This window comes from Cibotium barometz, chromosome 32 (genome assembly GCF_041138505.1).
Source record: "Cibotium barometz isolate CiBa-2024 chromosome 32, ASM4113850v1, whole genome shotgun sequence".
Taxonomy (NCBI): domain Eukaryota; kingdom Viridiplantae; phylum Streptophyta; class Polypodiopsida; order Cyatheales; family Cibotiaceae; genus Cibotium; species Cibotium barometz.
The window spans coordinates 4,976,688-5,048,776 of NC_141077.1; the positions used below are offsets into that span (position 1 = coordinate 4,976,688).

Consider the following 72,089-nt stretch of genomic DNA (forward strand, 5'->3'; position numbering starts at 1 on the left):
TCCAAGGTAGCAAGGATATGCATCCAATTCTCATAGTCTTCTGGCTCTAGAAGTGGTGCACACCCCACTCTCCCTTTCATCTTCAAGTGTCTTATGGCATGTCTGGCACAAAAGGAATGCAGTGGATGGCGTCGTTGTGTGACAAAGTCCTTTGTGAATGGTCTACCTCTCATGGGGTGGACCTTCCACATTTGTAGATTGGTCTTAAATGTTAGATCTTTTTGCCAAATGTATATGTGGCCGGTATTCCAATCATGAATCATTTTTTATTCTCTCATGAATGGTGCCAAGATGCAATCATGAGAGACTGGTTGATGTCCAAAATTCATCACCATGAAGGTGTGGTAGTAAGTAGTTCCCAGGATCTTAATCTTAAGATCCCTCATCAGTAGATCAATGGGCCTAGCTATGGATCAGCAAGTTTAACCAACAGTGGTGTCATCCAAGGGCGCTCCCCATTTTTCCCAACATTGTTTTGTAACAATGCTCACTCCTGCTCCTCCATCCAAAATTGCTATAACTTGGAGGCTTGTCAAGGCTGCATTGAGTTCATCACCTTCAAAGTACTGTCTGAGCTTGTTCACTCAAACCGTGGGGGTCATAATTACCTTATGGGGTACACGAAATTCTTCTTCCTTAGATTCATTAGAGCTGTCGCTCCATGGTTTAGTGCATGCCTGCCTTGAGGCATCCTTCCATCCAATCCCTCAGATCATTCCATAGACTTGGGCTACTTTGGAGCAAAGTGCCAATATGGATTTGGACCTGAGAAGAGAAGAAGGAAGAGAGACCTGCAATGTCTCTTGGGGACAGGGGTTGTTTCACGAGGAAGGTTGGTTTGGCTTAGTCTTAAGCTCTTTTAAGGAAGAGAGACCTGCAATGTCTCTTGGGGACAGGGGTTGTTTCATGAGGAAGGTTGGTTTGGCTTAGTCTTAAGCTCTTTTAAGTGTAAGGGATAGGAACAGGGATTTCTATGCTCGTTTCCCTAAAATGGTCATCCCCCAAGTTTCTAAGATATTCGGCCACCTTGTTTCCCTAGTGGGGGGTATTTGCTGCTGCTGCAGAGTGGAAGCTGTTGCTTCTGTTAAACTTTGTGGTGGTGGTTGGAAGCTGTCCAGGATATTCCTGAGCTTCATTAGCGGGTTAGAGGTTTGAGACTGACGGGCACGGCTCAAGGTAGGCGGTAGGAGGCTCATCTTCCAATTGCGCTTAGCATTCTCTGACCAACTCTTGGGCTACCAAAAGTCTTTCCTTTTCCTTAATGGGGTAGGATACTCGATGAGATTTTTCGGTAATTGACCTTCCTCTTCAGATGAAGAAGTTGATGCGTGAGTTGTAGTGTCGTCTTTCGAACCGCTTTTGATAGCAACCCGGCTCTCACCCTTGGCCGATATTTGTGGCTTTCTTTCTTGAGTGCCTAGTCTCTCCTTCTTGTTTAGGGGCTCTTGCTTGGCCGTGGTTTTGCAAGGTTGATGCCTCTACAACAGCATGTGATGTGGCTCTCTACCGGTTTTATAGTCTTATCATAGCGTTGATGAGAGGGACTACTCGATGAAACCATCTCTAACACTCAGCAGGTTAAGGCTAGTGCTGCAATTAGCTTCGTGAGCCTTTCCCATCATTCCTGGTCTTAGCGAGAAATCCTTATACATGTGATCAATACCACACCCTACGCACAATGGGGTCATGTGGAGCACCTACAGAGTTGTCATTCCCTTCCTGTTAGGACAATCAGCCACTCGATGAGGTCCTGCAGAGTAGCAGCTGGCAAAAGCCACTAAGAAGGCCGCGGAGGAGGAGGAAGAGCGGCAAAAACATGAGTTTTTCTACATGAACCTCTTTGAAACACCCCCTCCAGAATGCTTCACCGATATGCTATCCTATGCAGAGGCAGGCCCTTCTTCCCCCAGTGCTATAGAAAACACAGTCAACACTCTCCGTTGGGCACACTCGGGGCAGCTTCCATTCTAGTCAAGCTTATGCAAAAAGTGTACATGTGGCCCACAGAGGTGCCAAAATTTGCTCTTGGATTATCTCACATGGCAAGAGAGCTCATCACACAAATGACTAACTATATTTACCCTATCAGCAAGAGGTAGCGCATATGTCCCAGAGAGAAATCCTACTAGCCAAGGCCCAGGAGTGAGTTCTGTCTGAGAATATATACTAAACAAACCTCCAATACATGTAGCTACAAAAGAAGTTTGATGAGCAGACGGAGCAGTTGGGGAATGCCATTACCCGCATCACTGATTTCCAGCAACAAGTTACTCAAGCCCATGTAGTGGCCGAAAGGGCCCATCACAAGCTCACTATCATCAAGGGCCTGCATCAAGATGCACAAAATCAGGCCTAGACTGTAGAGGACACCCTTGCTTGCACTCAGACAGATTTTGTCAAACATCAGGAGCTTGTAGAGGCCACAATCCATACTCTAGAAGAGCAGCTCGAAGACGCTGAAGCCCGAGTAGCCCAACGTCCTCCCACACCCTCTGTTGCTTCCTCCAGCACCTTAGACAGAAAGGTGGATGCCCTGATGGCCTCCCTGTCTTGGCCCTTCCCCCACAAACTCCCTAACCAACTCGTCGATCTCCAATTCTGGAGCATTCGTTTAAACCTTTTACAGCATAACCTCTACATCAATGAGCTGCTCTCCCACCCCAACACTTCACATATGCCCTCACCAAACTCCCCATTACCAGTGTAACCTTGATCCCCCATTTCTACTTCCAGGGGTTTCTCTCTTTCCAGCACCCTCACGACTTTTTTGAGCTCCCCCAGCACCCTCTCCAAGCTATCATGAGTGACGAGCTGGAGCCATTTTTTTTATTTGGCTTTCCCTCTGACTCTGACCACCCAGCTGACTTAATCGACTTATCAGTCCCCAGAACGCTTATTCCACCATCCCTACTCCTTGCAGATCTCCACTGGGGCACTCCATTATCTATAGACAGTCGGGTGGCACATAGTCAACAGTGCCTATCTTTCTCTTCAGAGGCCACAATCCATACTCTAGAAGAGTAGCTCGAAGACGCTGAAGCCCGAGTAGCCCAACGTCCTCCCACACCCTCTGTTGCTTCCTCCAGCACCTTAGACAGAAAGGTGGATGCCCTGATGGCCACGGCTAACGGAGCTCCCTGTCTTGGCCCTTCCCCCACAAACTCCCTAACCAACTTGTCAATCTCCAATTCTGGAGCATTCGTTTAAACCTTTTACAGCATAACCTCTACATCAATGAGCTGCTCTCCCGCCCCAACACTTCACATATGCCCTCACCAAACTCCCCATTACCAGTGTAATCTTGATCCCCCATTTCTACTTCCAGGGGTTTCTCTCTTTCTAGCACCCTCATGACTTTTTTGAGCTCCCCCTGCACCCTCTCCAAGCTATTATATGAGTGATGAGCTGGAGCCATTTTTTTTATTTGGCTTTCCCTCTGACACTGACCATCCAGCCAACCTAATCGACTTATCAGTCCCAGAAGGCTTATTCCCCCATCCCTACTCCTCGCAGATCTCCACAGGGGCACTCCATTATCTATAGACAGTCGGGTGGCACATAGTCAACAGTGCCTATCTTTCTCTTCAAGAAGCAGACCCCTCCCACCATACTGCAGATGGCTTGCTGGTTCTCTACCACATGTGCTTTGAAAAGATCGAGGAGGTGATGGCAACAGATCGAGGCGATGATGGGCAAGGCAGCTTGCCACCTCCACCCCAGGACCCTCTTCTCCCCCACCACCTCCTCCCCCACTCAGCTCATCCTCTACACCTCCCAATAACCCACCCCAGGACCCTCTTCTCCCCCACCACCTCCTCCCCCACTCAGCTCATCCTCTGCACCTCCCAATAACCAACCCCCACCATCACCACCCCCCTCGAGCACCTCTACCCTTCCTCTTTTTTATGAACCATCTTCTTCTCTCCTCCTTCATTTTCCCACTCCACCCCCATCACCCACACCCCCCTCCTCACCTTCCTTATCCCTTCACTTAGGAATGCACACTGCATTCAGGGATATATCCTCTACATTTGCTAAACCCCCACCACTTCTAGATGCCAGCCTTGCCACAAGACCCCTCAACATCAACAACCCCTCCACCCCCATCATCGCCGGCTGCAAACACCCACCCAAACCCTCGAAGAAGGGGAGATCCCACCGCTACTGCCATCTGAGCATGAGGAGGTCGACCCTCTGCTCAACCCTCTAAACTAAGGTGCGATTCCCTTGACCACACGAAGTTCAAGTAGGCCATAGCCATCCTGCTCAGTCGACAACTCCAAGTTGAGCCCCTTACCCACCTCACCAACCGCCTCAACCTCAACGTCCTTCGCCCGTACCTTGACGTGAAGCATCATCAATGGCGGCATGACCACCCACCCCGAACCCGTGGGGCGGCTACCCCTGGCCACCTACCATGCTACTGTTCACCCCATAACGTTTGATCTCATGGGTGAGCAGTCGATCTGGCGGCAACCATTCCTCGCCAAACCATTTATTTGGGAGACCTACTACAATGTGCCACACTCACTGAGGATCAGCCCCGAGTACCTCCCAATTCATCGTCGACAGTGGGCCTAGAGTATCTTTCATGAAGAGTAGATGAAGAACCCCAAGTTAAAGTTCAACTTTCCGTGGTTCGCCCCCCATCCACGCAACATCCATGCACTGAAGAAAGCATGGTCCGACGCTTCCACGAGTTCATTCGCGCTGCTACGACCAGGTCCCCAACCCAACCGTGATCACCACCATTCGGTTCTTTAATCTTATCATCACGCTGCTGGAATCATTTTCTAGACTAGGACCATTACTTTGAAGGTGCCCAAGGTCTTGCTTTTGACATCAACAAAGGGCCCACCCTCAATCAATTCTTCAGCTATTACGAGCAAGTTATGTGGATGCCCGCTTGGCGCCTTCAAATTTTTGAAAATATGATGGAGACCACTTTTTAGACCAGCTACCGAGTCTTACATCGAGCCCCTTCTACTCCTACCTTGCACCGGGATTTCATCCACACCTACTCTATCTATTATCGATAGATCCGACCACTTCCAATGATGGACCTACTTTAGGGAGGGGATATGTTAACCACTCCGGTTAACATTACCTTTCACGCAACTACTATGACCCTTTTGTAACCTATATTTTTGTAACCACACAATGCGCTAATTGTATATGAGACACGAGATGACCGAGCTTACAGCTTGTGTAATGTCGGTCATGAGAAATAGATGTACATACAGCTAGGGAAACTAGGAAGACTAGTTTTGGGCCCCCACTTGTTATAAATGGACAGTCGGACATTGTAAATATGAGCTCATGTATATAAGACATTTTATGAAATATAAAAAGGGACAATCCCATTTGTCTCACCTAAGTTTGCCTTCTCTCTCTCATTTGAGCTTATGGTTGCATGCTTGCTTGTGTTCTTGCTTACTTGTATGCTTAGATTGTTGGTGTATGTGAGTAGGAATGGTAATGCTCTCCCTTCTCTTCTCCTCTACCCTCTCCTTTCTATCTACCATGTCCCATTTGCATACTAGTGGCATGAGGTAGAGGTTGAGCTCTTGATATCTCCTTTCCTCTTGCTCTCTACCTAGTATTGGATCTCTTCTTGGGTGACACAAGGAGAGTGTGGAGTGAGCCCCTAGCGGCTTCACGTCGAGGAGTTAACCCTCATAGGGTCAGCTAAATGCTGTTCTCTGGATTCGACTCTTGCATGCGTCCTTCTCTTCTTCTTTCTCTCTTGTGTACAAGGTAGTGTGTTAATCCTTAAAAGGGTAGGTAAAGGACCTAAAGGAATTGATCTTGAGGCTTAATTGAGACCTAAAGGAATTGGTCTCAAACAAGTATGCAACGTTTTTAAAGGAACAATTTATTTTAGGAATGGAGTACCTATCTTTATGCCTGCATGGAACCTCAGTGTGTTGAACTAGGGGGCATGGTAACTCGATTCCATAAGCGAGTGGTTCAATGGCAGGCTATGGGGCTAGACTCGATTAAAGGATCTGAAAAGTAAGAAAATGTCTATGAAGGGGATCGTACTCTAAGACAAGTTTCTATTCAACCAAAAAATTTGTAAAAAATAGAGTAATTTATGAATGTTTAAAAATGATAGAGAAAATTTCCTCATAAAATTGAGGAACATGACATTGTGTCGAGCCTCTATTGATGGATTGTTGTGAGAATTATTCAAGGAATAATCAGGTGGAATGATACGTATTTCCCTCGTAATATAAGGATTTTCTCAAACAAACCTTTTTGGGGATGTTGGGTTATCCAAGCATTGAGATAATGTTATATAAGGCCCCAGGTGAGACTCTCTACCCTCGGTTTAAATTTTACAGCCATGTTATTATTTAGATATAGACGGTAAGGCATTCCCCCTTACATTCTCTACCAAATCATTCACACCACAGATAGAGTGGGCTATTTCAGGGCCAAAGAATTAGAATGGTGAATGTATACATGTTGAAGTTTCATGTTGAGGATGGCCATAGGGACAAGGCTTATATGAAATGATGTCATTTCCCAATTCCCAAAGGTTGATCCTTGAAGATAGAAATGCTAGTAGGCTCCTACAGAAAGTAGGATTGTTAAATTTATTTTGATTGTTGCTACCGTGGGGAATGGATTTCCTCCGATGCTTTCAGGCCATGGCAACTATAACTAGACCACCAAGGCATTCAACGTGGACCTAATCCAAGGTCTTGGTGAGTAGAGAGTAATATTGAGGCTTTGCAAAATGCACTCAGATTGCCTAGGGTTGGCCATGCACGAACATAATGGCACCGAAGCAGAAAGCGTTGCACTATTTTGGCCCAGTCAAGCTACATTGGACAAATGTGAAGCCCCCATACTTGGTAACCCCCACCAAATCCATTCGCACCTATTTTCCCTTTTACAAACCAAACTACTTCACAAAAGTAGACATTGGCACCCTACTCAAACTCTACAATAGGGCTTATAAAGAATAGGATATGTAAAAGAGGTAGTCCATAATTTTGCAGAGCTAGTATACAATGAGTTAGAGAAATTGTTGACTTTAGGAGGGAAGTATCTAGGGGCATGCCTACTTTTAACAAGGAGTGTCTATTAAGGGCTAGAGGCATTGTAAACACAACTACTCTCTCAAATGGAAAAACCCTCTAAAGGACATGCCTGCACACAAAGGAAACATAAGAAAGAAAAGAATAGAGATCAAGCTCCCCACACACTAGAGCAGAGAAGGCCCGAGTAGAAGGACAAGACCAAAGCTTCACTAAAAAGACTCTAGGGTCTAGGGGTAGGAATAAAAATCTCAAGCTACACCATATCAACATAATTATGACCTCTAAATCAATCAAAGGCAAATAGAGAGAACTTCGTTCCCCGCAAGACAGACGATCACAACCACTAGATTATAACCTATGAATCACCTTTGAATCAAATGCTCTGAGAGCCTGGGGTGGTCACTACATTATAACCTATGAATCACTTTTGAATCAAATGCTCTGAGAGCCTAGGGTGGTCACTCTTCAAAAATTTATGATATCATGACGATATATTTATAGGTTTCCTTTATAGTATTTATACACAGGGGGGTGTACAAAATATGGAAGGATACATGTACACATACATTATACACTTTTATAAAAAGGATTTTGTATACAATAATGTTCCTTAAAAAATAAAAAAGTGTAAAAGGGGGTTTATATATAGGGGCTTGAACCCATGTGATATGGATATCTTTTGAAGAGTGACCCCCTTCGGTATAGAGAGAACCCCATTCCTGATGACTACAACCACTAGATAAGGGCAAGAGAAATGAGATAAAAGGCCCCCATTGTTGGTAGTTTCACACATGTAGAAAATCCTATACAAGAGCATCCATTGCCCGCAAACAATCAACACCGAGGGCATCATTTTAAGCTCCGAGGGGACAGAGAACCCGAAATTGCACAAATTGAGAGATGTGCATAAGAAATCCACATGTTTTGTTGAAGTAGCAACTTTGATTGGGCCTAATTTTGGAAAATCCTCAAATTTTTGTGTACTAGAGCTCTAATTTGGTGTTTTTCTCCATTTTTAAGAAAAAAATCCCAAATTATAAATGATGTAGTGGCTTCAATGTTGATGCATGAGCTCAATTTTTGCAAAACCCCTAATTTTTTACACATACATGAACTCATGAATCATCTCTCTATCTTGTCTCTCTTATTATAATCAAACACGTTTCCATAACCTATCCCGATGAGCTTGCATTCTCAATAAAATTCAGCCCTTATCAAGGGCATTCGATGCCCTAGAATCCTAACTAACATAAGATCTATGTCATAGACGTGGAATTTGCTTTTAGATATTGCCAATGATGCCATAGATGTTGTGTTTGTTGTCGATGCCTAAAATGTTGTGTTTGTTGCCTATGGAACTACTATTCGTGATGGTGCCGTTCCGTTATTGGGAATCTAGAGAATGCAAAAAAAAGAAAAAGAAAAAAAAGAATAAGAATCATAAAGCCAAATTAAGGAGGGTTTAAATAGGTTCACTATTTAAAACTAAGAGATAAGTGTTTTTCCTTGAAAAAGTAGCCTCATTGCCCAAAAGAGAGCCATTTCTAACTTAAAATTGGGAAAATATAATGCTAATCAATGTCCTTGGGAAAAGAGCCCTCGTGCTTTTTGGAAAAGATACGAGTACAACACAAAAATAGGGAGCATCACAAAGAGTGCAAAGAGTGCAGGAAATGCCACATCCCATGGGACTGGACGACTATCACCAAATCTTAAATTCCTTACAAATTTTGTTATCAAAGATGTAAATGTGAGTAGTGTGGCAACTGCTCTATAAGAGCGAGGCCTTAATTACCATTGGACAATCTGACATCCAAGCTAGATGAATTGAGTTGATCCAGCATTTTATGGCCCAACTTCACTAATCATATGGACAAAACGTGGTAGACGCGTAGAAAAGCGAGTCTTGATTTTGTAAGAGCAAGTTAAATCACTAGAAGTAGAGATAGTAGAAGTAGTTACTCTAAAGATGCTCTCCTAACCACAATTAATGATATCAAAAGAATGCACTCAGATGAGAAAGGTTGTAGTCTCTATTGTCGAGCCGAATAGATGCTCTCCTAACCACAATCAATGATATCAAAAGAATGCACTCAGATGAAAGGTTGTAGTCTCTATTGTCGAGATGAATAGAGCAATGACACAACTTATGGCTAACCAGGTCACATTGATACAAAAAGATAAGGCACTTAGGGAGCTCCAAGTAGAAAGGGACAAGGCCTTAGATATTCCCTCGACTAACCGTTAAATCTAATGATGTTCATAGAACTTCTCAAGAAAGTGCCAGTAGACCACATGCAATTTATAAATATGATGATATTCAAGGGAGATATCTACCTAGAAAACCCTGCCAACATATATAACCAAATGCATCCATCCCATGGCATCAAACTATCATGCATGGTGTGCAATCTTGAGAAACCCATGTGCAGAGGAGGAACTAGAGAAACCCAATTCAAATGCAAATCAATGGTCTGTGCAAATCAATTTGCATAGACCACTGCAAATGAATGATGCTCTGTTGTATCATGCAAAGACACAGATCCATGAAGAGGGCCTAGCCAACATGAGGGCTACCTATAAATCCTTGAGAACCAACCCGTTGGCAGCTAGCTATGACCCAATCGACATGGTGATTCTCTATTATCATATTATGATCCACATAGAAGAGCACCGTAATGTTTTTCATAACTCTACAAGTGGCCTATCCCAACTTTAACCGAATGGAGGGTGATGAGGCATGTGAATACATTGAAGAACGAGAAAAATGGATGGACAAGCATGACCTATCAAACGGCTCATCAGTAGGTCGTATAGAACCAAGTGAAGGTGCAAACAAGGAGGTTGGAAACACCAACATGGATCCAGAGGGAAATGACATGAAACCACCCTCGAGGACCACCATTAATGAGCATCCCAAAGAGATTGAAGCTTTCCAGGGAACATTCTCAGACAAAGAGGGCCAGCCTAAGGAGACATAGTTTCCAAACCTCCATGACCATTATTTTGAGGACACACCACATCCCAACATTGGGCAACAGCAACAAGCTACATGAAGAAGGAGAGGTCCCACTCAACATGATCAAAGAACCACTCCACCATGGGCGTATGACCCTGTACCTTGTGAGTTCAACCTGACTAGTTTATTCTTTAAGGTAAAGAAAAAAATAGCTAAATAAATACCAATATAATTTTCCCATATGCCCCAGATTTCAGTACTACGATGATGTAATCTACATAATGGCCAAGAAGCTTCCCAAATCCATGGAGTTCACAAATTAGAGAAGCTTAGAAAACCAATCCATAGAATTCACATATTGGGGGTATCGTTTATATGACTATACCTTGAGCATCCTTTCAAACAATGAATATAGATTACACTAGTCCAAGAGCATAGGATTGGGGGTCCTGCTGATACGGCTATACCTCGAGCATCCATTCAAACAATGGATATAGAATACATGAGTCCAAGAGCATAGGGATATATAAGAAGACTAGAGTTTATGAGCTTTCAATAGCATGGAGATGGCCAAAGTTGCAACTCATATTTCTTCTTAATCATGATTGTTGGGCCACATAGTGTGCCGCATGCCAGTTAACCAAAGAATCAACTTGGTGTACATGCCAGTTTGCAGGTGCATGCATTAGAAGGAGTATGGAGCAAGAAAGAAGACAAATCCTCGACTCCTCAACTTTCCAAAATTTAAGTCACTACCTTTCGGAATGCTTCCAACCAAATTTATCCTCTCAGCTTTGTGTTCATCCATAACAGTGGTAAACCTCTCCAATGACTAAAAGTGGTGCAACACTTCCACTAAATGTGGTCATCACGAAGATGAAGTGATCCTTGCATCAATGTGCTCATCTCTCTTAACCTCCGAGGATAAAAGTTAAGAAAGATGAAGCAAAGATCCTCACATCAACATGCCCATTTTTCTTAGCTTTCAAGGACAAAAGTTAAGAAAGATGAAGTGAAGATCCTCACATCAACGTGCCCATCTTTCTTAACTTCTGAGAGGATGAAAGTAGATCTAGGCAAGGGGGTTGTTAACTCTCTTTTGTACACCTAAAATCCTCGTCTCTAGTTGTAGCTATATTCACATTATATTTAGGCCATGGGCCACTGTAGTATTAGCCATAAACCTTGTATATATGAGTAGCGATAGGAATTGGGCACCCACTTAAGTTGGGTGGCCGAGCAAAGGCCTCTTGTATATATACAACTTTTGATAATGTGAATGGGGAATTCTATCATTTCTCAAGTGTACATCTTTCTTCTTCTCTTGAGTGAGAGAGTGATTGAGCATGATTATAGAAGAGGGTGGTTCAAGAATTTATTGTTTTTCTTTTTTTGGAATACTTCATAATTATTGACACATCTACTTTTTTTATTTTTTATTTTTTTTACGGTCCACGTTCTTCTAGCTTAACGATTGCATTTAGGATGGATTGCTTAGTTGATTAGAGAGTAGAGAGAAGGGCTTAAACAAGAGGTATTGACACACCTCTTGGCTTCTTTAGCTTTTCCACAAAGAGAATTCCATGATCCAAGACAAGTCGTCTAACCAAGAGGGTGGTTCAAGCTTTCTAGCTTAACCATTACCTTTAGGAAGGATTACTTAGTTGATTAGAGAGTAGAGAGAAGGACTTAAACAAGAGGGATTAACAAAGCCATGGCAAGGGATGTGGAAGGGGAGTATTAACCTCAATAACACCTTCCAGGACCAACCCTACACAAAACAACCCCAATTGATCTAATGAGAATGGCTATGGAATTAAGAAGTGGGGTAGCTAAAGAATAGGGAACATCCCATGCACCAAGACAACCATAGATGAAGCCACATCACACACCGCTATATTGATGCAAAGCTTTATGGGTGATGGAGACCTAATCCAACACATATAAATAATTGAGGTAACATGTGAAATATGTGGGCTAATAGATGTGACTTGACAATAATTGAGGTAACATGTGAAATATGTGGGCTAATAGATGTGACTTGACAATAATTCATTCTTTTTCCCTAACATTAGATGGGACGGCTCACCATTTGTACATAATATTAAATCCTGAGAAGATAAGCTTAAAAAAGTGTTCGCTCCAAGATTTGCACCAAAAGTGGTGATAAATGGAGCCCAATAGCACATCTCCATAACATTAAGCAACATGAGCATGAGTCAATGATGAGAGATTGTCTCACAATTAAAACATCTAAACTCTGGTGTAAATTTTTGGAGAGGTCAGTGATCATCAATTATTTACCGTGTTTTTTAAAGGGGAGTACAAGACCCAAAGATGCATGATTATTTAGTTGAGACCAGATTTGTTGGATACTTATTGTAAAATGGTCATAGATAACATGTTAAAATTTCCCCAGCCAAATGATATAAAGTCTCCATCATTAGCTGCACCATCTTAAATCTCGAGTCTTCATGACTTTGGAGGTTGGGAAAAGCAAGTAAACAACATAAGCATCGACGAGCTAAGCACACCTAGATTAGAATCATTAAAGCTGAAAGAGGTAAGAGAACCACATCTCTACCCACCAAGAGAGCTAATTTGGTGTTGGGATATGTAGACAAGTCACATGAGCATTGAATGAGTGCCCACATCTACGACCTAGACAAATGCTTTATTGTGGTTATTATTGTACACGTTTACGAAATCATTGTACTACCATCATCTATAGGTTCCCTCTCCCTCAACCCATTAGCTATTGTGGTTATTATTATACATGTTTACAGAATCACAGTACTACCATCATATGTAGGTTCCCTCACCCTCAACTCGCTAGCTCTACCATGTGTAGGTTCCCTCGACCCTAACCATTACTTCCTTGCTTACACCAAGGCCACCTTTAACTTTACCAGCACCACCAATCAGAGTCAAGGGGGTACCTACCTTTAGCTTTACCAACACCACCAATTTGAGTCAAGGTACTTATACCACCAATAATTGGAGTTGAGGGCACCTACCAAGTTCCCTTGACCCCAACCACTAGCTCAATTTCTTGCACCAAGACCACCTTTAGCTTTTTACTAGCACCACCAATTCATACCAATGTCATGACATGTCCATCAAAATGTGCAAAACTATTCAAGGGGTATGTATAGGCTACTTGACATACCCATACCACCATCGATCTTGCCACCACCACCAGTTATTAGAGTCAAGGGTTACCTTTAGCTTTACCAGCACCACCAATTTGAGTCAAGGGTACCTACCACCAATAATTGGAGTTAAGGGCACCTACCAAGTTCCCTTGACCCTAACCACTAGCTCAATTGCTTGCACCAAGACCACCTTTAGCTTTTTACTAGCACCACCAATTCATACCAATGTCACCACATGTCCATCAAAATGTGCAAAACTATTCAAGGGGTATGTATAGGCTACTTGACATACCTATACTGTTACAGGACCATGATACATGGAGATTAGATAATTCCACAAATTAAATAATAAAAGAAATAAACCATAACATCGTAGCATAAATCAAGAGCATGAAAATCAAAGAACACAAGATTGGGTGCAATCTCCTCCCCCCCTCCCCCCCTACGTGTGTGGCTCCACTCCCACGTGGTATTTAAATCATATTAATAAATTTAGCCCTTGGTGGAGCCATAAATAGCATAGCTTTTCCAAAATTGGGTTTTTACAAATTGAACCTTAGTCCAATGCTTTCAAAGCATCTCATCAAAAATAAACCTTGCCCAACATATGTACAATGGGCCAAACCATACAAAACACATGTGCCGTTAGATAATCTCGTCCAATGTCCACCTTGGTTGCCTCGAACTCATGATCTATACTTAACATAGTCCACAATGTTAGATCACAATTACTTTGAAAACATTCACGAAAATAATTATAACAAATGGAAATCATTCACTACCATGCTTCTCACATGAACCATGCATCACACATAATTAATTGGATTCACTCCCATGATAAAATATTTTGAAAAATCTCACTCCTGTGATAGTCCTCCCGTTTGAGAAGACAACCGTCCTCGGTTGTAACTATTAGCACACACGGATGATCAAACATATTAATTGTTCCCATATTGGATTCATTTCCAATGTCCTCACATGCATCACACGTGTCTTAAAGTTGATCGGATTCACTCATGATCAAATTTACATAACCTTTACACGTGTCACACGTGTATTATAGTTGATTAGACTCACTCACAATCAAACTCCTACATTGGACTCACTCACAATGTTTTCATATGCATCACACGTATTCACAGAGTATACCACACGTTTCACACATGTCACAGCTTGTTTTATTCACTCACAACCAACTAGGGTCACCCTCATTAATTCAAAAAAAAAAGTTGATTGAATTCACTCACAACCAAATTATCCAACTTGGGTCACCCAAGTTGATTGAATTCACTCAAAAAAAGTTGATTGAATTCACTCACAATCAAACTCACACATTTCTTACATTAGTCGCACGTCACAGTTGGTTAAATTCACTCACAACCAAATTAATCACACTTGGGTCACCCAAGATATTCTTTTCACTTATTGGATCACCCAATAATAAATTAATTACCATAACATTCCCTCTTGTTTGGGTTGCAACTGATCTCAGTTGCATATTTAATTAGCAAGTGAAAAGAGTCAGAATATAATATCTGTCTCATAGATAGAATTCCTCTCAACACTATATTGTGATAACTTATCCATCACAAATAAATATCACTTAGATTATCTGTCACGTGGACATCAGAAGAGTATCTTTTACATACACAAATACGAGTATCTTTCACAGACACTAACACAAGTATCTTTCACAAACATCTAGTGAACCTTATTTGAAATTAAAAAAAGAGAATAATTTGAAGAAAGTGTATTAAATGATGTGTTAAAGTTTAAAGGTTGAATGTGAAATAACAATAAGTTACATACATTCTTCGGTGATGAGTCGAAGAACATATGTGCATCATTGTTAGTTCACTCAAATCCTGATAGTGAATGGTCTAATATGTATTTTCTTCCGCATATAGAAAATACATATCAATCATCGCACTATCTTTACCATTATATTTGAATTTAACTATAGTTTTTTAAATAGTAATAATAATAAAATTAAACAATGCATAAGTATGAGTTTTAAGCTTACCTCTCTAGTGGTAGAAATCATGGTTGGGAGTACCCTCTTGTTTAGGTTGGTCGCCTTTGTGTTCATCTTCAATCACGTTCACGACGACCGCAACTCGATTCTTTTTCTTTTTTGGACACTCATATGCATAATGCCCTTCTTTGTCGCACCTGTAACATGTAATCATAAGAGATTTTTGATCTCCATTGTTGGTCTTCTTTGTAGCTTTAGTTTTCTTCCCATTCGCTTGTGGAATACTGTGTTTCTCTGGTTTATCTTTGTGCTGAAGCTTCTCAAAATATTTAGATCGAGAAGACTGAGGAATATGAGAATTTGTCACTATAGTATCCCTCGGAAATCCATTTTTCTTCTCACAGTATGTTGTTAGAGAGATGGCATTACTAAGAGAATGAGGATGAAACATGTTCACTTATGCTCTAATAACTGGCTTAAGACCTACTATGAACTTTCTCCTTTGCTCTTTTTCACAAACTTTGTCTATAGCTTGAAGTTGCAATAAGGTTTGCCAAAATCTGTCAACATAGGTTGATATGTTCTCCTTTTTGAGCTATCTAAAAATATCCCATTGCTGTCTGGCTTTACTCTTATATGACAGAGGTAAGAAATCCTTTTTGATCAGCTTCTGGAAATCTTTTCATGACTTTGGTTTGCATTTGCCCTCTCTAATAACATTCCACCAAAGAGTTGTACTACCTACCAAATGATTAGTAGCACATTTAGCTTTATCCTTCTCATAAAAATTTTATCCTGAAAAATAATCATCAAGCTGGCTCAACTATGCATGTATGACGTGTGCATCCTTTTTGCCATCATAATCCTGAAAAGTAAAAGCCTTTCTGCTGATCTTGTGTCCCTTTCGAGACTCTTGAGCTTTGAGAGTACCTCGCACAGTCCTTTGAATAGGGTCGTCAATCAAAATCCAAAGAGTTAGATTCGGAATACGCACGCCTTCGCTTCTTGTGAATAAATTTTCGCTCAAAATCTTCCCTTTGCCTCTTCTCACTCAACAACTGAGCTTGAAGGATCTTAAATAGTAGGTGGTTGTGGATAGATTGCCATTGTAAAAGAAACAAGTAAAATATTATGGAAATGCAGAAATAAAATAGAAAAGATAGCAAACTTATATGACTCCCGTGTATTTTGAAAGAAGTGTAGTTGAGGTGCTTGAATTTGACAAAGGATAAGAAATATAATTCTGTAATGCTTTGATGTTGACGATTCGGAAAGGAGCTTGTTCAAAACTGCTTCGAAAAATTTTCAAAAATTTTGTTGAGAAATGACCCCCACAATATTTGTTGCAGATTCCAAAAGAATATGAAGAACCTTCTGAAAATTTTCTGCAATCTTAAAAATTCTGAATTTTTTCCCAATAGTTGATCCCCTTTTTCTTTGATATGTTTAAAAGCTTTTGAACTTTAATACATACATACATACATACATATATATATATATACATATACATATACATATACATATACATATACATATACATATACATATACATATAAGGCTTATGTAAACTTGTAATGGTTATAAGCTTATAGTATTAAGCTTTTATGAGCTTCTTTGAAAGCCTTCTCACATGGAACCCGCATGGCACTGCTATATTAAGAAGGAAATTCAGCCCATTAAGCTTTAAGCTTTTATATATATATATATATAAAAGCTTATATTATATTAAGCTTGTCTAAAGCTTAGTCAAGCTTTGTAAAAAAAAAAAAGCTTAGGCAATTGAACGATGCAGCTCGCACTGTTTACTCGTCTAGAGCTAGCTCAAGGGAAGATTTTCGCCCAGCAGCGCGCATCACAAATTGGGGAAAAGGAAGAAGAGTATAAGTCCTTCCAAGCCGGTCCGCCTTCGCTAGATTGGAGGGAGAAGAGAAAATGGATAATAAAGAATATATATATATATATATATATATAATCTTTTTGGCTTACAGCGTTTCAGCACTTTTTTAAGTTGAAAAGAAAACAAGAAAATTATAGCACCCCTACACACTCCATTATGGAATTGTTGATCCGAGAAGCTCTCTGAGTTCTGAGATTAGAAGCTGATTGTCAAGATCCTTCTCATTCCATCCATACAGATGGATCATCAAGAGGCCAAGAAAACCCAAAAACCACTTTTTGATGAAGAGGTAGTTTATGGAATTCCACTTGTGGTTTTCCACCTTCTTCCCTTGCCCTTGAACTTTAATCACATCCAAGGGTGTGCACAAAATTCACATAAACATGCCTTCTTTTGCCCAAAGGTCTTCCACACCTTCTCTTCTTTATCTCTTAGATTTTTGAATGAATTTTGTCTTTGTCCAAAGTCCTTGTACCCTTCTTGGAGACTCTCCTCTTCCCGTACAAGTATTTTGAATTTGTTGAAATTCCTTCAAATTTGCTCCAAACTAATAACCTTTGAGTAAAAATCAATTTCTTGATTTTTCTTCAACTCTCCATGATCCAAATTCAAATCTTGAATTTGCCATGCTCTGGTACCATTGTTACAGGACCATGGTACATGGAGATTAGATTATTCCACAAATTAAATAATTAAAAAAACCATAACATCATAGCATAAATTAAGAGCATGAAAATCAAAGAACACGAGATTGGGTGCAATCTCCCTCCCAACATCATAGCATAAATTAAGAGCATGAAAATCAAAGAGCATGAGATTGGGTGCAATCTCCCCCCCAACGTGTGTGGCTCCACTCCCACACATGATATTTAAATCATATTAATAAATTTAGCCCTTGGAGCCATAAATAGCATAGCCTTTTCAAAATTGGGCTTTTACAAAATTGAACCTTAGTCCAATGCCTTTAAAGCATATCATAAAAAATAAACCTTGCCCAACATATATACAATGGACTAATCCATACAAAATTAAATATTAGCACACATGTGCTTGGCTAGATAATCTCGTCCAATGTCCACCTTGGTTGTCCCGAACTCATGATCTATACTCAACATAGTCCACAATGTTAGATCACAATTACTTTGAAAACATTCACAAAAATAATTCTAACAAATGGAAATCATTCACTACTATGCTTCTCACACGAACCATGCATCACACATAATTAATTGGATTCACTCCCATGATAAAATATTCTAAAAAATCTCACTCCCGTGATATATACCACCACCGATCTTGCCACCACCACCCAAGCTAACACTAATCAATCAGGTTTTGATTGACTGAGGAACTGTTAGAAGAAAGTGAGTTTTCTTGTGAGTGAAAGTTGAACAGAGTCGAACAATTACTATTATGAGAAGCCATATGATATTGTATCTTTTACATTTTGCAAAAGGAGCAACCTCGGTACCAATGTTTCAAACCAATATCAAGTGGAACAAATGATATATTACCTCAAGGAGCAACCTCGGTGGCAATGTTTCAAACCAATATCAAGTGAAACAAATGATATATTAGCGCAAAAGTTAGGAGGACCATTACAACCAAGGACCCCACCAAATAGCATCATGTTTGCTTAAAGTAATTATGCTAGTCAATTACAAGCTTCTATGAAATGACAAGTCTAGCTTGAACATGTTCTAAGTAGTGTGAAGTGGATCATCTGATCAAAGATACGGAGAGACTTCAACTTCAACTAATCATAATGCAAGCCTTCACATGATTAGTGTATATCGTGGATGGATAATGGCCCCATTAAATGTTTTACTCGTGCTCGAGCTTGAAAAAGTAACCAAAACAAGGTAGATATTCACCTACTAATTTTAGTCTCTAAACCAGGCCGAAGGAGGCGGGTTGAGAAAGTGGGTGGATGGATAATGGCCCCATTAAATTTTTTGCTCCTGGTCAAGCCTAAAAAAAATAATTAAAACAAGGTAGATGTTCACTTACTAATTTTAGCCACTAAACTAGGCCAAAGGAGGTGGGTGTTAGACCCCTACCCCCCTACTAAAAGAGAAACCATAGCGAAAGACTAGTCTAAGGGTCAAGCAAACTCACTTGGGGCCACCATACATTAATATCCTATCACTCATCGGTAATCCAATAGCTTTCTCAACATAGTTGGCTTGAATAAACCTTATGGTAAGAATTGAGTACAATTCTTCCAAGTAAAAATATGCACTTCATAATTCTCACAAATAAGAGGCACTGACGGCTCCCGTGGGCTCAACACGACGTCTTATTCCTGAATTATGAACGGAACGATTATAAAGGGAACGGTTCTCCCTTAACTTTGCTAAAGATCCTACCATCTAAATCTAATTCCCAAAAATTTTCATTGTTTTCTAAGTTTACAACAATCAAGTTTGGTTTTTAGGTTTAGAAAGCACCTGTAATTCAGTTCCACCCCGCCACCTGCTTTCCAATGTTTAAATCCTTTATCAACTTTGACCAATTCTATAGACTCTACCTAACCCCATATGATCCTATGGGTTAGCTTGTTTTGTTCACGTGTTTGTGTGTTGATTGGATGTGCATGATGCAGTGGCTTGGGCATGCTTCTCGATGAGCATACATTAGTGAGTAAGTGGTCTTGGGTGGACACACATGTAAGTGGATTCTTACTGGGGGTGTTTTAATTCCTATCAAATAAGAGCCACCCATTTTGCCAAGCCCCCAAGAGAGTCGTACACATGCTCCCTTGGCACCACCAAAAAGGTCACTAACAGTTCAACAACACCCTTTGTCTACCATGCCACAAAACCAACTTGATAGTAAGAGTCGGAAAGACAATGCTCAATTAAGTGCATCAACAAAGTCAATAGTAGTGACGTTAAAACTTTCACCATGGATGAGCAAGCATTTTCTACCTTCACGCATTGAGCTCACAAAGTAAGTTGAAAGCCTTAAACCTCATGTAAACGTAATACCCCCAATATACATATACTTGGGAATGATTAGAAAACCTAAAATTTTAAAACAAAAACCAAATAAAAAACAAAAAAACAAAAAAACAAAAAAACAATCACACATACACACAATTGCACACACATAACTCATTTAAAACAATCAAGCCCCCTCTATACTTGCACACTCGCACATGCACACACACACACACACACACACTCTCTCTCTCTCTCTCTCTCTCTCTCACACACACACACACACACACACACACAGACACACACACCCGCACATGCTCTCTCTCTCTCTCTCTCACACACACACACACACACACACACACACACACATACACACTCGGACACACACACATGCACTCTCTCTCTCTCTCTCTCTCACACACACACACACACACACACACACTTGGACACACACACATGCACTCTCTCTCTCTCTCTCACACACACATACACACATGTGCGAGCGCATGCACACACATACGTACACATACATATAGCTTTAAAATCCCCTCCTCTCACTTTTCATTTTATTTCTTCTAACCTCCCCACCCATTAACACAAAAAAACTTTGATTTAAATTTCTAAAAAGTCAATATTTTATTTTTTCCTTTTTATTAAAAAAATAATTTAAAAAAGAAACACCTGTGTCCCCCCGATCTCGCCTATGCTTTTCTCCCCTTGCATGGCTAGCCAGGCTAGTCGTGGATGCTCTCTATGCACCGCCCACATGCCTTATCTACCCTGCCCACCACTGCTCTACCCTACCCGTCCCCCCACCCCACGGCTTCCCACAACTTGCCCACCCACCATGTGCTTTTTTACTTGCCCTGATCGAATAAGGAATCGTTCGCAATGACAAAGAACGTTAGCTAGAAATACGATTAACTAATGGGCAAGACTTAGGAGTGTGCGTAAAGTGAAGTCTTGTGGGGTTGATCTATTCACAATATATATGCATAGGGCAACCGCTGCCCAAGTATCCCTTGGAGATTTCATACTTAAAAAAAAGGTAGTGGGGATTATATTTCACGCCACAAAAGAACACTGGAGAGTGAACCCTCCCCTTAACCTAAGCAAATGCATTTTGACGATAATCCTTTTGGCGAGAGCGCCGCTTGCGAGAAGTAATCTGACTTCCTTCAACGCTATCAATCTTCATATCCTATTACCTTGGCCCAGTGTTGCAGAGGATCTGCTTATTCTCTCAAATGAACAGGCCTACGCAGATAAGTTCCATCTTTGCCGCATATTAGGATGGCCTCGTCCCCCTTCGTAATTACGGTTCCTCCTTCGGATCCCGGTTTGCCTTCAGATCTTTTCCTGCCCTCCCAACCCCTCCCCTTAGAGTCAGAGGGAGCCTCACCCAACCACTCGGATTTCGACACGTGTAACCTTGACAGTGATCTGCTGTCCGTTTCTTTCAACCAAGACTATGGCTGCTTTGCCTGTGGCACAAGTAAAGGTTTCAGGATCTACAATTGTGACCCCTTCAAGGAGACCTTTCAGAGGGATTTCCCTAATGGTGGAATAGGCATGGTTGAGATGCTTTTCAGATGCAACATCTTGGCCCTCGTTGGAGGGGGACCTAACCCTATGTACCCTCCCAACAAGGTTCTCATCTGGGATGACCATCAGAACCGCTGTATTGGTGAGCTTTCGTTCAGGTCCGAAGTACGAGCTGTGCGCCTGCGCAGAGACAGGATTGTGGTGGTCTTGGAACACAAGATTTATGTCTACAACTTTGGGGATCTGAAACTACTGCACCAAATTGAAACCATTGCGAATCCTCGTGGTCTTTGCTGTCTATCTCCAGCATCGAACTCCACTGTGCTCGCTTGTCTCGGGCTACACCGTGGACAGGTGAGGGTTGAGCATTATGGTCTGAAGAAGACCAAGTTCATTCCAGCTCACGAGTCACATCTAGCTTGTTTTGCCCTTACAATGGACGGTCACCTTCTTGCTACTGCCAGCTACAAGGGTACCCTTGTTAGGGTCTTCAACTCCCTTGATGGCACTCGTTTGCGGGAGGTAAGCTATCAAATCAATCTAAGCAGAATCAAGTGAAGCTTGGGACATTTCTTAGATTTAATTATCTCAAAATATCTCTCCTTATGAACGAGTAGGTCCGGCGCGGGGCGGACAGAGCGGAAATTTACAGCATTTGCTTTTCACAAAATGCACAATGGCTAGCTGTGTCCAGTGATAAGGGAACTGTTCATGTCTTCAGCCTAAGGGCTCCTGGATTCAGGGAAGTGCCAAGGCTTTCTGACGTTGAGTCCATGCCAGGCTCTGGCAAGCGAAGTGGTAGTGGTAGTGATACCGTGGAAGGTGGCAGTGGCTCTAGTCCTGTAGCTTTTAGCGGCAGCAACCCCAATTCAACGCTTTCCTTCATGAAAGGTGAGTAGCTCCATCTTGCTGGTTCATTCTTTTACTGTGGTTGGTTTTGTCATCAACCTACAAACCGAAGGTTTTGTATCTGATATCATGCTATGGAGTTTGCGTTCTTACATTGTAACTTTTTTTTTTTTGCTGTCACTCAATGTGCTTATTGAACATATTGCAGAATGGCAAACTATGTCAATCTGGGGTGTTAAGTTTTTGTGTTTGCATGTATATGTAGTACAGCCAAGAGTGGTGTGGATTGGTGTCACATTTGCTTTTGGATAGTGAGAAAGATGACATTGGTCTTGTTCCTTGCTTGCAAGTAAGAAGCTTCCGGGGCTTCTACTCCACCTCTTGTTCCTTCTCTACATGGATGGGCGGTTGCATTAAAAGGGTGGCTTGTGTCTCGAATGGGGACTTCAAGCATGTGCTTTTGGAGGAGGTGGATATTGTACTTACAACTGGGCATTGTGGTGAAGGTCCTACTTTGGGAAGTTGATGCAGTTTGTGAATAGACATGTCAAGTTCTGCTTATTTTACTAGAAATTGAAGTGTCGCAATGGACAGTAAGCGGGCAAGCTTTATCCATTGCCATGCATAAGGACAACCTCTTTTTGGGCCTGGGTAATCTATTTTTGGGCTGGCCAGATTTGGGTGCCTGCACGTGTGAAAGGTAAACTGTATAAATAAGGTAATTGATAACGATTTCAGCCCACAATCAATAAGTGCAGCCTGACTTCTCTCACAAACACGAGTGATTAGTACAAACCCCCCAAGAGGGGTGCAAGCTAGCTCACCACTCAACTGTAGGTTCGCATCCGCAAACCTCCCCGAGCTAGAGGCTAAGGCTCCAATCCTACAAACCATGCCAGTCAGCACTGGTATACCACCAATGCTTGCTTGCTAAGGCCTTCAACACGTCTATCCGTGATCCATTGAATCCAATCATGTTCCGACGGTAATCTTGTTTCATCACAGACCACCCTTTGTGAACAATAATAACCCTAGTCTCACTTATATAGTGGCTACTGCGGGCATAAATAATTGTTCGGTCTCATAAATAGCTAGTATACTTGGTATTATTAACCATGAGCTTTTGCTTCCTCTAATCCGAGAGCTTTCCTGACCTTGTTGGATTAGACCACTAATTCTAAAGATCAGCACTAGGTGTGTAACATACTTCCCCTCTTGGGACGTTTGGACTCTTGGAAACAAATTTTTTCTAAGAAAGAAAACTTGGGAAACCTATGCTTCAAAGTGGCAATGGGCTCCCAAGTCAAATTTCAAGTTGAAGATATTCCCGGTCTTGGAAATAAATAGGGGAAACTCAAACTACATTTGACAATTGACTCCATAATCTAGTTCACCATTCGTGCACTTTCCACTCATAACTTTGCCATAGGAATTGACTAAATCTTAAGCCAGTGTCCTTACAACTATCTCGATGGAACTAAAAACAGACCAACTCGAACTAGAGTCGTGACCATCACAGAGACAAATGTCGTAGACAATCAAATTACCTATCCTATTAGGATTGATTAATTCCTTGTACCTAGGGGATTAAAATACCTTCCCTCTCTTAGAACCATAGAACTATTGATTTCTGAATGCTCTCCTTATAAATGATCTCTGAAAGTTTTTCTATCAAGATCATGTCCAAGCCAGAACATCCATGATATAACTCTCCTACTGTACCATATCCTCTGCCAAATGCACAACTGCATAGCATGTCAATTTTTTCTAGGACTACACTTGGAACTCCATTTTCAAGTTCTAATTCTCAAGGGAAACTTAGGCTGACACCCATACCAAACATAACGTGTTTAGAATTATCGTAGATAGAACCCGACCAATCAAATGATCTCTTGGTGCTGAACATGTGTAATTTCACCGGACGGTGTGGAATGTTTGGTTGAACACAATGTTAATCAATACACTTAAATACACTATAAGATTTAATGGACAACAAGCACAATACAAGATATAATTTGTGGAATTGACAAGAGACACACAATGAGCCAAAACGGTCGACCCCTCCCTCAAATAATGTATATTGATCTTGGGAGAATCAAGTACATAGTGTCATGGGCATTTTTGACTAGATTTGCATACCAATGCATATGAATATAGTATTGCAAACAATATGATTGTCGGTGAAGATCTTCAACTCACCCTACTCTCTTAATTGCCCATGTTCCCTACCATTTACCCTCTATTGTTCCACTTCACACATGGTAGAAACAATCTTCAGGAGAGCACGTAGGACAACAGTACACTACACTGGGTATGTATCATGTGAACATGGAGTCCTACTACTTCCTCTTGCTACTTGCTTCCATAATTGATCATTAAAGCTTACCAATTGCAAGTAGAGTCGATGTTAGTGGTCTTTGCGATGGAAGCATCTGCAGTGTTGAAACTTCAATTTGTTGCGATCCTTCGCGACGAAAGTCTTCAAGTGGTTACAAGGAATCTTGGGAAAGCTTTCCCTATGGTTCAACTTGAGAAAGGAAGGTTGAAATTAGGGTTTTGAGCCAAAAGCCTAGAAATTACAGCAAATAAAAGGGTTGATATGGTGAATTTGAGCCTTTGGGTGTCATGTGCATGAACATGTACGTGCTGATCCTTGAAGGGCCACACAAACAACAGATTAGGGGTGAGAGGAATTGGTGTTGACTGCAGCAAACATGATTTATGGGTCCAAGGATCTGGCCTATAGCAGGTCGGCCAGTCCATGCAATCTTCCAAGGTCTATTTAAGGCAATTGCATAGTTCATTGTTGAGCATTTCATTCCTTGGGGAACGTGGTCATAGAATAGGTTAGGTAGGAGCTTTTGTACATTTTGATGGGGCAGCCATTGGATAGCCAAGGCTTGTACACCTTTTTGTACTATAGAATATACAGCTATCTCTCTCTCTTCTCTCTATATTCTGAATGCGTTTTGAATCAAGCATGTTCCAGGATGGTGTTTAGGGCTGAAAGAAGAGTCCTAGAGCTTCTGTATGTGACATTGGTATCAGAGTATCACATTGATTCAGTCCCAAATGAAGGTGAGAGTAATACAAGACATGGAAGAAGTTCCCACGAGGTTGGTTGGTGGTGTTCCACAAGACCCAAGGGGAATGGTAGTCCTGTGAGTTGGGCCCCCACTTGGCGCCACACTAGGAAAGGCTTTTAGGCAATGGTTCCAAGGCAGGATGATCCTCCAAGGGGTGGAGTGAGAGTGCCAGACTCAATACTCGGGAGAAGAAGACCAGAGAAAGTGTTCAAGATAGAGCATGAAGGGATAGGGGACAAGATGGAACAGATGCATAGATCTTCATTAGTTTTCGAGTTGGATTTGGAGACCGGGCAAGGTTTTCAATGAAAAGGTTGCCAGGAAGGGAAGGATGATAGGCTTGGGACTCTAGGATTGGACAATGGGATGATGACAGTCATCCAAGAATAGAAGTCATCAAGTTTATCAGAGGGGGATGTCAATGTGCATGCACATGTACATGATGATCCGAGGGGCTGCTCCTTGAAGGGCAACGGATTAGAACTAGATAAGGAGCTACGCAGCTTCATGGAAAAGGAAAATGTGGTGGAATGGACCAGGAGGGTTGTTGGCCAGCAATGATGGAGAGGAGCTGGTGTCAATTGCAGCAAACATGATTTATGGTTCCAAGGACTTGGCCGACGGTAGGTCGGCCAATCCACCCAATCTTCCAAGGCCTATTTAAGGCAATTGCATAGTTCATTGTTGAGCATCTCTTCCTTAGGGAATGTGGTTATAGAAGAGGTTAGGTAGGAGCTTTTCCACCTTTTGATGGGGCAGCCATGGGCTAGCCAAGAATTGTACACCTTTTTGTACTATAGAATATAAGGTGAATTTGGGCATGTTCCTGGATTCATCTAGGTGTATATATACACAATATATTGAATACTCAGCTCTCTCTCTCTTTCTCTTCTCTCTATATTCTGTATGCGTTTTGCATCAAACATGTTCCAGGATATTGTTTAGGGCTGAAAGTAGACTCGCATGTGACATTGGGAGTGTGTAGGGAAGGAGAAAGTGCAGAAAATACAGCCATAAGGCCTCTTGAAGTGGGCACCAACTTCTAGAGAGGGGAGAAGAGAGAGATGATGAGATGTCCACCTAAGGTGTGAGGCAGAGAGAGAAAGTGAGTAGGGGTCCAAGGGAAAGCGAACACGTGTTTGGTTGCTCTTTTTGTACAAAGGGGATAGGGTCTAGGCGGTGTACATTGAGCTTTGTTCACCTTGGGACATTAGTGTGTGCAAACACATGGCTGGTCATAATTTGTAAGTGAGTTTTGGTCACCGAAATAAAGTGTATACACACTCACGTGGGAAGGATTGGAGAGGGGCAACTACTCAACATTGAGACTGAAAAAGAGTCGAGCAAAAGAGAGAAAGAGCATGAGTCTTTTTTGGTTCTTTGCTAGATCCTAAGGTTGGGCTATGACCACGGGTGGGTGTCCCCTTACTCGAAACAATACATTGGTCAAGCAAGCATAAAAACACTACGCAAATTCAATTTGCAAGCAAGCACATAAAGATGCTATGCAATGTAACATTTGTATCGACAAATCCCCGTTCATGAGACTATACCAAAATAGATGTGTTCCAGGCAAGTACACGAGATACCAGACCTAGTGGAACACCAATCCTCTAGCATTTCTGGGCATGTACACTGTCATGTGCACAGTGTGTATCTACCGTGTGCTACACGCACACAAGACTAGCTTCGAGGTTTGGGGAAGCTTGGAGCTAGGCAGGCTGATTGGCGAGCTGAGTCAGGGATAGACTAACGGACGGGCATCCAAGTATGGACGGGCGAGCGGCCAAGTGTGGACGCCCGATGACCGGCCAAGAGCCTATAAAAGGGTGGCCAAGGTTAGTCATTAGTTCATAGAGTCTCGTGTGTCTGTGTGAGAGCTCTATGGTGAGGAGCCTGGATCTAGTGCAGACGTGCACCTACTTTATGCAGTCGAGGCTGGCAATAGTCTCGAGGCTCGCGAGGGTAGCTTCGTGGCGGTATGGGACGTCACGAGGTAGAGATTGGTTGGTACGTCCATCTAGTTAGCTCAGCTCGTGGCTTGGTGGGGACAACCAAGACTAGTGGGCTTGCCCACGGCTGTCAAGGTTGGGAGGTGAGTCGGGCGTGCACCCCCTTCACGTTTGTTTGGTTTGTTTGCAGGTTTCGAGTCTTGTACAAGGAGCGTTTTACGAGGAGATCCTATGGGGATTTGACAATGGTATGAGATGAGAGCAAGCCTCGAGAACGAGCAAGTCGGTAGGTAGAGAGAAAGAGGTCAAAGAAAAGGTATGAGTTCGAGAAGATTGCTGTTTTTCTGTACATACTGCTGTTTTTTGCTTAGTAAGAAGAAGGGCTATGTTTTGCAACTGTGTGAATTGTTTGAGAAAGAGAGAGAAGAGGTAAAAGCCTATCGGCTCTATGTAAGAGATAGAGATGTAAGAGCCTGGATCTAGTGCAGACGTGCACCTACTTTATGCAGCCGAGGCCGGCAACAGTCTCGAGGCTCGCGAGGGTAGCTTCGTGGCGGTATGGGACGTCACGAGGTAGAGATTGGTTGGTACGTCCATCTAGTTAGCTTAGCTCGTGGCTTGGTGGGGACAGCCAAGACTAGTGGGCTTGCCCACGGCTGTCAAGGTTGGGAGGTGAGTCAGGCGTGCACCCCCTTCACGTTTGTTTGGTTTGTTTGCAGGTTTTGAGTCTTGTACAAGGAGCGTTTTACGAGGAGATCCTATGGGGATTTGACAATGGTATGAGATGAGAGCAAGCCTCGAGAACGAGCAAGTCGGTAGGTAGAGAGAAAGAGGTCAAAGAAAAGGTATGAGTTCGAGAAGATTGCTGTTTTTCTGTACATACTGCTGTTTTTTCAAAATCAGCATGGTTGCTTTTGCATCATAGGAACCCGTGATGAAGGTTTGGTCTTGTATGGGTTGTTTTGCTTAGTAAGAAGAAGGGCTATGTTTTGCAACTGTGTGAACAGTTTGAGAAAGAGAGAGAAGAGGTAAAAGCGTGTCGGCTGTATGTAAGAGATAGAGAGAGAGAGAAGTGGCGTTTGAGTGGCTGCAGAGTCCACGTAAGCGAAGAAGGCAAGCAAGCATGTGTACGCAAGCAAGCTGTACACATAGGCAGGCGAGTATACATGCGCACGTGGGCTGGTATGCGGAGGCAAGCGCAGTCGGCTAAGTGTATGCGCAGGCAGGCGTAGGTGCGCATAATATATGCAGGCGCGGTGGTACACGCAGGCAGCAGTCGGCCCCGTTGCGTGGCAAGTGACGGGCTCTGCAGTGTCGGGCATCATACTCCAGGCGTATGCAGACACGTGTATGCAAGTACCAGTCGTATGCAGGTAGTATACTCAGGCAGGTGGCGCTAAGTTGCTGGAGAGAGAGCACAGGAAAAAGCACTCAATGGGTGGCGGATTTTTTTTTGTCTTGCTTTCGTTTTTTTTCTGAACCTTAGCTAAAGGGTTTAAAAAACCCACGCCTTGCTTTATGGGTGTTTTTGTTTTAAAGAATATATATATATATATATATATATATATATATATATATATATAATTAAAAAAAAACACAAAAGCAAAAGCTAAGTAAGCTTTTGGGGAAGCATTTAAATTCCCCTCAAGGAGGCTTCTTGCCACATATCTCTCAAGCTCTCAAGCTCTAAAGCTCTCTAGTACTTTTCTTTGTGCAAGATCAAACTTTTCTCTCATCTTGCCCTCTTCAAGATGTCAACCCAAGAATCTGAGTTGGAACCCATTCCCGAACGTGAAGACCTGCCGGCTAGCCACCGATGGCGATCTTTTCGACGATTTTGTTTCAAAATAAGATTTTCAGGAGTTTAGAGTTGCTCTTGAAGCTTCTTTCTCGGAACGTCAAGCACAAGTGGCCGTGCAGATGTAGGCTTTACAGAACTCCATCTCTTTGTTGACCACTACCCTATCTACTCTTTCGGGTATGGATACTTTGGCATCTGCTTTAGGCCCCAATATTACTCCGGAACAGTTTGGGGGCGAGCAAAAGCAGTGTACCAAAGAGATCGTGGACACTTGGCTACATAAGTGGCAAGTCCATTTTCAGTTTCATCCATATGACGATGGCAAAAAGATCCAGTTAGTAGCAGGTTTCCTCTCAAGTAAAGCTTTACTTTGGTGGAAAGAACTCAACCCTAAACCAAGGACTTGGGCACAATTCGAAGAAGTCTTCAAAAAAGAATTTCTCAAGAAAGAGGATGACTATGATATTATTACGTGGTTTGCTACTTTGACCATGACCTCGCAGAACCTCACTTGTGAGGTCTATTGCACAACTGACACCTCATAGAGGCCGGAATGGGCCGACCCCCCCTTGGAGTATTTGATTACCCAAGGAGAAATGTAAAATGTACAAGCTTAAACATATGCCACTTAATCCACAAAGCTCTAAAAGAGAGATGTGCACAACTGACACCTCATAGTAGAGACCGGAATGGGCCTCCCTCTCCCCCCCCCCCCCCCCCCCCCTCTAGAGTATTTGATTACCAAAGGAGAAATATAATATGTACAAGCTTCGAGGGGCTTACTCTCCCCACGGGAGATACCGGATTATCCATATACAAATGCCATAACACTACCCCTGCCCAAGCACGAGGCAACCATAGAATTCAGCCGATACACAGGTTGTAGAAATGTTGAGCCAACAATATAATCCATAAACCTCTGTGTGGGTACTGATTCTTTCCCAAAAACCACGGGTCTTTATGCAATATAGAGCTGGTACAACAGGAACAACTCTCCATTCAGTCGGTACAGCAATAACATGGGCTGGTACAACAGACAGAGAATCTGAAACAGTAAGTACAGCCCTCCATTCAGTTGGTACAGCAAGTACAAGAGCTGGTACAGGAGATACAGCTTCCATTCAGTCAGTACAGCCCTTCATTCAGCCACTACAAGTACAATGGCTGGTACATCAGGTACAAGGGCTGGTACAGCAGGTGCAGTGGCTGGAAATCATAATAAAATGATTAAGTACCTTGTATTCAGTATTTCTTCGCGATGGAAACCTTCAAAACAGTCCCAACAGTCGATATACTTCATAGGCAGCCTTCAAGAGAGAGAGAAAGAGAGCAGCCAGCATTTGGGCAGCTTGTAGAGGCTAGTGTCCCGATGAAAGCCTCCCTTAATGAAGAGAGAGGGCTCCACTTTATAGGTTTGGGCCTCCCATGAGCTAAAATGGCAAGAGAAGGCTATAATGACAAGTGGAGAACCACACGATAGCTGAAGTGACAAGTGTGAGGCCACTTGTCTCACTTTGATCCACTTTCTTGCCACATGTCCCAATCTAAGAGATGGGTCCTCCCATAATTTTTACCTTTAAAAAAAATTGGTAGATCTTTTGCCAAATGTGCTTTGGCATGTCTCTCCATTTGCTCAATTCCAGACATAATGACATGAACGGAATTTCCATTGGAATCGCGCCAATGAGGTGATAGCTCAAGTGGTGAAGGTGTTTGCCTAGGACCAAGAGGTCCTGGTTTCAAAACCCCCCTTGGTGCTTCCTCGGCGGCATTGCCTATGGGTGGATATTTAAGTGCTTACGGGCGGCTGTCTAATGACAGTGAAGTTTGGTAACTATGGTAGGATTTTGGGCCAAAGGCCAGTTGAAAAAAAAATAGTAACCCTCCTAGATTTTAGGAGTGTGATCCTTTGTTTTCTAGGATAATCCCCAATTTCCAAAGCTTGTACTTTCCAATATTTAGACGTCTTGGAGTCCACCAGATCCTTTTCTTACTGGGAAATGTCCAGGCTGGTGAGATCCTCTCCAGCTTCTTAAAAGTTGTCCGCAACTTTAAGCTTCAAGCCATACATCCAAGATAGAAACATGTCCCATCAAGTGAGCGAGACCAGACAATCTCAAAAATCCAGTATGACTGAAAGAATCCATGTCCCAAATAAATGGGCGAGACTAAATAAGTCTCCATAATATCAATATGAAAATCATGTCCCAAATAAATGGGCAAGACAAAACAATCCTATAAGTCCAAATATCATAATCATGTCCCAAACAAAAACAGTCCCATAATACAAATCATATCTCTTTGTCCATGCTCCAAGTTGAATCCAAACAAATATGTATTAGTGTTATATCCACCAACTCGAAGGAGCAATCTCTCGTCTCCAATCCCAAGTGTCACGTCAAACACATGCTACTCTCCACTGGCTTCCATGCTTACACATGTAAACACCAAGCTGAGAAATAGAAGACCGATTGACCGTCTACGCGGATGTAGAACGCGCATTGGATCTGAGCACAGACGTCAAGTCCCCAGCATACCAAATTCCAATTAATTGACACTTGGCATAGACATAGTCCCCTGCCAACAAGGTGTCAGTCCACATGATCCTTGGTGTAGACATAAGTCCCCGTCAACCATGCGTCATGTCCATTCTACCACTTGCACTCCGTGTTGGTCCTTTGACCACACACCTTGGAGGAGAGGTGGGCTTTGACTTTGATATTTTTGTATGAACACCTTCCACTTTTGATCTCCACTTCCAAGTCTTGCTGAAGAACTGAGCATCTGCTCTATTGTTATCCCTTTCCCTTAACACAGTGGCCGGTCATGTGCCAGAACTGATCATGCCCGTTGCTATGTCTCTGGAACTAATTTGAGAGCTTAATAATGTACTGGTTTTGAGTACATACCCTTAGGGAATGCTTCCTCTATCTTTGCCTGTTGCAAACCACTCCACTGCTACCCTACTGCATTCTTCTGTTGGATCTGTGCACCTCCTTGGGACTTATGATTAGTGGTTGAGCCTGAATGCTTTGAGACCGATGTTGCATGCGCGGAAGCCTTGTTGTACTGGTCCACAGCCCTAAGCTTGATTAAGAACAAGATGCTGAGTTAAACATGATTAAGACAGAAGTGAGAGAAGAAGAGATAGATAGTTGGTGTCAGGGTTTTCCATATTTAATATGGTGCAAAAAGGTTGCTAAATGCTTGTACATGACTTAGGCCCTTGGTCAGCCCCAAAGGGTTGACCTCTGGCCCCTTACATGACTTTTATTGACCCCTAGGCCGATGAAATGAACGAATGACTTGCTTGATGACTGAACGAGGAGTGTATGCTTATATATTATGTTGAGGTGCTGGTCAGCCAGTCCCAGATGCTGTCGGCCAGCATTGTACATGAATATTCAAGATTTATTCCTGATAAATGCTGCGCTTTGCCCTCCATGCTGCCCACACTGCTAGTCTTCAACTTGGTGCTGCCCCGCTTGTTGCTTACATTACCTGCTGGTTGTCGACTGGATTCTGCTGGTTACTGACTGGTCATCCAGACCCTCCTCATGATGATGTTGCTGCTGGTGATGCTGATGATGATGCCGAGGCTGACGATGATGATGTTGATGTTGCTACTGATGATGATGGTGCTACTGATGATGTTCTAAATGCTGACATAATCAAGGATTCTACTGTTCATGCCGAGGATTAGCCATGGCACAGGCGTGTACATGACAATTGATGAATCATGTGGTGGACAAAGCTTGGCTACTGCCACTGGGAAGGATGAGGTGTTGCATGGGGGCGACATGCATGAAGAGGAGAGCGCTGGGAGGGGGGGGTGGGGGTGGGGGTGGGGGTGGGGTGGGATTTCGATCAAGTTTTCCTTGAGAACCAGCTCTTGGGAAAAGGAAACCAGGACCTCTAGCAGGTGCCACAAGAATCTTGAGTTTGTGCTAAATGCTCATAACGGTTACCAGTAGGTACTAATGCCTCGGGGGTCCCACTTGTTTGACGCTTTGGTTGTCAACGTCCTCGCGGGGAAGGGCTGTGATGTCACCATGGCTGTCGGACTAGCTGCCAAACAGCTTGTATCCTCGCTGTGCTGAGGTTTTTGGAGGCAGGTGGTAGACTGTCGAGTCAAGCTGGCCAGATCGTCTAGCTAAGGAGAGGGATAGGTCTAACGCCTGGTCTCCTTCGCCCCAACTGGGGGGGGGGGGGGGGGGGGGTCTCGGGGTGGGTTGGAGGGGTGTCCCATGTGGGTCTATTGACGAAGATAGGCTCTGGCCTGGTGCCTCATTTGCCTGCATATGAAATAGTGCCTTGGGAGACTTGAATACTCCACCCCCTACAGAATCGGTCCGCTCTGGAGGTTGGGGAGCATAATAACATGTAGAAGAGCCTCCGACAAGGCTATGCATTCACGGATGGATAGAATTTTTGCTACCTTGGCTACCTCAGAAGTGGTTGTTTGGGCTGTCCAATCGATTGTCCAATTGACCAAATCAGGGGGATATACTCCTTTCGAAGGCCTGGGAAGGAGAGTGTGACAAGGAAGCCTGATAATCCTGCAAGGAGGTCTGATGCGGGGTGGAAGCTGTGGCGGGTGGGAGATCAATAGACGGGAGGAGGCGGGCAATAGGAGAGGGGGGGGGGGGGGTGCTAAGGAGAGCAGGTGGGGGAAAGCGGAAGGTGGGGAAGAGGGTGGAAGGTGGGCGTTGAGAAGAAGGTGGACAGTGTAACTTGGTTGAACACAATGCTAATCAATACACTTAAATACACTAAGATTTGATGGACACTTGCTCAAATACAAGAAGTAATTTGCTGAATTGACAAGAGACACACAATGAGCCGAAACAATCGACCCCTGCCTCAAATAAAGTATATTGATCTTGGGAGAATCAAGTACATAGTGTCATGGGCATTTCTAACCAGATTTCCATTCTTCGCGACAAAAGTCTTCAAGAGGATGAAGGGAATCTTGGGAAAGCTTTCCCTATGGTTCAACTTGAGAATGGAGGGCTGAAATTAGGGTTTTTAGCAAAAAGACTAGAAATTACAGCAATAAAGAGAGCTATTTTGCTGAATTTCAGTCATTGGGAGTGTGTAGGAGAGTGATTAGGATCCGGAAACACTCTTGAAAGCTTGAGAAGCACCTTAGCAAGCTTGGAAATGGAGTTGGGAGGGAGAAAGTGCAGAAAATGCAGCCCAACAGCCGTCATGAAGGAGGCGCCAATCTCTAGAGAGTGTTAGAAGTCATCTCCTGTCTATTTTTATACACCAGGGCCTTTGTTGTGGGTGTGCCCGCCCTTATGAGGTGTTTTCTCATTTTTCCCCACTCTCCGTATTTTCTCTCCATTTTTTTCCTATTTTTCTGTGGCATGGGAGGCAGTCTAGTAGTGGCAGGAGGACCTTGAACTTGGCCGACTGCATCTGTGGAGACTTGGAAGTCCGACTGCATTGCATGAGTCGTGGACTTCTCTGATGTTGGCCGACCCCCTCTGCTGCTGGCCGATTGTGGAGTTTTCAGTCGTGGGGGTGTTTTTGTGTCCTGTCGGTTGCCCTATAGCAGGCCGACTACTGATGGGGGGCCATATAAAATGGTCCACAGCCCCCTTGTCATTTTTGTATCATTCTCGGGATCTTCTTGTGTATATAGAGCAGAGTTACACGCCTCTATCTCTCTCTCTCTCTTGTGCTGTGATTTTCTGCACTGCGTTTTGCTCTTGTGTTCCCAGATCTGGTCAACATCTCCGCTGCGTATTCTGACATGGTATCAGAGCCTAGGCTCTAGATAGTTCTTGGGATTTGTGTGAGCAAGAGGGGGATTGTTGTGTTGCTGATTGGTGGACTGTTCGGGACTGTTCGGGAAAAGGAGAAGCAAGAGGACGGCGGGCTGATTTGCTGGACAGCCACTTGCAAGTGTTAGTTCTTCTTTGTTCCCACCCATCCACCCTTTTCAGAGTACATCCCCGCAATGGCAGATCTGTTTCAGATGGTGTCACCATTTGGCCACCCGAATGGTTCACTCTTGCTTTTACACTATGTACATATTGGATTGGTGTCCATGGCTTATGGAATGTGCCTATGCATGTGATTGACACGTGTCATGCTGTATAGTTGGATATGATATTCCGCTACTTGACGTTATCATGCCCGGAATATCTGGAGGACTTGGCTTTCCGTTGGGACTTGTGCCTTTGTGTACATGCCCGGAAACGCCTGGAGGATTGGCTTTCCACTGGGTCTGTTATCACATATACTTGCCTGGAAACGCCTGGTCTTATATGGTTTCATGAACGGAAATTGCTCATGCCAATGCTGCATTGCATAGCATCTTTATGTGCTTGCCTGCAAATGAAATTGCATGCTATTTTCATGCCTGCAGGACCTATGTGTAGTTCCGGGCTAGGGGACACCCGCCCGTGAACCGTGCGTGTGAAATTGTCTGCTGACATGGTTGTGTGGCATGTGAACAGGTGGTAAGTATTACCCAATCTAGGCTCAAATAGCCCTTAGGACTTAGCCAATATTTATAAGTGAGTGCGTTCCCACTGCATTAAAATTTGGGTGTCCAAAAGTCACTTATAAATTATGACCGCTTTCAAGTTCACACTCATTGAAGTTCCGAGGCGGACTAGACTCAATGTCCAAGACCCGATCCTCCCCTTTTACTCATAAATGGGCATCTCCCCATGTCCCTTCACCTGATTGGACCCCAATTCACTTACTTATTAAGAGAAAATTCGTGTTTTCTCTTCATGAGGATTTTTGGAGGCTGAAAACTCTGTTTTTCCACCATTTCTCTCCATTTCCAAGCTCTCCATAGCCATACCCAACTTGCTAGGGTGTTTTCCAAGCTTCCAAGAGTGTTTCCAAGTGCTAATCACTCTCCTACTCACTCCCAATGACTGAAATTCAGCAAAACAGCTCTCATTTTTGCTGTAATTTCTGGTCTTTTTGCTGAAAACCCTAATTTCAGCCTTCCTTTCTCAAGTTGAACCATAGGGGAAGCTTTCCTAGGGTTCCCGACATCCTCTCGAAGACTTTTATCGCGAAGGATTGCGGCAAATCGAAGATATCAACACTTCTAAAGCTTCCAACGCGAAGGCTTCCGCTTGCAACAACTTCTATGAAGACTGGTAAGCTAATTGGACAATGTGTTGTCATTACTTATTCAGTAGAAGAGCAGGACTCCTTGTTTAGCCGCCCTGTGTAGTATTTCTCTTTCTATGTGCTCTTGAAGATGTTGCTACCTTGCTTGGTAGAACATAGAGCCAATGGTAGAGAATATGGGCACTGAAGTCGGGCCGGGCATCAAGGCAGCTCTTTGGTGATCTACATCGACATACCATTGTTTTCTAAATGCTGAATTTCATATGCATTGGCATGGAGGATTTGGCAATGGATGCCCGTGATGCTATGTATTGAATTTCTCCAATAGTAATACAATTTACTCAAGGGAGGGGTCGGCCGTTCCGGCTCATTGTGTGTCTCTTGTCAATTTAGCAATTTACTTCTTGTATTTGAGCAAGTGTCCTTCAAATCTTAGTGTATTTTAGTGTATTGATTAGCATTGTGTTCAACCAAGTTACATTGGTATCAGAGCATACGGTTCTCTTTCACTTCTATCGTGAGAGACGATCACCGTGAACACTAGCTATCTCTACACTTAAAACATTATGGATAGCCATACAATGAATGTTGGAGATGCTAATACAAGAGGCAGGGACAATGAAATGCATGCCTCCAATGCTTTACAAGATGAGCAAACTCATGTGGTGCACAATAGGGAACATGAATATGTGGGAGAGCCGTCCCGTGGCAAAGAGAAGATGCAAGAAGAAGAGTCCATAGTCTTGAGGGCTGAACTTACTCGTATGCAGGCTCTTCTCCATGCACAACAAGAAGAATTGAATCTCTATCGCCGCCACGAGGATCCATTGGTACATGATCGTTTGAAGGCCAAGAAAGCTGAATCTTATGTGGATCATGCAATGGCAATGATTGCTCAAGAGTTGCACATGCAACCGAGGGATGCACGTGCATACTTGGCTCATACCGAGGATGCCTATGCAGAAAAGGCAATCATTCCACATGTCTTGGAATCCCCACTGGTGCCGGAACAAGAACTTATGTCTAAGAGGATAAATCTCCATGCTATGGGAGAGGAACAATCAGTGACTTCACGCCATGCAGGAATACCTTATGTAGCCCGTGAAGGATACAATGTTTATGGCAGTGGTCAAAATGTATGTCAAATGCCATTACCGGCTGAAAATGTGCATGCACAACACATGTAACATGGGCTGTAATTTTCTGTTGGTGCAGGTATTCCGCATATCTCTCATGCCACTCATGCCTTCGAGTGTGCTCGTGAGAGAGAAGCTATGGCTGAAAATGTATCAATGCATGTTGAGGGGCCAACCATGCCTCATGCTTACAGGGCACATGTATCTATGCCTTATGCATCACCTTTTGGTCCAAAAATGATGCCAGTTACAGGGGCTGTCCCAATGGACAAACATGGGGGAAAACATGTTGAGATGCACACACATGCATCAAAGTCTCGTGACTTCAAAGCCGGAGACAAATCTGTGAAGTTTGACACATATCATGGGGAATATGATGCATCAAAGGCACTTGCTTTTATTGCCTAGTTTGATATTGCTTTCAGTGATGAGGATTTCACTCAGAAATCCATGATCCGGCGTGTAAACATATTCATGAAAGGCACTGCTGCCCATTGGTGGCTCACAGAGAAGCTCTCACCGAATCCTGTTAGATCAATCAAGGGAAGAGTTCAAGGAGAGGTTCTATGCTCAATTCTTGCCTCCCAATGCATTGAATGAGATAACAATGAAGTGGGATTGGGTAAAGCAAAATGAGGGGGAATCGGTAAATGCATATGTACAAAAGTTTTGGAAAGTGCTCTTGGAGGTGTCTCCATTTATGCATGTCACCGAGGCGGAAAGGAAGAGAAGGTTTGAATTGGGATTGCAACCCGTGTACAAAGCGGGATTACAAATGTATCCTGGTCATACCTTACACCAATTAATCGCAGTTGCCACCGCCACCGCCACCGCCACCGCCACCGAGCAATTGGAACTCAAATTGAGTCGATCCAATAAGGCTAAACCCTCATTTCAAGGCAAAGAGAGGGCTGTCCAAAACCTGCAAAATGATGGACAGCCACCTAAAAGGGACCAAAACCAAGCCAAATCAGGTCCAAAAGCTGAAAATAAGTTTGCTAAAAAACGTCCTTATAAGCCAGCAAACTTTGGTCTTAGTGCTGAGAAGAAGGAGCAATATATGCGTGAAGGCAAATGCTTTACTTGTGGCAGCACTGAGCATATGGCAAGAGCATGCCCAAATAAGAAGAACAAAGCTGAAAATGCTAATGTACCGAAGCCTAATGTGCATATGGTTCCGGATGTGCAGGGCAACACTTCACATGATAGCAAAGTTGTATGCAAAGCTTGGGGACAACTCAAGAATTAGCCCGCTTTGTTTATGTTTGATGATTGTGCAACGGAGAATTTCATATCCACTCAGATGGCAGCTGCTTTGGGTATTGAAGTGGAGGACATGGGTCCTCAAATTGAAGCAAGGGTTGCCTTTGTTGGTAGAGAAGCGCAGGTCATGCCTATTTTTGGCAAGTTGCGTATACACATTCAAGGCTATGTGGATTATGAGGATTTTCTTGTGGTGCCTTTGAATGCCTGTGATGTATTGCTTGGAAAGCCTTGGCATACACGTATTGATCCGTGCAAGGCATACAAGACTAACAGGATCACCTTCATGCATAAAGGCCGAGAACATGTAATTAATGCTGGTAAAGAGGGTGATACCATTCTCCTTGTATCTCATGTACAAATTAAGAAAGTAATGAAAAAGAGTATTTTTGCGTACTTGATTTTTGTACGAGATCCTGTTGAGGAAAATAATGTACATGTAAACACTCCTTGTAATGATAGGCTGAAATTTTTGCAAGAGCACAATGATTGTTTTGCTGATGAGTTACCAAATGAGTTACCACCTGCACGACCGGAAGATCATCGCATTGATCTTGTGCCGGGTACCTCACCACCTAATAGGCCAGCCTATCGTAAAGAGGAGATCATGAAGCAAGTAAATGAGCTTCTTGAGAAGGGTTTGGTTCAGCCAAGCTCTTTCCCATATTGTTCACCCGTCCTCTTAGTTCAAAAGAAGGATGGATCCTTTCGTATGGGTGTGGATTATAGAGCTTTGAATAAGCTTACCATCAAGAATCGGTTTTGATTCCACGCATAGACGACATCCTTGACAAGTTGGATGGATCGGCATGCTTTAGCCAAATTGATCTCAAGAGTGGATATCATCAAGTGCGTGTAGTGCTCGAGGATGTACACAAAACTGCTTTCAGGACAGCATTTGGGCTTTATGAGTATCTTGTTATGCCTTTTGGTCTTACAAATGCCCCGGCTACATTCAATAGAATGATATCGCATATTCCATGGGTATAGGAAATTTACAGGTGTCTTCTTTGATGACATCCTAGTCTTCTCGAAGACCGAAGAAGAGCATAAAGCTCATTTGGCTATTGTTTTTGAAGAGCTCCATAAGCATAAACTCTTCATAAATGCAAAGAAGAGTGAGTTCTTCTTGTCAGAGATACATTATCTTGGGCATATTGTGTCCAAAGATGGAGTGTGGATGGATCCTGCAAAGATTGATGCAATTCGGAATTGGCCCGAATTGAGTTTGGTGCATGAGATCCGTAGTTTTCTTGGATTATGCTCTTTATACCGCAGGTTCATTCGGCACTTTGCATGGATTGCTTTTCCTTTGCATGATTTGACAAAGAAGGAGGCCGTGTTCAAATGGACTAATGTAGAGAGAGATACATTCCTCAAATTGAAAGATGCAACTACTCATGGTCCAGTGTTGATCGTTCCGGATTTGCAAAAGCCTTTTTGTGTGGAATGTGATGCATCTGGAAATTGCATAGGGACTGTCCTTAATCAAGAGGGACATGCCGTGGCTTATGAGAGTCGTAGATTGCATGATGCAGAGCTATCTCTTGGCATTTATGAGAAAGAGCTCTTGGCTGTAATTCATGCACTTACTATATGGAAACATTACCTTCTTGGGGCTGATTTCACTGTGAAGACAGATCACGAGAGTTTGAGGTATTTTCTTACTCAAACTAAGTTATCAGAGAAGCATATGAGGATGGCCAATTTCCTCTCTATGTTTCATTTTCAGATCTAGCACACCCCGGGAAAGAAGAATGTAGTGGCCGATGCATTGTCACGAAAGCCGTATGTAGCAGCTATCTCGGTTGCCTCTCATGGGGACTTGTCTACCATGCGTGATTTGTATCATACGGATGCTGATTTTGCCACTATTTGGGCTGATTTGATGGCTGGTCATGCACATGCCTCATATGTGATCAAAGAGGGTCATCTCATGAAAGATAATTGCCTATGTGTGGTGTCTGACATGAGGCAAAAGGTTTTGGATGAGTGCCATGCTCCTCCATATGCTGGTCATAGAGGCATAATGCCTACTACGCACATGATTGAGCGGTATTTCTTTTGGCCAGGTATGCGGAAGGACATAGAGGCACATGTACGTGCATGTATCACCTGTCAAAAGGTCAAATTTGATAGGCAAAAGGCACCAGGTTTGCTTCAGCCATTGCCTATTCCCACGTCCCTTCACCTGGTTGGACCCCAATTCACTTACTTATTAAGAGAAAATTCGTGTTTTCTCTTCATGAGGATTTTTGGAGGCTGAAAACTCTGTTTTTCCACCATGTTTCTCCATTTCCAAGTTCTCCATAGCGGCCCTGTGTAGTATTTCTCTTGTCCTATGTGCTCTTGAAGATGTTGCTACCTTGCTTGGTAGAACATAGAGCCAATGGTAGAGAATATGGGCACTGAAGTCGGGCCGGGCATCAAGGCAGCTCTTTGGTGATCTACATTGACATACCATTGTTTTCTAAATGCTGAATTTCATATGCATTGGCATGGAGGCTTTGGCAATGGATGCCCGTGAAGCTATGTATTGAATTTCTCCAATAGTAATACAATTTACTCAAGGGAGGGGTCGGCCGTTCCGGCTCATCGTGCGTCTCTTGTCAATTTAGCAATTTACGTCTTGTATTTGAGAAAGTGTCCTTCAAATCTTAGTGTATTTAAGTGTATTGATTAGCATTGTGTTCAACCAAGTTACAGATGGCCGAGAGGCATGTGAAGATCTCGACACTCTCCACGTTCCCGGTGGACCGTCAGTTGGACGGGAACAACTACAGCATATGGAAGGTTATGATGGAATCTGTTCTGGAGTCTTACGACCTCGCTGATTTTGTCGTTGTTGGGGTTCCACGGTCGGAAGTAGAGGAAGGGGAGTTACCGTCGATCCGAAAGGACCGGGAGGCTTAGACACAGATGTGGGATTGTGTCAACGCCAGGGTCCGCTCGTTTATCTTTCTCAACTGCACACCGTAGGTAATCAATCATGTAAAGCATATGACGTTGGCCAGAGGTATATGGCAGCATTTGGCTTCTCTTTAGAACAGGGTATCACCCATGAAGAGGATTTCCTTGGAAGTACAGATGCGGGTTATGAGCCTTGCAAAGTCGTTGACGATGCGGGAGTATATGAACAAGCTGCAGGCTCTTCAGCAGGAAGTTCTTCAGGGTGGGAAGGAGATATCGTCAGAGGACATGGCCATAACGTTGCTGTCACACTTGCCCTCTCAGTACTCAGCATTTTACTCGTCTTTGATTACCAGTGGTAGGCTGAGCACCATCACGTGGGAGGAGCTTGTGCCCATGGTCTTGGACCAGGAGGAACGATTCACGAACCCTCCTCAGGGTGGAGGTTCGGAGGCCTTAACTGGCCAACGGTCAAAACGGGCAAAGGGAAGGCTTCGTCGGAGAAGTCTTCTGAGAAGAAGTCCGTTACTGACTGCGAGAAACTAAAGGCAGATAGGACCTGTAATGATTGTGGCGAGAAAGGCCACTATTGGAGGCAGTGTCCCAAGCGGAAGACCGAGAAGGGTGAAGATTCCTCAGCAGCAATCATGAAGACTCCGGCTTTTGTGCACCTGGAGGTGATGGACACCAATGTTTCATTTTCTTCAGGCAGGGAGGAGATTGGAGGACTCTCTGCAACAGATACTCGGGAGTGGATTCTAGATAGTGGCGCTTCCAGGCACATGACTCCTTCCCGTTCCGGTTTACAGGATCTTTGCAGGTTTTCTGGTCACATTCTTACTGGGGATACATTCACTATCCCAGTTCACAGTGAGGGCAGGATGGGGATAGTTCCTGATGGCAGAGGGGGGAAGCATTCCTCCCAGGTGTTGTATGTTCCGTCACTTGGTTTTCATCTGTTGTCAGTGCATCATGTTTGCAAAACTGGCGTACGGGTGGAGTTTGATGAGCACTTTGTTGCTCTCCGGGACAAAGCAACAGGCCAGGTAGTTTGGGAAGGCGGAGTAGAGAATGGAGTTTACAAGCTCTCAGCACTCTCTCTCCCAGGTCCTTAGGTTTGTGATGAGTGGCAGTTTGGTAATGGCCACTTAAGTGTGGATACGCTGCAGGTGCAGGCTTTCCGGGACCAGATGGTGGATAGCTTGCCAGTGGATGGCAGCAGTTGGCAGGAACTCTCCAGTACTGATGTTGGTAGTTCTTGTGTTTGTCAGTCAGAGGAAACTGAACAGGTCACTTATGCACTGATGTCTCGTAGTATTCGGGACAAAGAACCTCCTGTAGATGAGGATGTTCTTTCCACGGGGACCTTTCGGAAAGCCAGGCAGGTGGCAGTTGATTACTTGCAGAAGGAGGTGCATACTCCAGGCTTTGTGGTTCCGGATTTAGAGGGGGTGGTTGACAGGTTTTCGAAGGCCTTGCGTGGTCTTCAACAGGTTTCCAGGACTTGTTTTTGCACCGTAACAGGTGTTGATCCTTGTGAGCAGTGTGATGCCTCTTTGACTCAGAAGTAGAATGGTTCATTGATCTGGTTGATGGACACCAGATTGGACGGGAGCTTCCTGGTGAGGCAGTTGAGCTCATGGTTGCAGATGACTCTTTGGGAGGCAGGATTGCGTTTCCTGTGGTTTCTGCGGCATGCGAAGGATCATGGACTCTTTTACATAGGAGGGGGATTGATTGATGGAGTCCGACTCCACGGTTGGAGTGACTCAGTTTGGGGAGGAGATCCGGATACGAGGAGATCTACTTCAGGCCCAGGAGCATTTTTTTGGAGCAGTAAGAGACAGTCATCTTTTGCCTTGTCGAGGACAGAGGCAGAGTACCGGGCTGCTTGTGATGCTGCTCGTGAGGTGGTGAGGTTACAGAGGTTGCATTGCAGGATTGGGCTTCCACTGGAGGAACCCATGGTCATCCAAAGGCACTTTGTTCGTGAACAGATCGTTGTTGCTGATGACATCTTGCTAGAGTTCTCTTCGACGGAGGACAGTACGGTGGACCTCTTCATGAAGTCGCTATCTCAGGATTTGCTCAGGCGCACCCCAGCTCCCTGTGGTTGGTTTCACAGCCAGGAGCTGAGAGGGGGTGTTAGAAGTCATCTCCTGTCTATTTTTATACACCAGGGCCTTTGTTGTGGGTGTGCCCGCCCTTATGAGGTGTTTTCTCATTTTTTCCCACTCTCCGTATTTTTCCCCCATTTTTTCCTATTTTTCTGTGGCATGGGAGGCAGTCTAATAGTGGCAGGAGGACCTTGAACTTGGCCGACTGCATCTGTGGAGACTCTGGAAGTGGCCGACTGCATTGCATGAGTCGTGGACTTCCCTCATGCTGGCCGACCCCCTCTGCTGCTGGCTGACTGTGGAGTTTTCAGTCGTGGGGGTGTTTTTGTGTCCTGTCGGCTGCTCTATAGCAGGCCGACTGCTGATGGGGGGCCATATAAAATGGCCCCCAGTCCCCTTGTCATTTTTGTATCATTCTCGGGATCTTCTTGTGTATATAGAGCAGAGTTACACGCCTCTATCTCTCTCTCTCTCTTGTGCTGTGATTTTCTGCACTGCGTTTTGCTCGTGTTCCCAGATCTGGTCAATATCTCCGTTGCGTATTCTGACAGGAGGAGGAGGAGGAGTGAGGTGGTGAGTTGTCTAGTGTAGGTGGCAGGCAGGTGCTTTGTGGTGCAAGCTAGAGTGGACACATGGCTGGTTACTCCCTTTGTACAAAGGGGATCAGGTCTGGGCGGTGTATATTGGGTTATGTTCACCTTGGGACATCAGTGTGTGAGAACACCGGGCTGGTCATAATTTATAAGTGAGTTTTGGTCGCCCAAAACTTAATGAAGCGTGTACACACTCACTTATAAATTAGTGCTAACTCCTAAGGCTAGGTTTATGACCAATACTTATCACCTGTCACATGCCACATAACCATGTCAGCAGACAATTTCACACACACGGTTCGCGGGCGGGCGTCCCCTTACCTGGGACTACACATTGGTCAAGCAACATGAAAACAGCATGCAATTTCAATTGCAAGCAAGCACATAAAGATGTTATGCAATGTAGCATTGGTATGGACAATCCCCGTTCATGAGACTATACCAAAATAGACGTGCTCTAGGCAAGTACACGAAGTACCAGACCCAATGGAACACCAATCATAGTTACCACGGAACGTCGTTCCGCCTTCTTGGAACGTCGGAACGCCGTTCCGGGCGAAGGCACGTTCCCGGAACGTCCCGAAACGTTCCGAATTATTTATTTATTTTTTTTTAATTTTATAAGTTTTGCTTGCAGAAATGTATGTTCATGTCTTGGGGGAGCAAATATTATGAAGCATATTTGGCTATCCGTATACAAAAAGTTACATTTTTTCTGTGTCATATGCTGACATGTCATATGACGTGGTGAAGCAAAGGTGGGAGTGGTCTCAATATTGTTGTTAGATGAAGTAGGGGTGGGAGTGGCCTCAATATTGGTCCAAGGCTATGGTTGTACAATATAGTGACGACGTCACTCCGTGATGTCTATACAACAATGGTGCAAATGCTCATATAGATGATGATGTAGGCGAATGAAGTAGTCCGTACAGTGATGGTGTGGAGAGCTCGTTGCCCTTGATGATTTCATAATAAGCCAGGATACACACACACACACACACACATTTTAAATTCGCTTTTTGATAGAAACAGCTTATATGTTTTTATATCCTGCTTTCCTCCGCACACTTTAATAATTCCCGGCCCTTTTATAAAGGTTGCCCCCCTTTGTCCAGCCTTCTTTTAAATAAAGTGTGGCCTCACTTATAAATACCTGTGAACACGCATGGTATGAAAGCATGTGAACATATTTAAGCTTGCAAAACTCATAAAGGTCCCCCGTTAATGATAGATTGATGCTGCACTCTTGTCCTTGGGCTATCCCGGGCGTCCCCAACTCTTAAGACACGTTCATACCATAAAACCATGCACATGCAAGCATCAAAAATATGTGCATGAAAATTAAAGAAATTCGGCCAAGCATGAATGAATGAATGTTCGAGATGACAAATCATCTATTCCAATTACATGTACTTAGAATTTAAATGTGCTAGGGGTAGCTAAACCTTGCACCGGTCATCTGGCGGCTCAATAACCCTGATCCTTAGATGAATTCCATGCGCACAAAATATGCTAATCCTTAATGATATCAAAGATATCTACATATCATTAAAGCATTCCATGTATTCCCCTCATCTGTATCCTTACAAATATTCCCGTCATCTCTCTCTCTTAGAGACAATCTTGCCATTTCATCTGGTCCAAAAAGGATCCATCAGTACACATGTGCAAGTCCAACAAGTCAGTATAGTGGAGAAGTTATAGAAAGCTGGTGATATAGGCAGGCGAAGGAGGGCGAAGACGGGGGATCATGGGAGGTAGGGGGCATACAGGTTGTGTCGGAGGATGGGCAACCAGAAGATGGAAAAGGGGGAAGGGGGGGGGGGTGTTGACAGGCTAGCGTGGGGACTTGGGAGGAGGAGCTCCAGCCCTCGATTGTAGAATTTGCTAGAAAACCCTCTTGTAGGGCTGAATCGGGCTGCTGTATGGTGCTTGTCAACTTGCATTTGTCACTTTGGGAGCTGAAGTGGAAGATGTGTAGAACGGTGAAAGCGGAGTCCTATTTATAGTTAAAGATTGCTGAGATCTTCAGCAATAGGAAGCCCAAGACGGGATCTATTGTTGCTTTTTGGGCTGAATCTACTGCCTTCCATGACATGATATTCTGTCCCTTGGCTGGCTGCTGCAAAAGACTTGTGGAAGATGTTTTGCATGGGGAGAGATTGGTTCTTTTAATGGAAAAAGTTGGCCAACTAGGCTGCTAACTAGTTAATTTGCATTAGTTGTGTTGAATTGCGTCAATCTAGGTTTTGTGTAATTGGGTTCACACATAGCCTCTTTGGTCTCTTTTTAGATTTGGGCTCGCAACATGGCTTGATTTTTCCTTTAAACCCTAACTCTAACTAGTAGCCTACCTTTAATCCTGATTCCTAGCATGACATCTGTATCTAATGATCGAGCTTTGAGGCATGTTAAATTGATTATTGGTGAGTTGCTTTTGACTGGAAAGAAGATCTATACGTATGTTACTTCAAGCCTTTTTACAGAGGGAAAAGTATTGAAGGCCTACTTTGTGAGAAGAAAGTGTTCCACTGGTCTAGTGTTATATCACACATCTTTGCATGTGACACACCTACATGTACAGTGTACCTAGGCATACAGGCCTGTGTGCAACATGCGTAGGGGTTTTACAAACCGAGGTGCCACATGGCAGTTGGCCACTGGACTAGGGCTATCCTTTGAACTGGCTGACAACAGGAAAACAGGCTGACCAGCACTGGTATGTGCTATATCTACTAGAGTAGCAAAATCGTCATAATAAATCTCCATTTTCTCAGAGATTAGAGCTCTAGAGCGTCTCTCTCTGTAGTACAGGGGTTGGTTCACGAGATTTACAGCAATGTGGGCTGTGTGATTTGACGTCTTCATCTTTTGTACTTCAGTTGTAAAACTTTCTTGTACACAAAACAGATCAGTAGCTTAGGACACTTGTGTGTGCCATATGTATTTGATTCCGTTGCACTCTTCTTTAAAAACCTAGCACATACATAGGCACAAATGTTCTACAGTTTGAATAAGAGCCAGTGTACCTGTAATTTTTTTTCGTTTCTGGCACCACACGTGTACATTGACTGCTTGGATAGGGTACAGTCCTTAGATTCTAGGAGTGCACAAGGTTGGGTTTGGAAAAAGTCACTATTTGGGTTCTTTCTGGTATTTTTAGTGTAGTGTTTCCCCTTGTTGCACCCACCCTTCCTTAGTGCAAAGTTTTGCAACCCCTGCCATCTCTTTGATCACTGGTTACCGGTGGTTCACATGGATAGAAAAAGTCAACACCGTAGTCGCCAATGGTTGCCATGAGGGAGGTTCAAAAGATGGTCATGCCCATTGTTTTCTGCACTAGGTGGAGGATCTTTTGCCTCAGTGGCTGTTGCTTCAGTTTCGGGGCTAGTACAGGACTTTTCTCACTTGCCATTTGCATTGGGTGGAGTTTCTCTATGAGGGAGTCTTCACTGTTGTTGTCTGCACTAGGTGGATCTTTGGCCTAAGTGTGGCTGTTGCTTCAGTTTTGGGGCTAGTACAAGAGGACTCTTTTCACCTGCCGTTTGCATTGGCTGGAGTTTCACAGCTGAAGTTTTTGCTTTGGTGTATAGATGATGTATTAGTATGTTCCACATGATTCTGGTTTAGACATACAAGTGCCCATGGATACAGATTTAGTGCAGCATTCCTAGGGAGTTTTGTTCTTGATTCTGCTTTCTTCCTTCGGGGTGCATTGGAGTTGGTGCAAGTAGGTATTGTGCTCCGTGTGAGTGGATGCATTAGTGGCTGGAGTGTGGATAGCAGAGTTTTGTCAGGCTTTTCTCTGGAGTGTTCTTCCCATGGGCTACTAGAGGATACTTAACGGCTTGGAGTGTTTTGTCATGGACGAGCACTTGGGCCTGTAAAAATCCCTGCGATGAACGTTTGGCTACACTCTACATGGAGAGGTGTCACTTTCTCCACCAGCTGCACATTGTCCATATAAAGCGCTTGTCCATAGAAGGAAAAGCTCCAAGCCATCCAAGGTATCCAAGATCCCGAACACTGCAAGACCACTTTGCGTCTAGTACGAAGGCTCACATGCCGTCGCACAAAGGCCTGCAAAGATACCTGCAGATGACCAACTTAACTTATGTCTGATCCAACACTTTCCGGATCCAAGATCCCAAACACTGCAAGACCACATTGCGTCTAGTACGAAGGCTCACATTCTGTTGCACAAAGGCCTGCAAAGATACCTGCAGATGACCAGCTTAACTTATGTCTGATCCAACACTTTCCGGTTGTCCAGCCAGTGCCACGTGGTGGTGGGCCGCTGGACCAGGTCGTGGGCTGTCCTCTGAACTGGCTGACAGCAGTAAAACAGGCCGACCAGCACTGGTAAGTGCTATGTATAGGTACATATTTATGTGCATTTTCTCAGCGATTAGGACAGAGCATCTCTACAGTATAGGCTGGGCCAGGAGACGGCTTAATCACCTTTTGTACTTGAGTTTCAGTTGTAACACTTTCTTGTACATAATACAGATCTGTAGTTTAGGACTTGCGTGTGCTGTATATGTTTGATTCTTTGCTGCAATCTTTTTTCTATCTTTGAAAACCCTAGCACATTACATCGCACATGTACATATATGAATGTATGCATAGCATGCTTGATTGCAGTGTTGTGTGCTTTGATTCTTTTTATTTTGTTATTTTGTTTATCATCTTTAACATATTTCTTGCACAATGACAAGGCAACTGGAGCTCAACCCCATTCTTAAGTCTCCAATTCGTCCTCCAACCTCTTATGCGTCTTTCACCATTATAGCTAATCATTGTTTGCTTATTTCAATGCCATGATTCACAGTAACATTAGAAGATTTTAGAAGACGTTATGCTGGTCCAGTCTGGATTAAAGTGGCAACTTGTCTTCGATTGACTCTTGGGTTTTGTTACTTTGACTGTTGCAAGCTTTGAGTCATGTGCTTTTTTCTGAAAAAAATGTTTTCCTATCAGGTGTCCTTCCCAAGTATTTCAGCTCTGAATGGTCATTTGCCCAGTTTCGCTTACCTGAAGATGTGAGAACACTTGTTGCTTTTGGACCCGACCTAAGTTCTGTGGCCATAGTGGGGCTAGATGGAAGGTAAACCATACTCCTGTATTTTTCTAAAAGTCGTTGCTTTTACTGGAGTGTTTATAGTTCTCTTTTTGGATCCAGTTTCTATAGGTGTGCTTTTGATCCTGTCAATGGAGGGGAGATGCAGCAGCAGGAATTTGCTAGATTTTTCAGGGCTGACAGCTTTTTCATGGCTTAATGCAATTGATTTGTTTATAAATAATGTTTATAGGTTTCCAGAAAGTTCACCTGTGCGACTTCACATCACTTTATACAGATCTATTATGTGATGTATCTTCTGTAATATATTCGGTGATGTATGTTGAAATAATAGTCTTTCATGGGAGTCGTTCTGTCAGGAATGGCAATGGAAAAGTGTGCTCATTAATTACCAAGAACTCATTGTGAGGGTTACTGAAACTCTCGTATCCTTGCATTATTATACATCTCTGAACCAGAGGCAAATGCAGTAGCTTTTTAGGAGGAGGCACCTCATTGGTACTCTTGTATTTGCAGTTTCTACGCCCTTCTTGTCAAGCATGCATGGATGATGAGTATACTGAGTGTAGGCTTAGGGAAGGGCAAGGGGGTTGCTGTTGTCACTGCTGGAAGATAGCATTGTGTTGAGTCTGTGTACCTCTTGTTTAGAAAACATGATCAACAAAAGTAGAGTTTGATATTTTAGCATTACCGTTGCTTTTTGCTTAGCAAAGGTGTGCATAAGGTATTCTCCAAAACTTGTGCAGTGGGCAATTTGTTTATATGTTTGAGTTTAACTAGTGCCGATTTGGTAAGGCAAATGTTCATAAGAAGAGCAATGGACAAGTAGTAGGAGAGTATCGAATGACTCGGGTGTACTTGAGCCTACTAGAGAAGGCACAATAAATTCTTAGTGCTAGAATAAGAAGGCCAGAGGTGAGTTAAAGCCCATGAAAAAGAAATGATGAACAAAGAGTGATAGCCAAGGTCAAATTAGATATGCCATATAACACAGGTAAGAAGGTGGTGGATCTTGATATCCACATTCAAGCTTTTGAGAAGTGGTCAAGTTTCAAAGAACTGATGGATAACTTTTTTCAGTCATTGAAAGCCAAGGCACAAAAGTGGTCTTACGAATACTCAAGACGCCAACATACAGAAAAATGAAGAAAGCATTTGTTAGGAGATTTAGGGCAACATGCAGCCGTGAAGACTTAGTATATCAATTGGAAGAAATTAAGCAGGGCAAGAGTTCTGTCAAGAAGTTTGTCGAGAGGTCAACGAGCTTTGTGGAAGGATGACTACTCTGCCAAGAGTGAAAGTTGAGAGAGATTGGTTCATGAATGGCTTCAAAACTAGAGAGTCAAAGAATACGAATGCTTCACAAAGACGAGGACATTAGAAGACTTGGTAGAAAGGACTATAGAGATGGAGAGCACAACAAAGAAAAGGAGGAGATACATGAAGAGTGATCGTAGCTCCAATTCCAAGAGCAAGGAAGAACGGAGAAAGAGGTGGCGAAAAGCCAAGGAGTATGGAATGACCGACGCGAGGCCATTTTCTAGCTGCTGGTGACCGATGGCAATTGGGAGCCGGTCGCTACAAAATGGCCAATCAACGACCATTTCGAGGCATGATCCGTCTACGGCCACCCACGGTAGCACACAGAAAGCTATGCGATGCTAATCATATTGGGACGCGACAGGTCAGCAAATTAGAATGAAATTCCAACTCGACAGCTTAGCAAACAGAAAGGTTAGCCGGTGACAGTTGACTGGAAACCCATGAAACATGCTGCCGCCGACCATGAGGGATAAGAAGCGGGAAGAGACAGACGTAGAGATATTCAACAACACATAGGAAGAAAAGCCAAGTACACCGAAGAAATGTGTGGCAAATCTACCTAAGCAGTCTTTCGAGATGGCAAGGAAGAAGAAAGAAACCTTGGAGCGGAAATGTGCCATGTGTGGTAAGGCAAGATAAATACAGAGAGTCAAGGTTGGTTAAAAGACCAAGAAAAATAAGCACGATGAAATAAAGATTGGCAAAGAAGTGAGGAAGAGACGGAAGAGGCCTAAGAATGAAGATTGGTGAAGACGCTAGGAAACCAAAAGTAAGAGCCAAGAAGGCTTGAACACAAGAATGAAAGAGAAGATTGGCGAAAGAGCCAAGAGCAAGCAATAGGGAGCCAAAGAAGCCACATGAAAGAAGTATCGGCAAAGTCACCAGTCTTCCTTCATGTGGCTTCTCTGGCTTCTCTCTCTTGAGGAGAAAGAAGGGAGCCAGATGTTATGAGAATGTATTTTAAGCCCTCTTAAAAATATTATTGCATCCTTTTAAATAATTTGGGGACGCTTGCATTGCTTTTGTGTCATACCAAATTATGTCAATATCATGGATGATACCATTATAAATATTAATACGTTTGGTGCACACTTGGGCCTTTCAGTGTTTGTTATCGTTGGTTTGTATGGCACGGAGATCCTTGGAGTGTACTTATGCCTGATGAACGTGTGTGTGGTGATGGTCTCTTTGTCTATGGAATATATGTTAAATTTACCAAAATATTTGTTGGATATTTTATAGGTAGGGGGAGGACTTGGAAGATTAAGGCGGATGCACATAAATAATTATTTTGGAAGGCATTCACAATTTTGAGCATACTTTATACATATTTGTAAGCTTATGCACACTATTTTACTTATTCTCATAAGCTGACTCCAAGCACAGGCTTTGTCAATATTTTCTTTTTGATATTTTGTAAAGCTTAAATTAGAGCTCTCTATTTTGAGAAAAGAGAGGGCACCATGAAAAGTCAAAGCACCACTTTTGTATTTTTGGAGGCTGTGGTCTATTTTTGGCATTGAATATACACAAACACTTGTGTGTGGGGACACATGGGTGAGGGGGGAAGATTGTACCCACTATTGGTGTCGTGTGAGAGCTAAGTATTTTCATGTGTTGATTCTCATAAGCTTGATTTTTTTGAATATAACACAATTGCATTATGGATTAAATATTTCTCTTGAGAAATTGATTCCACAAATATGTAGATGGAGATTCTTGTGTCACTAGAAGAGTCCTAGAGAGGAGAACATGTAGGAGAGTTAGGAAGAAAAGCGTAAGAGCCAAAAATAAAGTGGTGAAAACACAAGGAAAAAGAGAATAGGAGTGGTAAGAACCTTGGATCGCGAGCAACAACCAAGGAAGTCTTGAAGAGTGAGGCTGGTCTAAGAGCCAGGAGGAGGATAGAAGAATCTTGACAACATGATTGAATAGATGAAGGGAATCGGAATAAGAAAGACGAGTGGAAGAAGCAGGAAGATCAAAAGAAAGGAAGATTGGTTGAAGAACTAGGAACATAAAATTAAAGAAAAAACCAAAGATCACATGTTCTTGGCTCATTTTCACTTTTGCCCTTTATGTGTGACCACATCATGTGCTAATATCATTAAGTGCAAAATTATATTTATAGGAATTATCACCACATTTTGGTGCCTATAAAAGGCTCTTCCACTAATAGAGAAAACACACTTGTCGTTCTTGGCTCATTCTCACTTTTGCCCTTTATGTTTGTCCACATCTTGTGCTAGTATCATTAATCATATTTATTAGGTATGATCACCATGCTTAATCACCACTTCTTTCCACCTTAGTCTCTCCCCAAACCCTAAATCCAACATGATATTCGAGCCATATTCTCTAGCTAATCATCATTAAGCAATAATTATAACTCTTTTCACTATAACCATCTCTCTTTCTTCTTTGCCATAACCATAATGATAACTCTATTAGCCATAACCATCTCTCTTTCTTCTTTGCCATAACCATAATTATAACTCTATTAGCCATAACCATCTCTCTTCCTTCTTTGTAAAAAAATATAGCTTTCATTAATCTGCTTGTTCTCAGTTTTTACAGCTTCTCTTTGATAACCAAGCATAGGGCCTTCAAGCTTACTTACAAAGCTTCCACCACATTAAAGAGCTCAGCCTAATTCAAGCAAAAAAGGCTTCAATAAACACAATTTTATAGCACAAAAATGTAGCAATAAAAAGATAAAATTGGTATCTACAATTTGAATTGATCAAATTCCTTTTAGCCATCAACAATTGCGTGTGCAAGGAGTTTGCACCAAATCTTCAAGCAATGTATCCACCGGTTGAGGAGACCCAAGCATTTCATTAGTTTCAACCCACTATCATAAGCATGTTATTAGTACTAATCACTTTGAGTTTTTTGGGGGTTTCAAGCTTCAAATCAGAAGTTGATGAGTGGCTCTAGCTCTAATTTGCATCATTTCTCAAAATCCTTCTCATTTGGTGCATGATTCTCATCCTCCAAATCACACTAGTTTTTTTTACTTATCTTTTTAAGAAGAGATTTGTACTAATCATCATTATAGTGTGTCATTAAGCCTTAAACCTCTATTGTAAGGGACTAGACATTGCCATTGAAGCTTTTAAGACCTTCCCATATAAACAAAATGACATCTCATTCCATGATTTTGGATAGGTTTGATTGCAATGTTCTCTACATTGCCAAGAGAAGATCAAGTCTTCCAACAAAAGCATTAACAAAGGAATTTTCAAGAGTAAAGACTAATCATGAAGGAAAGGACTACTCCATGAAAAGGATATCATCATCAACAAGCAATAAGAAATCAAGAAGAAATGACCGTCAAAGAAGAGGCCAACCTCATCAATAAATTATGAATGAGCCTTCTAAAAGGCTTCCTTGAACCAAAGCCACTCACATAATATCCATACTCTTTTGTAAATCCTCACCTTGACTAAGTTGGTGAAACCTAGCCAAACATTGCTCGGTAAATCAAAACATATCATAGACAAAGGTGGTGAAACTAAAGTTGGAGATTGCAGTATAAATCCACATGTCTAGAGTGATGGATATAGAGCTAGAAATAAGCAAATAATCATCCATCAACAAATAGAGTTTGTAAAAGGTTCAAAGGTTCTAAGGTTTTGGGGCATCTTGAGGAATACTCTAGGATTGTCACTTTTAATTTACTCTTGGTGCCTATAAAAGGCTCAATCACTAGAGAAAACACACTTGTAGTTTTTGGATCATTCTCACTTTTACCCTTTTTGTGTGTCCACATCTTGTCCTATTATCATTAAAGTGTTAATCATACTCATGTGTAATGATCACCATACTTAATCACCAACTTCTTTCCACCTTAGGCTCTCTCAAAACCCTAAATCCAACATAAAGAATCTCAACATGAAGTAAAAATCCAAGAATGGAAAGAAGAGGCAGAACTTTAGGAGCTTAAAAATTTGTGCCATGAGATCATCCCGTAAGTCATAATCGGCATGAATCTTCCTCCACATTCAATCCCCTTGCCTTTACAACTTCATTGCATGGATATAGTGTATCCGTTGCCTTGTTAGCTCTGGATCTTTCCTCCTGCTTCTCTCGACACTATCTACTAGCGCTTTTGTAGCTTCAAGCTTCCAAATTTCTTCTCGGCGTTTGGATATTTTCCGACTCCTCGTCAAGGAGTTACATGTCCGACACTGGCATGCTGATTCTATTTGTTAGGATCCACCATCATTTCCTATATCAACAAATCCTCTTCACTCAAACGTGTTGACCTTCTTTCCATGGAACCTTCATCCAAATTTGGGCCACGGATTCACCCTTGCCCACTTGCCTAACCCGCCTCCTTCGACCTAGTTTAGAGGCTAAAATTGGTCATTGAAGAGCTACCTTATTTTTATTATGTTTTTGAGCTTGAGCGCGAGTTAAAGATTGCTTGACATACCTATACCACCACTGATGTATGCAAGGGTGAATTTGTGGTAAAAAATTCAAGATGGTTTGGATGAAGGAACCATAGAAAAATAGGGTAACCATGTTCGAGTCAAGAGGATCTGTTAACGTAGGAAATGATGATGGATCCTAATAAATCGGATCAACATTACAAGGACACACGTGTAACTCCTCGACGAGGAGTTGGCAAATATTGAAAAGCCGAGAAGAAATTTGGAAGCTTGAAGCTACAAATTGTGTAGGTTTGCTCGACCCCAACCACTAGCTCAATTGCTTGCACCAAGACCACCTTTAGTTTTTTACTAGCACTGCCACCAATTCATACCAATGTTGCCCATATTTCCATCAAAATTTACAAAACTATTCAAGGGGTATGTATAGATTGCTTGACATACCTATACAACCACTGATCTTACCAACACTTGTCAATAAGGTTTTGATTAAGGAATTGTTAGAAGAAAGTGAGTATTCTTGGGAGGCAAAGTTTTGATTGACAAAAATATTCAAGGGGTATGTATAGATTGCCTGACATACCTATACCACCACTGATCTTACCAATACCAATCAGTCAGGTTTTGATTGAGGAACTATTAGAAGAAAGCGAGTATTTTTGCGAGTCAAAGTTGAGTAGAGTTGAATAATGACCATTATGAGGAGCCACATGATATTTGTGCGAGTCAAAGTTGAGTAGAGTTGAATAATGACCATTATGAGGAGCCACATGATATTGTGCCTTCTTCTATGTTTTACAAGAAGTATATTAACTCAAATGTTTCAAACCACTATCCAGTGGAAGGGATGATATATTAACTCAAATGTTAGGAGGGCTCCATTGTAATGCTTCCATTGCCAAAGGACCCCACAAAATAGCATATGTCTCCTTAAAGAAATTACTCTAGTTCCAATTGCAAGCTTCCATAAAAATAAGAGTTCCATCTTAAACATGTTCCAAGTGTGGAGTGGATCATTTGATTAAAGATGCATGTACAAATCAAGCAGAGAGATGTCAATTTCAACTAATCATACCACAAGCCTTTGTACCATTTTGCCTTTAGGGGTTTACAGATGGGTAGATTTTACAATGGGGTTGGCCATTGGCCTTGATGTTTTAGAAAAAGCCAATCATCTTGGACCATGTATGCTTCTTTTGTGAGTAGGCCTTGTCACCTTTCTCTTCATCGTCACCCTTGTAAAGTTAGCTTAGGATTGTGCCTTTTTCTTGAAGTAGCGGTCCTTTTTGATGTGGTTGTTCCTACCATGAAAGTTACACTTTATCTTGCCTTTTTCTTTTGGTGGTCCTTTATCGAAGCTCTTGTTGGTGAAGAAAGCTTGATTTGGTCCATGTGTCCTTTCTTGATCTTGATCTCCTCTTCAAGTAGAGCAGCAACAAATGGCTGCTCTCTTATGCCTTCAAAAGTGGGACTTGGAAGGTTATTGAGAGTGGAGACCAATGTTCAGTAGGGTTCCTTGTCAACACTTTTGAGGAGGACAACAATGGCATCCTCATCTTCAACAATAGGTGCTCTAATGAATGTGATTTGGAGCATTAAACTCTTAGTTCAAATGAGTACATAAATTTTCATGATGAGATATATCCGAACCAAAGAATTTTATCTTTAAAAAAATCATGAAATTTTTTCTTTTAGCCCCAAACATTTTCTCTAACTCCTGCCTCTACGATTTGATGAATCATGTTATCTTCTAGGCCTAAAAATCAAAGTATAGGGTGGATTGCGTAACCTTTGCTCAATCTGTTATGGTTACAGTTTGTGTGCATGGTGACTTGTTATAGTGGTATACAATATTTCCATAGAGCTCTATTGTTTAGAGTTTGTGTGCATGGTGACTTGTTATAGTGGTATATAGTATTTCCATAGAGTTCTATTCTTTACAGCACTACTAGACAACTATGTAGGACTCCAACTATAAAGCATGGCATATCTAAGTGTTTAAAAGGTATACATGTAGCTGTGCTATGTAACATATAACATTTAACATATATCTAAGTGTTTAAAAGGTATGCATGTAGTAGTGCTATGTAACATATAACATATAGCTCTAGCCCTTCTATATAGCAATGCTATATAGAAGGGCTAAATATCACAACTATATAGCAATGCTATATATAGTTGTTCTAAATATCACAACTATATAGTAGTGCTATCTATCACTATTATATTAACCTTTCTGCTCTAAAGCATCACCAATGAAGATGCATTTCTTTGCCTTTAGATCCAACTTTGTTCTTACTTCATAACGGGAATGTGCACATATGCAATACACTCAAACACTTTCAAGTGAGACATATTTGGTTTTATGCCTATGAACTTCTGTTCAGGCATCATACCATGAACAACTATAGTGGAGGTCCTGTTCATAATGCAAACAACAATTACACTGGTTCTGCCCAAAAAATCTAGCATATTCTTTTTAGACATCAAGGCACTGCCACTTTTGCAATGTGCCTATTTTTCCTTTTTGTGCAACATCATTCTGTTGGGGAGTGCACCTACATGTAAGCTGTCTCTTGATTCTCTTCTTTCTCAAGAAATCATTGAACTCATACTCTCCCCCACCATTTGATCTCAGGCATTTTATTTGCATGTCTTTTTTCTTCTCGATTAAGGCTTTAAATCTCTAAAAGTGAGCAAACACCTCATTTTTTTCCTTAATAAAATAAACCCACACTTTCCTAGTGTAATCATCACATCAATGAATGTAACATAATATGTGCAACCTGCAATCGTTGCAGTCTTGGTCGGTCCCCATACATCTAAATGTATAACATCCAATGGCCTTGCACTAACATGCTTCTCATCATGTGGGAAAGTTTGGCATGCCTACTAGGCTGGCATAATTCACATACTTTATGCATACCATCAACCTTAAAGTTCGGCAAACCTTGAACGTTATGCATACTTCACATACTTTGTGCATACCAAGCTCGCATACTTCACATACCTTATGCATACCATCAACCTTGAACTTTAGCAAGCCTGTTATAATATTTTAGGTCTATATAGACTGTGTATATTCACATGACCAATGCGTTTGTGCCATATATCAATATTTGCAATGACACATGTCTCATGCATAAACATGTTTGCCTTTATCTCAGGCATGTTCATATCATCCAAAGTAAACATCCTGCCACATTTATATTACCCTTTGTAACCAAGCGGCACTAATTTTTGATGTCAATTAGTTGCCTGTGCTATGAATGAAGAACCAACTTTGGAAATGGCCAAAGAAGAGCGTGCCACTATCCATGCAGCAATAGAGCACGAATGAATGTATTAAATATATTTTAAATAATTATTTAAATTAGAAATAAGATCATCAAAAGTAGTATTTACAAATCGATATATATTTATATTAATAATATAATAAATATATTATATTAACATATTTATTAAATTATTAAAATTACTATATTTATAACAATATATTTTTTATCACATGGTTGATTGTTTATATATATTTTTTTAAAAGTTTCTTTTTTAGTTAAGCTTTTTTTAGTTAAGGATATGAAATGATATGTTTTTTTCAATAATGTCAATTACATAGATGGATCAAAGGTTAGAGAGGAATTGTGTCGTGGGTTTTATTCACAATTAAGTAGAAGTGGGAAAAGACATGGTTCTACAAATGAAGCCAAGAATGAATTTGGTTTCATGGTGTGGCACTTGCTCATCATGATCAAAATGTGCCACTTCCATTTCTAATAGAGAATGGAGAGATTATGTATCTTCATGATGAAATGAAAAGCTTTATCATTTGGCCTATAAAAGATACAGTAAGATTTCATCATTCACCTCAATACTTTATTCTTTTACAATAGAATTGTGAAAAGGTGACAATTTATGAATAGCGCTTAGATATTGATACACAAGGATCAGGAAGAGGAAATTGTGTAGTACAAGGCAAGAAAAAAGACCCTAAACAACAAGTCTAGGAAGAGGCCCGCAAAGGAGGTGGTGCAAGAAGGCAAAGATGAGTCAGATGCAAAGGAAGATGATCATGAGGTTGACACTGACAAAACTTTCATGATAAACTACTTCAATTGTCTTTGACTTGATCTTATACACAACACCATTGATCATCCTGATGGTATGTGTATGAAAAATTTAAGTTAAACTAATGGTGTTGATCGATTATAATAAGGTATCGGACCACTCTTTTGAATAGGTAAAGAAATTAACTCACCTATCTTCCATTTCTTCACTTTGGTGAAGAAATTAACTCACCTACCTCCCATTTCACTTTGTTGCCTAGTTAGTAAGCCTACAATAAGAAGGGTTCACTCTAGGTACCAAAGGTTATGTAACGTAGGAAATTATGTGCTTGGTTGTATTACACATGCACATATGTGATGAGGGCTTGGTTGTATTACACATGCACATATGTGATGAGGGCCTAAGCACATGATATGGGGTATATGACTTGGGTTTATGGGCAACCCATGTGAAAGGTCCTAGGAGTAAGTCACTTTTAGGATAGTTTGTATATCTTTTTGACATATTACCATTTTGGTCATCTTTTTCCCGAGAGCAAGCTTTCATGGTGAGCTCTCCCTCTTAAGAAGTTATGTGTACTCCATTATGAGCGCAAACCATGTGTGTACTCCATTATGAGTGCAAACCTTTCTTGCATTGGTGTTAGAGCCTAGCTCTTGATCCATCATTTTCTCCTTCATTTCAATTCACTTTTTACAAAAAAAACTCAAAAAAAGTGTGATTCTTGAAGTTCTTGAAGTTCTTGATTTTTTGAAATTTATCCAAATTTTTCTTGAACATCTTGTTTCATGTTCAAGTTGATCATACATGGATTAATGGACATAAGGATATCATGGAGCTTGGTTAAGATTTGAGCCTACTTTGGTAAAAATTGCATTAATTTTGGAGAAATCTTGGTGATCAGGACCAAATTTTTATTAGGGTCGATAGAGTTTGGAGATGTGGACCTGCACATTTCTTCTTTTCTTTCCCTTCATCTCTCCCTCACGTTTTTGGTTCTATGGTGGATTTGGAGCTATTTTGTTCGTCTTAGAGGCTTGGGAAGGTATCGTGAAGATATGTGGAAACATTTTGATGCTTCAATGATGAAAAACAGTGTCTCCTACTGCAAGAGTCATGGCTGCTCGTGATCTGTCACCACCTATGTTTTAGGTTATTCCTCAAGCCTCAAAGCTTTCTTTCCTATGTTGTTTCTTGATTGATGGCTTACAAGGCATACAATACATAATATGATTGGGATTAGCACAATTTTGGCCACATTAAGGAAAATGGGCTGCGCGCCAACTGCATTTAGGGTTTCAGAATTCTTAGTTAAAGCTCACTAATGTCATACCTTCTCTTAGTTGATGCTTTCACTCATTAATTTTTGGCACGGATCATCCTTTCTTGCATCACGAAGAGGGGTTTGGGGTTTCTCATGAAGCTTAAGCCTTTTCACTCTTTTATTCATGGGTTAACTTCACTAATGAGCCATCAAACCAAGAATTATGTGCATTTTTCATCATAACCATTCTCTTTTTGTAAGTTTTTGCGGATTTCCATGAAAACTCAAGGTTTCTTGGATTCTTGCATGTTTGAATGGAGCTCTTCCACACGGCTTTGCTTCAAATGCATGCTTATTAAGCTGTACATATCTCCATTCAACTTTATTGCACATTTGAAACATCAATCTCATATTTTCATGCATAAGGTTGGGGATTTTCATGGAGTTTGAGCTTCTTGTCTTGTCTTTTATCATATCTACGTGCCTTGTGGGCTTCATTGCATTGAGGGTTGAGCATGGGGTATCATTACATGCTTATGGAATGAAGATTAATGCCACCAATCATGTTTGATTCAAATGACATAATACATGTCGTATGCTTATGTGAAGAGGCACATGTATTGTGAAGGGAAAGTGATTGAAGTTGTATTTTGGCCAACAACCTTTTGGAGTTTACCTTTGCAAGCCTCACCATCGACATTAAAATATTGTATTGGCATGCAATTATAAGTGCCTATGTGTTGTAAGTGGACTCTCACATACTTGATTGCAAGCTCATAGTTATATACAAATTTCAATTCAAAACGGCTTGTAGAATCTAGTAGGTTGAAAGGGTACCTTTGCCATAGGTGAAGAGGCCAAAGGGGAACATGGTTTGAATTTGTCTATCCTTGAGTGCCTTGGAAAAGGGAATATATGGAGGATTAGGTACATCAGTTTGAAGACTTGGCCTCAACCCTTGCCATCAGAATTCAAACTTTTGTAAGGGGGTGAGAAGGCTTGGCCAGGAGATTCGCAAGCATAAAAGATATGGTAAGATTATAATAAGTATAAACCACTCTTTTGAATAGGTGAAGAAATTAACTTGCCTACTCCCCGTTTCGCTTTGTTTCCTAGTTAGTAACTGTGCAAAAGAAGGGTTCACTCTAGGTATCAAACGTTATGTAGGGTAGAAAATTATGTGCTTGGTTATATTGTACATGCACATATGTGATGAGGGCCTAAGCACATGATATGGGGCCTAGGACTTGGGTTTATGGGCAGCCCACGTGTGAAAGGTCCCAGGAGTAAGTCACTATATAAGTCACCTTTGGGTAGTTTGTATATCTTTTTGACATATTACCATTTTGGTCATCTTCTTCTTGAGAGTAGGGGTGAGCTCTCCCTCTTAAGAAGCTATGTGTGTACTCCATTATGAGTGCAAACCTTTATTGCATTGGTATCAAAGCCTAGCCCTTGATCCATCATCTTTTTCTTCATTTCAATTCACTTTTTACAAAAAAAAAACTGAAAAAAGTGTGATTCTTGAAGTTCTTGATGTTCTTGGTTTTCTTGAAATTTCTCCAAATTTTTCTTGAAAATCTTGTTTCATGTTCAAGTTGATCATACATGGACATGAGGATCATGGAACTTGGTCAACTTGTTTCATGTTCAAGTTGATCATACATGGATTAATGGACATGAGGATCATGGAACTTGGTCAATATTTGAGCCTATTTTGGTAAAAATTGCATCAATTTTGGAGAAATATTGGTGACCGAGCACAGTTTGGACCAAAATTTGATTAAAGTGGGGAAAGTTTGGAGATGTGGGACTTGCACGTTTCTTCCTTCCTTTCCCTTCATCTATCCCTCATGTTTTTGGTTTTATGGTGGATTTAGAGCTATTTGTTCGTCTTGGAGGCTTGGGAAGGCATTATGAAGATATGTGGGGCAACATTTTGATACTTCAATGATGAAAAATGGTGCCTCCTGCTATTGGAGCCTCCACGGCTATTCGCAATCTCACCGCATATGATTTAGGTTATTCCTCAAGCCTTAACCATCACAAATCCCAAAGCTTGCTTTCTTATTTCTTCATGATTGATGGCTTACAAGGCATACAATACATACTTAGACCAAGTATTCTTATCTTTTATAATAAAAAAATTTCCATTATGCATCTTTCTATGCATAGAAATTAAACTCAATGAAAATAACACTTTTATAATAAAAAATTTTCCATTATGCATCTTTCTATGCATAGAAATTAAATTCAATGAAAATAACACTTTTATAATAAAAAAATTTTCAATATGCTATGCATAGAAATTAAATTCAATGAAAACAACACTTTTATATAATAAAAAAATTTTCATTATGCATCTTTCTATGCATAGAAATTAAATTCAATGAAATGGTAGTGGACCTCTATATGCTTCGTGCGAGCATGAAAAACTGGGTTCCTAGCCAACTGTATACTGCTAATGTTGTCACAGAAAATGACAACTTGTCTATCCACTGATAGACCCAAATTTACAAGTAGCTTTCTCAACCAAGCTACCTCACATGCTGCCATAGCAGCACCTCTGTACTCAACCTCTGTACTAGATAGAGCAACCGTAGGCTGCTTCTTGTTGCTCCAAGTCACAGCAGCACTCCCCAAAGAAAACATGAAGCCACTAGTAGATCTTCTATCTGAGATACTACTAGTCCAATCAGCATCTGTGTACCCATGTACACATATCTCTGTCCCAGTTTCATAAAATAGGGTGATCGTCATGTAGATCAAGCTTCCTACTATGCGCCTATACATAGTAGGATCCTCCAAAATCTCTCCTGAATATACACTCAACTTGCCATTCTGATCCAATGGCACTAAGATAGGCTTACAGCCTATCATATCATACTTGGACAACATGTCCAACCCATACTGTCTCTGTAGTAATCCAATACTATGTGGTGACCTAATCACCTCAATGCCCAAGAAATATCTGAGCTCTCCTAGATCCTTTATCTCAAACTTCTGTCTAAGCAAGATCTCTGCATCATAGTCCCCTGTAATGATCAGGTCATCTACATAGATGACAACAAGCACAACTCCTCTATCACTGTGTCTCACATACAGCGAGAAATCTGCATTGGCTACATGAAAGCCAATAGTGACAAGATATTCAAAAATCTTGTCTGATCATGCTCTTGGTGCTTGTTTTAAGCCATACAAGGCTTTCTTCAACCTGCAAACATGCTCGGGGTGACTCACATCCTCATAACCAGGTGGCTGCAATATATACACCTCTTCCTGCAAATCCCCATGCAAGAATGCATTCTTTACATCCATCTGATGTAAAGACCATTGCTTTGACACAGCCAACTCTCACTGTTGCCATCTTGGTAATTGGGCTGAAAGTTTTCTCATAATCAATGCCATATGTCTGCGCATATCCTTTGGCTACCAATCAAGCCTTATACATGCTTATGCTTCCATCACTGTTATGTTTTACTTTGTACACCCACTTGCATCCAATGGCTTTCTTGCCTTCAGGCAATTGTACTAAATCCCAAGTATCATTTATAACTTTTGCCATGTATGCATAGTGATGTGCCACATAACCATCAAGGTAAACCTTTGCACATGATTCTTCACTCTCCTAGATCTTCACAGCTTTGCATTCATGGCTTCCATAGCCTTCTTTACACTAGGTGTTCTCATAGCTGTGGTATCCCAAGATCCTCATCATCAAGGCTCATCTCTGAGCCACTAGACTCTCCATCAACATGAGAATGCCATGTAGAAATGTCAGGTATACCCAATAAATATACATTTTTCAGCTTTTGGATCCAGCTTAGTTCTCAGCTCATCTGGCACATGCACATATGCAATGCATCCAAAGACTTTCACATGAGACAAATCAGGTTTTCTGCTAGTAAACCTCTTCTCTGGAGTTACATCATGTATGGCTGCAGTTGGAGTCCTGTTCATGATGTAAACTGCTGTAGAAACAGCCTCAGTCCAATAGCTATGCAGCATATTCTTCTCTCCCATCAATGCTCGCGCAATCTCAGCAATGTGTCTGTTTTTTCGCTCAGCAACTCCATTTTGCTGCGGAGTGTATCTGCATGTAAACTGTCTCCGAATACCATTCTTCTTCAAAAATTCAGAGAACTCATTGGAGAAGTACTCTCCCCCTCCATCTGACCTTAGGTACTTTACATATTTCCCTGTTTGCTTTTCAACCATAACTCTGAAATTCTGAAAATGAGTGAACACCTCACCCTTCTCCTTCATGAAGTATACCCACACTTTCCTTGTGTGGTCATCAATAAATGTCACATAATACCTACAACCTTCCATAGACATGGTCTTCGTAGGACCCCATACATCTAAATGCACAATATCTAGTGCATTTCTGCTCACATTTCTGTCACGTGGAAATACATGCTTTTTTTGCTTTTCAAATTGGCATGCTTCACATATTTTTTGCATACCTTCAGCTTTAAACTTTGGCAGCCCTGTCACAATTCCTTTAGTCTGCATAGACTTCATTCTCTGCACATTCACATGTCCAATTCTTTTATGCCAAATGTCTGTATTCCTGAACCATTTGCAAACATCGCAGCACTCACTTCAGGCATGTTTACATTCAATGTAAACATTCTTCCCACTTTATTGCCTTTTGCAACCAACCTGCACTTGTCTTTAAAGTCTTCAACATAACAATCATTAGGATTAAACCGAACCTGCAAACCCTGCTCAATATCTGGCCAACTGAAATCAGATTCTTTGTTATGTTTGGAACATGAAGTATATCTGCAAGGTACTTCACTTTGCCATCCTGCATAGACAATGGCACATCTCCAACATGGGTAATTGGATGACCAGTGTCATCCCCTGTTTCCACAAAACCTAGTCTTTCAAGGTTTTTCATCTCCTTGAACCACTCCCCATGACTTGTCATGTGGTTCGAAGCACCTGAATCAACGTACCATACATCATCTTTATGTGCTGCTTCAACATTTTTAGGGTCTTACCACTTGCCTTATGAATTGGTCAAGGGCAGTGTCTACTCCACAATTACAACAACTGTTATGCATGTTGGTTACATGATACCCATTAGGATTTGAAGGTACAAGCTTAATGAAAGTGAGTAATTGGTTGAGGTAAATGCTCAAACCAATAAGGTACATCATCCTTGGCTCAAGAAGGAGAGGGCATGGCTCATAATGTTGCCAATGCCTCTTACAAAAACAATGCCAAAAGATGCTTAAAATCATGACAAACAACAAGGTAGAGCACTTAGTGATGCTATGCTCAACCTTACAACTCATCTTAGACGATGAAAAAGTTGAATATGCAGCGGAATAACATGCCTTGGGCTTGGGAAACGAGAGCATACGGCTTATGACATGCCTATGCCTCTTATAAACAAGAGTCTCAAGGGTAATACACAACAACATTGAAGATGAACACTTAGTGTACATGTGTTCAGCTTTAGACCACTCAAATATTGAGTTCGTTGATGGAAAAACCAGAAATCTTCAACCTCTTTGGCTTATGAGATGAAGACAATTGGTTCATGGTTGCACCATTTCTCCTTGGAAGAAACGGGTTGACGATGAAGACTTGTAATGTGGCACTTATAGTGTGTGCCCGGCCTCTAATGTTGATGAAGAAGAGCCTCCTTAGTGTAAAAGACCTCCTCCTTTGATGGTTAAGACCACCTTAGTGTTAAGCAACACTTTGGTTGGTGATCAAGATCACCATTAGTGTGTAGAAAACATAATTAGTGCTTAAAAGCATATTTTTAGTGTCAAATGATACTTATTTTTGGTGATTAGTTCACCATTAGTGTTTAATAACACTATTAGTGTTTAAGAACACTTTATAATTACTTCCCTTTGTTGGATTAATAGCTTAATTAGTGTTAAACAACATAATTAGTGCTTAAAAGCACACTTTGAACACTTTGAAAGCTTGAAAGTTGATGTTGATGTTGATGATGAAGCTTGTTGAGAGTGAGGTTTATGAATACCTCATGTGGTTGGCCACTCTTCAAAATCAAGATGAAGGTTCAGCAACACACATTCACAACATCACTTGAGTGATTAAAGTAAGGGAAGAGATGATTTGAGCAATAAAAAATCAAAGTTGAAGCTTTAATGGAAAGCTTCCATGGAGAAAGAGAGAGGCGACTGGTTTTTTGATTGTAGCAGATGATTCAGTGCATCAAATGAGCTTAGATTTGAGCTGTGAAGTCCTCATTGGGTGGACTACCAAAGCCCTCAAGCACCTTGACTAATGATGGCCTACAGCCGGCGTATGGCTGTACAGCCAGCGCTGCACAGAAAAACGACGCCAGGTTGCTACAGAGAGAATGCCGCAACGGATGAGTGATGAATCAGCAGATTGATCGTACGAAATGAAATGCCCAGGTGTCCTCTACAAGCTTGAAGGCATCTCCATGAGATATGGCCTCTACAAGCTGGTAGAAGGCCTCCAATGGCTGGGGGTTGAGCTCCACAAGTGAAGAGATAAGAAAATGAAGCAAAAAATGACCTAATCTACACCACAAGAGTCCTAATCAACCTAGGCTCTGATACCATGTTGAGAAAACGTGGTGCTCATGCTAGATCAAGTGTGTGGAGGAAAAGAACTCACAAAATACAAGAACAATATCTTGCTTATTAAGTTGTTTATGAATACAACTAGGCCTTGCTCAATACAAAATGTCCTAGCTCCACCTTTAAATAGATGAGCTAGTGGACCTTAAGTTCCTTCACACTCACACCCTTCTCATCCCCTTCTACATAACCTTAGTCTCTTAATACCTATGACCAATTCTCTATTCAATTAGTGCTTCTCATGGAGAAATTCTCAATTCACAAATCAAACTCTAGGCTTGTGAAGCTAGAGGTTTAAGAAAATGATTTTTATACTTATATGCTTGAAAATTATGGTAATATTATGAGATAAATCCATAAATTGGATTTAAGGCTAAAAGATAGTTATACTATCATAATTACATTACTATGTCTTATTCTTTTCATAAAAATAAAAAATTGCCAGTAAATAACAGTAGAGCTATGGCAAATTTTTTTAGAAAATTGATACATAATTCATTCTTATGCATAACGTGAAAAGAGGACTTCCTACCATGTTCTAGGATTGAATATCCTAGGCTAAAAGAAGGGTTTTTGTCACATTCAATGGAAAACTGATTTTTAAGTTTATGTGTAATTAAATAATTAAGAAAAGAGAAAATTATGATAATTATATTTAAATGATAAAAGAGGAATTCCTATGACATTTGGAATTCAATCATTTAAATGGAAAAAGAGAAATTCCTAGTATATTGGAATTAATAGATATTTTATTTAAATTCAAAGATAAATTTTAGATAAATTTATTTTATGTATGAGGAATATTTAAATGATAAAAGAGGAATTCCTATGACATTTGGAATTCAATCATTTAAATGGAAAAAGAGAAATTCCTAGCATATTGGAATTAATGGATATCTTATTTAAATTCAAAGATAAATTTATTTTATATGAGAAATTTTTAAATGATAAAAGAGGAATTCCTTTGACATTGGAATTCAATCATTCAAATGGAAAAAGAAAAATTCTTAGCATATTGAAATTAATGGATATTTTATTTAAATTCAAAGATAAATTTTAGATAAATTTATTTTATGCATGAGAAATATTTAAATGATAAAAGAGGAATTCCTATGACATTTGGAGTTCGATCATTTAAATGGGAAAAGAGAAATTCCTAGCATATTGAATTAATGGATATTTTATTTTAGATGAACTTATTTTTTGAGAAATATTTGATGATAAAAGAGGAATTCCCATGACATTGGAATGCAAATAATCAAATGCAAAAAGAGGAATTCCCATGATATTTGAGGTCCAAGAAATTAAATGGAAAAAAGAGAAAGTTTTAGTATCATTCGATTTATATTATTTATCAAAAGTGAAAATATGGGTAGAATTGGTTTTTGTAAATTCCATGAATTCTTTTATTCAAAAGAGGAATATCGAATATAAATCATTTGAGGAATTGAGAAAGAATATGGAAATAGTCATCGAGAAAAAGAACCTTTATCTAGGCCAAGCAATTGGCAGAAATTTAGAAAAAAGTCCCATTATCGGTATCTAAGTAGTAAAAACTACTAAATGGGAATAGGATGTGGAACGGATGTGATAAGATGTAAATGGGATGCGATAGAATGTGAATGGATGTGATAAGATGTAAATGGAATGTGATAAGATGTAAATGGGATGTGATAAGATGTAAAGGGGATGTGATAGGATGTGAATGGATGTGATAAGATATAAATGGGATGTGATAAGATGTAAATGGGATGTGATAGGATGTGGTGTAATGAAAATGAATGTGGATGAGATGTGAAGTAAATGGATGTGGATGTGAATGATGAGATGAGAATGAGATGAGAGGATATGTGAAAGGGTGAGATGGGAAGTGAATGGAGGTGGATGTGTATGTGAAAGAATGTGATGTAAATGGATGTGGATGTGTATGTGAAAGAATAGATATGGATGTGTATATGAAAGAATGGATGTGGATATGTATGTGAAAGAATGTGATGTGATGTAAGGATATGTGGATGTGAATGTGATGTAGATGTGGATGAGATGTGGTGTAATGTAAAGAGATGTGGATATGAATGTGATGTGGATATGGATGAGATGTGATGTGATGGATGTGATGCGATGTGATGTGAATCGGATAGATGTGAATGAATGAGATGTGATGTGAAATGGATGTGATGTGAATCGGATAAATGTGAATGAACGTGACGTGATGTGAAATGGATGTGATGTGATGTGAATGAATGAGATGTGATGTGAAATGGATGTGATGTGAATCGGATAGATGTGAATGAATGAGATGTGATGTGAAATGGATGTGATGTAAATCAAATAGATGTGAATGAATGAGATGTGATGTAAATTGGGATAGATGTGAATGGATAAGATGTGATGTGAATGGATGTGACGTGATGTGAATTGGGATAGATGTGAATGGATGAGATTTGATGTGAATGGATGAGATGTGATGTGAATTAGATGTGATGTGGATCGGGGTAGATATGAATGGATGAGATGTGAATGAATGTGATGTGATGTGATGAGATGTGGATATGGGTAGATGCGAGTGGATGAGATGTGAGAGGGATAAATGAGGAAAGATGTGATGAGATGGTAAATGATGTGATTGGATGAGAATGGGAATACATATGCGGCTAGGGGGCCTGGGAACTCTTTTCCCTGGTACCCGGGACAAAACATAATCAAATTCCTAAACATATTCTATCACTACAGTGGTTGGCCATTGGCTAACCCATGGGATTGGATGGGGTTAGGCTGGACTGATGGATCCCTGAAATGAGACTCAATTCTGTTATGGTACGATAGATGAAGTAAATCCCGGACAATCCTTGCTCTATGGAAAAAAATCAACAGTTGTGCCTCTCGATGAGGAAAAAAGCATTGGTCTCTATGATCCAAGTGCAAGTATTTTCCTTGATCTGACCATGTGACTTACGTGTCGGATCAGTTTGGTTAGTGATGACCTTGACTAGGTTAGAATAAAAATATCCCATGGAGGAATCACCCGTGCTTTCTGGGCGAGGAAAGTTTTTTCGGGTTCGGTTTTGGAAGAACTAAGGGATTAGTCTCTTGTCCGAATATCCGTGGGCAAGGCCCCAAGTGAAAGGCTCTATCTTGCGTAAGAAGTGCTACTTCCGCTGCTAGTACCCCCGAATTCGATGCGTGCATGAAGGGGGCAGGGATCTTTCAAGAGGAAAGACATGGGCAAGGCCACTCTATGCGGAGCCCTCACTTTCCCCTGAAACAGAAATTCAAAAAGAACTTTCCAATATGGTCCAATTAAGGTTCCTATGGACCAATAAGATTAATCCAAATGTAGGGAGGAGATAAATTGAAGAATAAAAGAAAAACCCCCCAAAATGAGTAAATGCTCACATAAGATGAAGAGTGGACTAAGGACCAAAGAAAAAAATTTAAAAAATTGAATTTTGACACCTCAGAGTGGGGATCTCCCCTCATGAAGTAGGCACCTTTTTCTCATCATTACCCCCAATTCTTAATCAATAAAATGAGATATTTTCATCTCTCCTCTCTCCTATTTCAAAACTAGATCCAAAAAGTAAGCTGAACTGACCCAAAAATGGTCAAAAATTGACCAAGCTGATCTGGAAAATTCTAGAATTAGTTTTCTTGGTTAGAGGCTCACTTTTTCCTATAAATAGAAGCCTCCCCCTTTGTAAACGCTTAATGGTGTTTATGCACTGCTACTCTACTCCTGTCCTGAGAGCCATCTACACTGAATTTTTTAATAATTCAATTGTTTTTAGCCTAATCCTCTCCAAAGTGAATTGGTGGGGCCACTATTGCTCCAAACAATAGTAGAACCCTTAATCCCTCAAGCCAAAGGAGAGCTTACAAGCTCCATGTAAGCTGATTTTCTTACTTTGTTTATAAATTTTTAATGAAAAATCTATGGTTTTCTTCATTTTTATGAATTGCAGATGATTGAATTAAATTCAAATGCTATGCCTTTCATTAAAAGGCCACCCCCTTCCCTTCTTTGTTTATAAATTTTAATGAAAAATCTATGGTTTTCTTCATTTTTATGAATTGCAGATGATTGAATTAAATTCAAATGCTATGCCTTTCATTAAAAGGCCACCCCCTTCCCTTCTTTACATTCCAACCTTTCTTAATCCTAGAAAGATTAATTGAGTGATTAATTAAACTCTTCTTATTGTTTACTCTCTTGAATTTAGAAAATTGTATAGATTAGAGTTCTATAATTCTAAATTGGGTTAATTAAGTTAATTGTAGAAAGATAAAAATGAGAAATGGTCAGCCATACAAAGGAGGTTATGGCAAAATTTTTCAGAATTTTGTGAAAAAAGAAAGTTTGTTTTTATGCTATTCCAAAAGAGTTATTCCCACCATTTTTGCATCTAAAAGAAATATTCTAATTACTCCATGTACATATTTACCTATGAATATGCATGGATATCACTGATATTAATTACTAAATTTGATTTCTATGCATAGAAAGATGCGTAATGGAATTTTTTTATTACAAAAGTGTTATTCTTATTAAATTTGATTTTTATGCATAGAAAGATGCATAAAGGAAATTTTTTTATTACAAAAGTGTTATCCTTATTAAATTTGATTTCTATGCATAGAAAGATGCATAATGGAATATTTTTTTATTATAAAAGTGTTATTCTTATTAAATTTGATTTCTATGTATAGAAAGATGCATAATGGAATTTTTTTAATTACAAAAGTGTTATTCTTATTAAATTTGATTTTTATGCATAGAAAGATGCATAAAGAAAATTTTTTAAGTATAAAAGTGTTATTCTTATTAAATTTGATTTCTATGTATAGAAAGATGCATAATGGATTTTTTTTTTACAAAACTGTTATTCTTATTAAATTTGATTTTTATGCATAAAAAGATACATAAAGGATTTTTTTAATTACAAAAGTGTTATCCTTATTAAATTTGATTTCTATGCATAGAAAGATGCATAATGGAATTTTTTTAATTATAAAAGTGTT

General features: G+C 41.3%; 1 protein-coding gene across 1 annotated transcript; it reads left to right on the forward strand.

The window, feature by feature from the left end:
* The first annotated feature begins 21,009 nt into the window (after positions 1-21,009).
* LOC147619754 (autophagy-related protein 18d-like) lies at positions 21,010-49,902 on the forward strand. The gene is made up of 4 exons (XM_086825583.1): positions 21,010-22,047; positions 22,143-22,416; positions 49,320-49,446; positions 49,522-49,902. The coding sequence occupies exons 1-4, from the start codon at positions 21,274-21,276 to the stop codon at positions 49,616-49,618; spliced, it is 1,272 nt and encodes a 423-aa protein (XP_086681709.1). The 5' UTR covers positions 21,010-21,273; the 3' UTR covers positions 49,619-49,902.
* The last annotated feature ends 22,187 nt before the right edge of the window (positions 49,903-72,089 follow it).

Bases quoted from the DNA above. Each gene is read 5' to 3' on its own strand.
- LOC147619754 (XM_086825583.1), top strand. From the start codon at position 21,274: ATGGCCTCGTCCCCCTTCGTAATTACGGTTCCTCCTTCGGATCCCGGT. The intron at 22,048-22,142 runs GTAAGCTATCAA...ATGAACGAGTAG, and splicing joins ATGGCACTCGTTTGCGGGAG to GTCCGGCGCGGGGCGGACAG. The intron at 49,447-49,521 runs GTAAACCATACT...TTTTGGATCCAG, and splicing joins ATAGTGGGGCTAGATGGAAG to TTTCTATAGGTGTGCTTTTG.